We start from the raw sequence: 62,211 nt of genomic DNA on the forward strand, positions 1-62,211 counted from the left end.
GAAGAAGATAATTTTGACACAAAGTTGTGCATGAACTCTATGATGTAGTGCTAATAGATAGTTAGTATGAGAAACACTGTATTAGTTTTGGCAAAGACCTAGACACTAATAAGTAGTGTTATAAAGATAGGCTCATGGAGCCAATGGTGTGACCAATGGAAATGGGAATGGCATAGCCTAAGCTGGAAGGCATGTGGTTAGAGTATGGTGACCTAAATAATGATGGAGGTGTGGAAGCATCAGCAAAGAGTTGTAAGGCTTGATAACTAAGAGGAAACTAAGCAAAAGGTGCAAAATAATTGGTTAAGTTAGTAAGAAGTAACTACCTAAGACTTCTTATGGGGATAAAGAAGTTAGATATACCCTTATGGGGGAGAAACTACTTATATTGTGAAATAGTAAGTCAATGTCATAAAGAGAATGCTCATTGCCAAAGAAGGCCATCATTGGGATACGTAAACGCTCTAAAACACCAGGAAGTGGTATTTGGTGTCGTGAAAGCATTAGATAAGGCCCAAGGGATTAAGTCCCTAGCAAATGATGGGTAGGAGGTGCTATCACAAATGTCCAAGGCTCTAAAGATGGGAAAAATCTGTCTATCTGATTTGGACAAAGCCAAAAATGGGATTTTGGCAAGGCTAGTGATGGGCATATAGAGGCCCATAAATAGCAACGTTAATCCCAGTGTGTGGGATTATAAGGTGTGCATGCCCAAATTGAGGAACCACTCCCTAAGCTATTGGGTAAGTTCATCCCTATGAATACTTGCTAAAGCATGGTAGAAGGTGCAAAGTTATCCTCTTAGTTTGGAGGAGAATAACCAAAAGAAACATATGAGGCCAAAAGGCAAGTAGTATTGGGATGGAATTGAACCATAGAAATCGAAAGACATAACCAATGGTGGTTATGCAAATTGGGAGTGGAAAATCAAAAGGGTGCTCAAGAATGTTGCTACTAGCAATTGCAATGCCATGAAGAGTTTAAAATATGGAATTATCCATGTTAGACCATATGGTGAGTAGGGAGCTTGCAAAGGAGAAACCTTAGCAAGCTAAGGAACAGAGTTCCTTAAAGGTTCTCGAAGACAATTCTAGGTAGATAAGTACCTAGAAAGCCAAGTGTAAATGGTTTCTAGAGCGCGCAAAATCAGAGTGGCACAGCAGAAGCGTGGTCTTGAAGTTGCCTATGAGGTGAGGCTATCAAAGTTGGGAAAGTAGTCCCCGAGTGTTCAAAGAGAGGGCTTTGAACAAAAGTCAATGGTTAAGGACTTTCACGCTTACGCATGAACCATATCACGCTGGCAGGATGACTTGCTAATCGAGATTGGCAAGTCAGGGGAACAAATCCCCTAGTTGAAGGTGCTAACTTCAAAAGGGGTGGCCCATGGGGCCGAGCATGGAGGAGTCCATGCATGATCACAAACTTGTCAAGTGAGAAGACTTCACAGTGCGGAGGAACTAAGTTCTTAAGCTGTGATCTATAGCACGTTTTGAGTATATGTTGGTGCACCGGCATGGAGAGTTGTGAGACACAAAATCCCTAGGCCCCAAAGTGGAGCCGGAAGGGTGCCACATAGTAGTGGCCGAAGCGAAAGCCAAACGAGCGTAACACGTTTGGACTAAAAGCTCCGACTTGATAGGTTGAGAGCGGGAGTGGAACTCCCAACAAAGCGCTAGAGGAATGAGCACAAAGCGAGCAATAAACGAGGCTCTAAAATGGGACCCAAAAAGGACTAACACATAACACGTGGAAGAGTCCCAGATGGACCCGAGATGGAGTCCGAGATGGACCTGAGGTGGAGTTCGAGATGGAGTCCGAGATGGACCCGAGATGGAGTCCGAGATGGACCCGAGATGGAATCCGAGATGGACCGAGACGGAGTCCAAGATGGACCCAAGATGGAGTCCGAGATGGACCAAGACGGAGTCCGAGAAGGACCCGAGATGGAGTCCGAGGTCGAGACCGAGACCGGGACCAGGACCAAGACTGAGACCGAGACCAAGACCGAGACCAAGACTGGGACCGGGACCGAGACCGAGACTAGGACCAAGACCGAGACCGAGGCCAAGACCGAGACCGAGGCCAAGGCCGAGACCGAGCCCGAGTCCGAGTCCGAGTCCGAGTCCAAGTTCGAGTTCGAGTCTGAGAAAAGCGTTCATCTCCCAGACCCTAGGGGGTTTGGTGAGCTCCAAAAGTATAGTAAGGGGGAGGACTGTAGTGGAGCCAGTTTGGCCAGGAAAGGCCAGTTTGGCCCAAGAAGGCCAAACCCAATGTTGGGTGATGAACTGACCATTGGGAAGTCCAAGACTAGAGTGAATACGGACCGACAAGCGGGGTAGCTTAGTGAAGTGTTCAAGAGCCTGCTCTAGTTCCCCCGGGAGATCGACTGGCCGATGCTCCCAGTCCAAGTGTGGGTGGCACTACCTACTTGGATACCAGGCGTGGCTCAACGGAACCTCGCTCTAAGCCCATGGCTAGAGCACCTAAAGGCGAAAGGTGGGGAGAGTACCCATGGGGCTCGCATAGGCCCACGGTGTTCCGAAATGTTGTCCTGGAGTCCCAAATAGGGGAGAGGAGGAGGAGCAATCCTCTAGTGTAGTGACTAAGGATACAGTCACATAGTGAGGAGGCCTCAGAGGACCATGGGACTTAGTGGTCGGGCCTGTGGGCCTTGATCTAGTGGCAGTGTCGGCAAACATGGCCATGGACAGAAAAGGGACTTGGTAGGAACTGACAAAGGGATATTGGGGAAGGCTACTCCTTATGTTTATAGGCATCTTAAGGATGCTAAAGAGTGGATCTGGGTTGACCACTCGTGGACGGATGGCCCAGTTTTGGAGAGACGGGATTGTGATGCAAGTGGTATTGAATCACTAGTGCGGCAAAGGTGAATGGGCATGGCCTTAGCGTAATGGGCCGATATGTTAGTGGTACCTTTGGGTGTCGGTTTTGGGACTGGACACGTGGAGCACTTGGACTAAGTGCAAGGGATGAGTGGCATGGATGCCATCCTCGAGGCTAGCAAGTCCCAAGTCTTGAATTGGACTTAAGGAGGTTGTGAATGAAACTCCTCCAAGTGGTCAAAGGTGTGGTTAAGTGATTAAAGTAGAATGGAAAATTTAGTCGTTTACAGGAGTCACACCAGGCATTTTGTGTAATGCTGTTTGTAGATGCATATACGGAGGTTGGGTTCGAGTCCTGACCCTCTAGTGCTTGGGTTCGAGTCCCAAATCACTAGAGCGTGGTGATGGTTTGGAATATGAGGACACTCATATTTCGGTGGTCATGGACTCTCAATGAGGGGATTGGCTTGGGCACACCACCAAGCGGGGGATGCCCCGGAGTTGTGATGCACGGTTAGATTGCTTAGAGTGAAAGCTCGGTATATCTAACTTGAACACTTTGGTACATGGTGAATGAGATGGGGACACCCAGTCTCAGTTGCTATGGATCCTTGGCCGGAAGGGTTAGCTTGGGCGCACCGCCAAGTGTGGGGGATGCCCCCGGGGTTATAATCAACAATTTAAAAGGGTCTAGAAGACTTAGTACCTATTGGCAAACCTGCTAAGGTGCCAAGGTTAGATCACTAGGTGGTCTTATGGCTAAGCAAGGACAAAGTCCTTGTGAAATTAAGGAATAAAGTTCCTAGTTCAAAATGTTGATTTGAACTATTGATGATGGTGGGGCTTGGTCAAGGTGACCAAGTGGGAAGAACACCTAAGGGAAATGAACTATGTCAATGCGATGGCATAGTAAGTCCAAGGAAAATAGTCTCTATAAGAGATTTATGGGAGGGTCTCAAAGTTAGGCCGTGAATAGAACCCACAATAGAAAATGTTAAAGAGACGTACTAAGGGTGAACCCCCTCTAGACTTGGCAAAACAAAGTGGTTGCTATGAAACCAAAAGGATACCTCGAGAATGGAGGTAGCGATCCTATGTTGCTGGGTGCAACAATCAAGGATAAGAGCAAAAGATTAGTGGCTAAGAAAAGAGCTGTGGGAATCATGGGAAACAATCCAAATGGCAAGTTAGGCATGTAACACTAATGTGTTGGATGTGAGAAAGAAAGTGTTCTTCCAAGGATGGATTCCCAATTGCTCAAGTTGGCAAAGGTGAAAGCTCCAAGGGGGGAAGCGGCAAAGTAGCCAAATGATAGAGCCGTGGACAGCTCTAGCACAACTTACGATAGCTAAAACTTAGTGCTAAAGGTGGCACAGAATAGAAAGGAGGATGATAGTGCCCTCAAATAGAGAACTTTCAAGGATGAGGAAGTGGAATTTGCACAATATATGCAATGAAAGGTGTTGGGGACACCTAGGAAATTGACTTCGAGAAGTCAAAACTAAGAAGTTCTAAAGTGCAAAGGTTATGTCGATAAAATTTGAGATTACTCAAAGAATGAGTAGTGGAATTGAGTTAGAGAGGGTGTCTCTAACCGGTTTCGTGAAAACTAAACCAATAAATGGAGAGAACCACCACAAGTGGTCGAATGAGCCTCTAAGTTGGAGAGACTATGCTCCTTAGAGGATGGAGAAGGCATGGTGAGCCTTCGGTGTCATACCATTAACGAATATTGGTTAGGTGCTAAGGATGGAAAGGGTAATACATGTTGGTGTTACTTTATAAAAATGGTTTACTGTTCGATGAGGATATTGAACTTCGTTTATGGGTGGTGGAGTTGTGAGACACAAAATCCCTAGGCCCCAAAGTGGAGCCGAAAGGGTGCCATGTGGTAGTGGCCAAAGCGAAAGCCAAACGAACATAACACGTTTGGACTGAAAGCTCTAACTTGAAAGGTTGAGAGTGGGAGTGGAACTCCCAACAAAGAGCTCGAGGAACAAGCACGAAGCGAGCAATAAGTGAGGCTCCAAAAAAGGACCCAAAAGAACCAACACATGACATGTGGAAGAGTCCGAGATGGACCCGAGTTGAAGTCCGAAATGGAGTCCGAGATGGAGTCTGAGATGGACCCGAGTTGGAGTCCAAGATGGAGTCCGAGATGAAGTCTGAGATAGACCCGAGGTGGAGTCCAAGATGGAGTTCGATATGGACTAAGATAGAGTCCAAGATGGACCCGAGATGGAGTCCGAGATGGAGTCTGAGATGGACCCGAGGTGGAGTCCGAGATGGACCCGAGATGGAATTCGAGATGGAGTCTGAGAAGGACCCGAGATAGAGTCCGAAGTCAAGACCGAGACCGAGACTGAGACTGAGATCGAGACTAAGACCGGGACCGAGACCAAGACCAGGACCGGGACCGAGACCGACGCCAAGGCTGAGACCGAGCCCAAGCCCGAGTTCGAGTCCAAGTTTGAGTCCGAGTCCGAATCCGAGTCCGAGTCCAAGTTCGAGTCTAAGAGGGTGAAAGCCCAAAGTGTTCATCTCCCAAACCCTGGGGGGTTTGGTGAGCTCCAAAAGTATAGTAAGGGGGAGGACTACAGTGGAGCCAGTTTGGCCAGGAAAGGCTAGTTTGGCCCAGGAAGGCTATACCCAGTGTTGGGTGATGAGTTGCCCACTAGGAAGTCCAAGACTAGAGTGAACACGGACCGACAAGCGGGGTGGCTTGGTGAAGTGTTCAAGAGCCTGCTCTAGTTCCCCTGGGAGATCGACTGGCTGATGCTCCCAATCCAAGTGTGGGTGGCACTACCTACTTGGATACCAGGCGTGGCTCAACGGAACCTCGCTCTAAGCCCATGGCTAGAGCACCTAAAGGCGGAAGGCAGGGAAAGTACCCACGAGGCTCATGTAATGCCACGATGTTCCGAAATGTTGCCCCAAGGTCCCAGACTGTGAAAAGGAAGTGGAGCCGTCCTATAGTGTAGAGACCAAGGATACGGTCATGTGAGGAGGAAGTCCCAGAGGACCGTGGGACTTAGTGGTCAGGCTTGTGGGCCTTGATCCAGTAGCAGTGTAGACAAACACGACCATGGGCAGAAAGGGACTTGGTGGGGAACGGAAAGGGGATATTGAGGAAGGATATCCCCTATGTCTATGGGCATCCTAAGGGTGCTAAGGAGTGGATCTGGGATGATCACTCATGGATGGATAGCCTAGTCTTTGAGAGACGGGACTATGATGTAGGTGGTGTCAGACCACCGATGTGACCAAGGTGAATGGGCATGGCCTTAGCGTAACGGGTTGATATGTCAATGGTACCTTGGGGTGTCAGTCATGGGATCAGACACGTGGAGCACTTGGACCAAGTGCAAAGGTTAAGTGGCGGGAATGCCATTCTCGAGGTTAGCAAGCCCAAGTCCAAAATAGGACTTATAGAGGTTGTGAGTGAGACTTCTCCAAGTGGTCGAAGGTGTGGTTAAGTGGCTAAAGTAGAATGGAAAAATTAGTCGTTTACAATGTTGTAACAATTGACCGGCTTATGAAGGAGTATGCTTATCTCTTTGAATTTGACTTATCATTTAGAGCCAAGATTGCCACATGTCATCCGATTTTAAGTAAAGATGCTTTTCCAATCAAAGTCCCTATTTGTCGTAGGTTACCCAAAGAGATTAAGATTTTACATGCAAATGTCAAGAAGATGTTACAAAAGGGTGTTATTTGAAAGTCATGAAATCCTTGGGTATGTGAACCTCATTTTGTGATGAAGCCTCATAGGAGTATTTATTTCTGCATTGACTTTCATCCGTTAAACGAAGTAATGATCCCAAATGTATACCATTTTCCTCACATAGTTAATCTCTTAGATCGTTTTGGGAGAAATTGTTAGTTCACCAAGCTAGATCTTGCTTTTAGATACTATTAAATATCAATGGCCAAAGAAGATATTCCTAAGACTGTTTTTCATATATCGTTTAGTTTGTACAAGTTTTTGGTGATGCCGTTTGGTTTGAACAATGCTCCAACGACTTTCCAGTAGATAATGGATGAGGTTTTTTGCAATATGCCAGAGGTGATTGCTGACTTCATCAATAATGTTTTAATCCACTTGGAGGGGATATAAGAGGAACATATCCATGATATTTGTAAAGTGTTATATCGACTACGAGAAGTTGGTTTAAAGTTGAAGTAGTCGAAATGTGTGTTTAGGTTCAAGGACACGACTTATCTTGGGTACTATATTTCTCGTGAAGGTTTGTAAGTTGATCCTGACAAACTTGTGGCTAATCTAAAGTTCCCTACTCTGAAGTGTGTGAATGATGTGCAGCGCTTCCTGGGCAAGGTGTAATATCTCGGTCGTTTTGTGGATTATCTTTCTAATCGCACAACACTGTTGTAAGCATTGCTAAAGTCATTTTTCATTTGGTCTGTAAACTATGAGCAAGCGTTTATAGATTTCAAGGAGTTATTGACGACTCCTTTGGTTTTGGTGTATCTTGACTACACTTGATTTTTTATTTTGCACATAGATGTTTTTTATATTGGTCTTGGAGGTGTGTTGATGCAAGAGAGCCTAAATGTGCTTAGTTAGCACCATCCCATTGCACATTATAACTAGCGGAGGTGAACTACTCCACGACAAAAGAGTGTTTAGCAGTAGTTTAGGGTTTCAAGAAATTTTATTTATATCTACATGGTTCTAGGATATTACTAGGTGATCATACTGTCGTTACTTCATTATTGAAGTAGAAGAATTTGGTTGGTCGTATTACTCAGTGGGCTTTGAAGCTTCAAATACATAATTTTCATGTTGTTCATCGCCCGAGGAGTTTTATGGCTGATGCTAATGGCCTTTTTCGAGCTCTTCTTTCTTCTTCACTCTCTTCTTATGTTTTTTATAAGCTTGTTGTTCCAACATTTGTGGATTTTCTGAACAAAGATTTTATGTTGTCAATGGTTGTTGTACTTGATTTTCAGTGTCTATAAGGTGTAGAGCAAAATTTACCTTATCTTGATGAAGTTTGCGAGGCTCAAAAGATTGAGCTATAGATTCGAATGCTTTGATATGGGTTTGAGAATTTTGCATCACTTACTAATGACTTATCATTTCAGCATTTACATTCTCAACATCACCTTGAAGACGACTTTCTTTATTTTGTGAGGACGGATCCTGATGATCATTTACAGTTAGTGGTGCCTTCAATTTTTATTCCATAGTTTCTTCATGCCTACCATAATTCTTCTGTTCTAGGTAGGTATATAGGATATCATTGTATGACCGAGAAGTTACATAGGCTAAAGATGCAATGTGATGTTATCCAGTATGTGCGTAATTGCATTTGGTGCCAAGCTTGTTATACTCCCCCTTGTGTTGTGGAAGGATGGTTAGAGTCAATTATAATTTCTCATTTGTTTGAGTTGGTGGTGTTTGATTTTATGGGACCTTTTCCACGATCAACTGTTAGCAATGAGTATGTTATTATGCTTCTAGTTATTTGACTTGCTGAGTGGAAGTTGGTGCTTTTATGAGTGCCTTTGCAACTATTGTTAGATACTTCATCCTCAATCAAATGGTGTTTCAATATTTTTGTCTAGAGCGTATTCTTTTGGATAATAGTCCCGTATTTATGGTTGAGGCATTTCATGTTTCAATGTCTTGGTTGAGGATAAGCCACACTTTCACGAGTGCTTATCATCCGTAGTTAAACAGTTTGGTGAAATGGCTCGTTCGGTCATTCAAAGGGATAATCACAAAGTACATAATCTTTCAACACTTGGATTGAGATGGTTATTTGCTGTCTCTTTAGTGTGTATATATCACAGGGGTGCAAAGTTTTGTTGATGCTTCATTATATAAATTCTTATATGGTCATGATCCAATATTACCAACAGAGTTAGGTTTACCTTCACGATTATCATGAGCTGCCAATGCTAAATCGTGGGATCAATATTTGACGAGCATTCTTCCGCTTGTTCGAGCAAAGTTTACTGAACACTTGGGCTGTATATAAGTGGGGCAACAACTGCATTACAACTCTCATCATTATCCACTTATGGAGTACAAAGTGGATGACTTGGTATTAGTCTGTTTCCTTATTATATAGTACATGATTTATCTAAAGGGCTCTTTGCTCAGTTAAAATGACCATATTAGGTGTTGAGGCAAGTTGTCCTGCAAGTTTATAAAGTTTAGCATAACATCTAACAGATCGATCCTTCAGAAATTGTGTATGTGCAATAATTGAAACACTTCGTATAAGGGATTAGGAACAATTAATATCACATACAAATCCACTAATGCCTCCTCTTGATGTTCCTTTAGATTTCAGCCCATTTACGAGAAAACTTTGATGATCTTTCATTATTCCAAAAGGAAAGTCCAAGTATACAGTTGTATATTAATATTAATATAGTGGGATTTTGGTAGTTGTTAGATTGGTTTTAATCAAAATTATTCCCTCTTATATATAAATTATGGTTTTTGGGATAACTGATATGCACATTTTTGTATTCCCATTCTATATTTCATGCACTCACAACTTGATTTTACATAATTGGAAAAAAGAGATTTATACATCCTATTTTTTAAAGCGTGCTTAATAAAAGAATATGCTGATTTTGAAGTAAAGCATATTCATCAAATCATAAATTAGGTTATCTTTGCTATGGAGGGTTGCCTCGGGCCTCTCCCGCTTGTCAAGGAGGTGAGCCCTGCCAAGGAGCGCATCCAGAGCCGGGAGCTGCGCCGCAAGGTCGAAGATCGCAGGCGATGGAAGGAGCTTCCGCGCGAGGAGCGCGAGGAGCGCGAGCCCTGGAGGATCAAGGGCCCGGTAAGATTCGAGGAGAAATATCCTCTGTGGAAGTTCTATCGGATTCCCGGCCTGGAGAGCAGCCTCTCCGAGGCGAAATCCGCCCTGGATTTCCCCGAGTACGTGAAATTGCTCAAGAAATGCGGCCAAGAGAGGGCTCTGATCGATGGCAAGCTCGTCCACGAGCACATCAGGGATCACGCGGACGACGAGCACGACACATTCTTGGCCAATATGATCATCCAAATGTATGGGAAATGCAAAAGCCCGGAGGATGCCCGCCAGGTTTTCGATCGAATCAAGCAGCGCAACGCCTTCTCCTGGAGCATCCTTGTCGAGTGCTACGTCCAGAACGCTATGTACCAAGAGGCACTGGAAGTTTACAAGGAGATGGTGAGAGAAGAGATCTCCATCGACGCTTACACCCTCTCCAGCGTCCTGGCGGCATGCACGAAACTTTTGGACGTGGAAGAAGGGAGAATGGTCCAGCGAAAAGCCGAGGAGCTTGGATTTGAGAAGGACGTGGTGGTAGCCACGTCTTTGATCCATCTCTTCGCGAAGTGCGGGTGCCTAGAGGAGGCCGAGAGCGTCTTTCGGTCCATGGGAGCTATGCGAGACATTATCTCGGTGACTGCCATGATAGGTGCGTATGTTCGTCATGGCAAGAACGATTTGGCTCTTGATACTTACTGGAAGATGCGATCGCAGGGGCTGGAGCCAGATGCTTTCACGTACGCAGCAATCCTTGGAGCTTGCTCCAGTCCGGATTTTCTGCTCGACGGCAAGCACATCCACAAGCACATACTTGAGAGCAAGCACTTTGGAAACATAAGTGTGAGAAACGCTCTCATCACCATGTATGCAAAGTGTGGCAGCTTGAAGGATTCCAAGAGCTTGTTCCTCACCATGGATGTCAAGGACGTGGTAAGCTGGAATGCGATGATCGCTGCTTACACTCTCTATGGACATGACAAGGACGCGTTTTCTTTGTTCCACAGGATGTGCACGCTGGGCCACACTCCGGATATCTACACTTTCTCCAGCATTCTGGGAGCGTGTGCGAGTCCCAAGAGGCTGGAAGATGGGAGAATGCTACACGTAAGGATCACTGCTAGGGGGTTTGACAGGGACTTTGCAATGCAGAACAATCTGATAAGCATGTATACAAGGTGTGGGAGTTTGGAGAGCGCACGGAGGTACTTTTACAGCATCGAGAAGAAAGAACTCGGAGCTTGGAACACGATGCTCGCCGCTTATGCACAGTTTGATAAGGGGAAGGACGCCTTGTTTCTCTATAAGAATATGTTACTCGAGGGCTTCACTCCTGACAGGTACGTGAAATACCTTCTATTTTTTTTCCTTCTTTCTGACGGTTCATCGTTTGCTTTGCATACAGGTTCACGTTTTCCAGCGTGGTAGACTCGTGTGCCAGTCTGGGAGCCCTCAGAGAAGGAAAATTTATCCACGAATGCAGCACTTCCTGTGGTTTCGAGAAGGACGTCATTCTCGGAACAGCACTGGTGAACATGTACGCCAAGTGCGGAAGCCTGGCCGACGCAAAGAAATCCTTCGATGGCATTTCAAACAAGGACGTGGTTTCGTGGAGCGCAATGATCGCTGCAAGCGCTCAACACGGCCACGCCGAAGAAGCCTTGGAGCTCTCGCACCTGATGAACTTACAGGGGATAGCACAGAACGAGGTGACCGCTTCAAGTGTTCTTCACGCCTGCAGCCACGGTGGACGACTGTACGAAGGGATCGACTACTTCATGGGTTTAAGCCAGGACTTCGGCATAGAACGAGACGAGGAAAACACGGTCGGGTTTATAGATCTTCTGGGACGAGCAGGGTGGCTGAAAGAAGCGGAGCATGTGTTACACACGATGCCATTCAAAGTCAGCTTCGTGGCCTTGGTGACGCTGCTGGGTGGCTGTAAAGTTCATGGGGACGTGAGGCGCGGCAAAGCTTTTACCAAGAGGATCGTGGCGCTTGAGCCGGAGAATCCAGGCTCTTACGTACTGCTCAACAATATGTACGCTGCCGCTGGAAGATGGGATGATGTTGCAAAGCTGAGGAGATACATGAGGAAGAAAGGAGTCAAGAGGCAAACAGGCTGCAGCTCCATCGAGTACAGGGACAAAATCTACGAGTTTTCAGTGGGAGATACATCAAACCCACGGAACTTGGAGATCCGGGCGGAGCTTGAGCGTCTTTACTCTCGGATGAAGGAGGAGGAAGGATATGTTCCAGATACCAGGGACGTTTTCCACGACGTGAGCGATGACAAGAAAGAGGAGCTGCTCAAGTTTCACAGCGAGAAGATGGCCATGGGTTTTGGGTTGATCACAAGCCCGCCAGGATCGACGCTGAGGATCATCAAAAACTTGAGGGTGTGCTCGGACTGTCATACTGTTGGGAAACTGGCGTCGAAGATCACAGGCCGGCGGATTATTGTCCGAGATGGAACTCGGTTTCATCACTTTGAAGGTGGGATTTGCTCCTGTGGAGACTACTGGTAACAAGATATTCTCTTTGCTTACTTAGAATCTGGGAAAGTTGAAGTTCTTGAGGCTGACTTGTTTGTGGTGATTGCATCGGTGACCATATGGGAAATGTGGCAGCTTGGAACGTTCCAAGGACGTTTTTGATCGAAGCAACTCGAGCATGATCGTTATATCCAGCATTCTCGCTTCGCGCAGGCTCTGGGATGATTTGCCAGATGCAATTGGAAGGTGTTGCAACAAACAAGGTGACTTTCATCTCAATTGCTGGTGGAATCGTCGACGAAGGTAAGCTTATCTATGAGCTTGCCAGAGAAAGTACACTTGCTTTGGATGGATATTGTCGTCAGGATCGGGATGTTTTCTACGTTCGCTTTTGCGAGATGTTGTTTTGGCTTCTACAAGGTTTGTTACCAGATTTTCTTTTCTTTTTTTGCTTTGCGGAGTGTAGACTCTGGGAAACCTATTGAAGGTTGGATTCTTGAAGCACGATCGTTAGTGTGTGGAAGTTTAGAAGATGCGTTCCTGGTTTTGAGAATGGTCTGATCGATCAGTTTGTTTGATAACCTTTAGTTAAACCACAAATTCTTGGCGATACCCACTGTAAAATCACACGGTCGTTAAATAGAGTCACGTTACAGCGCGACAAGTGAAACAGAAGACTGTCATCAACACCATTTGAGACCCATCTGGAACGCTTTTAGTCAAAATATTTTGCGGATCCCGTCAACTTGATCGTGTTTAAACACGAAAACTCTGGACATCGAGTTGCTCCAACGAATGCAGCTGGAAGGAGCAAAGTGCAATTGTGGAAGCTCTCAACTCCTACGCTGCCTGTGGACACTTGCGACTGGGAGCTTTGGTACATGCAAATGCAGACGCAGCTGCCGCCACTCTCAACGCTGGCGTTGCAAGCGCTCTTCTGAGTTTCCTCGGGAAGCTTGAGACCGCTCGCGAGCTTTTCTACGAGATACCTCACAAAGACGTGTGCTCGTGGACAGCTTTGGTTTCGGCCTACTCGGACGTCGGCCGCCACCAAGCGCCCATTTCGAGTGGATGTAGAAAATGTTATTCCTTCCTGGTTCAGTTCTTCTATCATTGTGATTCTTTCGTGAGTAAATTTACTCTTCTCTGAGGCATTTTTATTTCTTCCAGTACCGTGGAGACGTCCACATCTACAACAAGATTCTCAAGATTCAAAGCAACGAGAATGCTGGTCAGGTTTGAGACCCGCAAGGTCATGAGGTTCCCAGAACCGACAGGGAAGGTCGAGGAGAGGAAGGTGAACAAGAACTGTCCAGGCAAGAGAACAGGCCTGAGGAGTTCTTACAATCTTTGGCCTACTCTAGCTAGCGTCCTTTGACTTAAGGTGGAGGAAATCGTTCCCACTATTGTCCTTAAGGCAAGATCAAGATCAAAAAGTCAAGGGAGGCTAGCTAGACTTTAGAAGTCTCGCTTTTGGTTCCCTTGAAATGAAAAGAAGCATTAAAACCAACAAGGGAATTCAACTCTTGAAATGAAAATGAGCGTGCAAAACTACCTAGGGGCTTTCCATGCTAGAGTAGTAATCTTCATTCTCCTCATCCTCGGTGCCATCTTCTTCCAATGATGACTCCTCCATGATTCCAATAGCTGACATGACACAACTCAGCTCATCCCTCCAAGGATTATGCTCAATTGAGACAATGCCACCCAAGGAGAAGCCCACAATGCTAACTTTGGGTGGTAGATCACGGTCCACAGAGACCACAACATCTGAAACCTCAAAAGTCCCATGATAAGCACCACACTGGTAAATCTCGCGCAACACTCTTGTGGCAGGCTTTTTGAGTTGGGGATATGTTCGGCAAGGAAGAGTACTATCACCTTCATCAGACATGACAATCACTGAGAACATATCCCCATTGAGGACGCCATACTCTAAGAGCTTGGGAACTCCACGACCTTGCATGGCTTTGAGCCTAGAATACATGAGAATCTCCCGGACAAACAGCATGGCAGCACCAACCTTTGAATCCGGTTGAGACATGTCCACCATCTTCACCACCACTTTCTCAGATCCTCTGTACACTGCCCTTGCCACTTTCGAAGACAACACCATTCCCTGCTGGAACTCCCTGTAAAACTCCTCAAACCTCCAAAACTTAAGCTTCTTGTGCACCTTTGCTGTGGAGATGTATGCCAACTCGCTTGCTAGGTTCTTCATGTTGCGCTTGACAAGCTTGTTGAAATCCTTGGGCAGTATCACACGTAGCATCGGGAGCTCCTCACAAATGTATGGATCATGCTGTGACTCGGTGGCATCGGCTACACCAGAGAAGATGAGATACCAAAAGTATTTCATTGGCACGTCATAGAGCTTCATGGGCTCGGCCATGGCAAAGCCATCGTGGCCATGCTTGACGCAAAACCATACATGGCGCGCACCAACAATAACTCCATAATTTGTTTCCCATTGCTGACAGTAGCAGAAAACCCTTTCCATAGCTTCTCTGAAGCGAGAACCACGTTCTAAATTCGCAACGATGTCTTGCACACCCAATCCCTCAAGCTCCAAATGAATTACTCCTACAAAACAACCCCGGGGTCTTACACTTCGATTGTTGCCTGCCAACATGATGCTAAGCTCGGGAACCAAGCGCCCTGTAAAGACCTGCGGCAACCGCTCGGAGAGTCGGCTGCCGATAACCGCCATCGCAGCTAGAGAATCCACAGGATGAGCTTGTCGATGCCGCTCAGGCACAAAAAAGACCTCCTCTGTTTCATCGATCTCTCTCGCAACAAAGCGATCGACCAGCTCATGGATGTTATTCCATACATATAGCTTGGCTGGGAATAGCTCCCGCCCTACTCCCCAATCAGCAGTGGCAATACTTCGTCCCACTGAAACGTTGCTGCTAATAAGCGGCCGCACAAACGGGCAACCAAGGAGATCCCTAGCATGTAGGAAGGGGCCATCTTCATCACGCCTTACACCACTTTTCTGGGGCACATGAAGTAATTCCAGAGCTCTACTCGCAGCTAAGCGGCTTACCCTGTATTGCACTTCTTCTGCCATTTGCCTAGGTTTCTTTTCAAAACTTAGAAATTAACCCGCCTCACAGCCGTCGGATCTCAGAGATCAGACGGCCCTGATTAAACCAACAGGCACTTCTTCTTCACCGGGTTTTTGTGGCATCTCTCTCTCTCTCTCGGGCGCGCATTGTTTTGACAAGGTACAAGGTTGTCTCTCTGCGGTGTGGAAATGTACGGTCTCTTTCCGTTTTGCGTTGATGAAATGTATGGCAAAGCCGCATCTGCTTGGCTCGCGCTCGCTTGATCAGATCAGCAAGAAAGCCCGTGCTTGTAGCTAGCACAAGGAAGCACCTTGCCTCCGGGATCCTGCCCGAGCTTTTAGCTAGCACAAGGAAGCGCCTTAAGGCCTCCGGGATCCTGATCGGAGGTCTTACAGAGGATCGTCGCGCTCGCTGAGCGGGAGCTCGAGAACGCGGTGAGCGTATGTCGGGTCTGGGGCTTCTTCCGGAGCAGCGGCAGGGCTAAAGTAGCGATCTTTCAACGCATAGTGTCTCATGGCAGCCCGGTTGCTCTAAAGGAGCGATCTTTGTTCCTGAGAGCCAATAACCAGTGTGATCGATCAATCTTGCACACGCCGAAGCTCGAATTTGAGGTTGCAACCGCCGGACGCGTAGGATCGATCAATCTTGCACACGCAGCAGCTCGGATTTGGTTGCAATCTCCGAAAAGGGGACGTGTGACGCCGGTGATCGGATGCGTTCTGGGGGTATCTAGCGCCGCCAAAAATGCCAGGAGCTGTCATCACAAGTTCAGTGCTCGTTTAGCAGCAATGCGAAGAACCCATTGATCTTGGATACTTGACTCGCTGCTCTCAATGGACTGGTCTCCGCTTCTTCGGAGATGGCCAAGATCCGAGGAAAAGACAATTAGAGAAATCGTTCTAGGACGATTGCCTCACGTCGACATTGCTCCGCAAATGAATCGATCAACGCACAAAAACAAAGCACTGAAATGGTTTCCAGGCAAAATGCGCCCCTGGTCCGAATTTGATGAGCTGAAGAAACACTTGTTGCTACTTCTTGATCCAGACTATGTAATTCGGATCCCTGCCTTCAATCAACACACTGTGCATGCTGTCCAAGAAATATGCCTACAGAGTGCACTTAGTCAAGCTTTAGAAGTGGCATCGATAATCTTACAACATGCATATGCTCTGCCATTGCAATGGAGCTCATTCAGAGCCTCCAAGGCCTCCAAGTCTCTTGTTAGTCCAGGTTTTCAAGGAATGCCGGATCATCTACTAGCTTTCGTGCTACAAGATGGGAAATGGAAACCATTGTCTCCAGGTGAGATGAAAACATGGTCAGCTCATACGAGGAATTGCATCAGAAATGGGTGCAACATCAACCCAGCCCAAAGTTGGGGAAGCGAGATCCTCATCCGTCAGGAGGTCCGTATTATCACATCATTGGTCAACTTACTGGGTATTTGCAGAGGAACAAGCTTAAATTCGGCTTTCTATCAAACTACATCAACACATGGTTTGTCCATTACGAAGAATCGAAAGACTCTAATTATGTCTCGGAAGCTCACCCTTGGACAGGAGAGGGACTTTCCTCAGCCGCAATGCTAGGCTTTGTTACCATTTCAGCTCTTTCTTTGGCATAGCTGGAAAAACGGTGAAGGTGCTTCATGTCATCGACTGCCGGCTTGGAAAATGCGACCGCTGGGCACGTCGACGGTGGCAGCCTTCGCTCGAGGAGTTTGATGAGCCATCCCTCACAACATGGAAAAGACTAGAATCTTCCACAAGAACAAAACGAAAGAAGCATATGAAATACAAGAGGGACGCCGATAGTTCCCCATCGCTGGAAAAAAAAACATAAAACGGCAACCTTTGTGATGAACTTCGGAGGATTCAAAGAAGTAGCAGCGTAAGATCCTACCTTGAGCTCCCTAGACTCCGCTCCGTCCGGAATTTTGGCCCTACAAACATCACTGTGAGACGATGCCGGCAAGCGCACCTAGAATTTATACCGAAGGCTAGGGAAAGGAAGAAAGTTTTCCAAGTCTTGAACTTACTAGGCCTAAGAACATTTGCGGAATTGACGGACTGCGTTGCTGATATCACTCCAGTGTACACTTTCGGTGATGGAAACCGTCTGTGTGGAATCTGAGACACGAAGAGAAGCAGTGATTGTGATCATAGCCGCTGCCATGTTCCTCTCAGCGTGAGAAATTAGACAAAAATACGTAAATGATCGACACCCCAAAACCAACATATTACAGTGGTTAACAAAAGGGGGTTTGGACTCGAGGTTTAAGCGGAGTATTTTCACTTCAGAGTTTCCAATAGATACCTCGCCAGTGCAAAATGCCAGAGACGAGTCCCCAGAACAGGATCTCTGCGATTAAAACGTAAAGCAGCGTTCCAACTCGCTGGGAATGCCACACGTTCACAAAAACATGCTTCTTGATCCAGTTTACCTGCGAGCAAAACATTTGAGCATCATTGGAGCTCTCGTGAGTGAGAGAAAACCAAGCGAAGAACTTCTTCATACCAGATTGTTGCTGGGATCGTGCCAGTACCAGCCATTGACGAAGGCGGCAGCGATTCCAGAGGCAGCCATCACAAACACGAACATTGCGTTGAGTCCCATCCACTGGAAGATCAAAGTCGGCTGGTTGATGCCAAAGATATCAATCTGCCATTCAGAAAGAGAGAGAGACCTGAGGATTTCGTGGCAGTAAGAAACAAAGGAGTATCTTTCGTTACCACGACGTAGAGCAGCGAGAAAATCATTCCGGCAGCTCCAGCTGTGAAGCACACGTAGCTGAAGCTGTAGAGTTGCTTGTTGAGTGGAATCGCTGAGATCACCATTCGAGAAAACTTTAACTTCGGCTTGAGAAAGAGAGATTGTTACCATGAGTGAAGTGGAGAATAGTTGCAAGGACGAGAAGCGCGGCTGCAGGGATCGTCCAGTGCAAAACTCGCTTCATATGTCCCTTCAGAGAAAGAAGGAAAAGAATATATACTAGCAAACTTTGCGAAGCTAGCACGAGTACCTTGAAGTGTATGAGGACGTGTCCATAATGGATCCCAATTATACAGCTTAGAATTGCCGAGATTGAGCTATAGACGTCGACATGGTGAGCAAGAAATATAGCAGCAAGAAAATCTCGAACCTTAAAATCCCTTCTGGTTCAAATGGAGCTTTGCACCAAGCTGGAGCATTAGCGGGAGGATCGCCTTCTGCCGGTGAATCCAAATCACAAGACTGAGAAGACAACACCAAAGTTTCCGTTGATTCTAAAAAGAATAGAATGTTCAAGTACCTGAGTTCTTGTCCACTCGGGACTTTGGTAGAGATGATTGATTCCAAGAATCGTGCGATCGATATGTCCAACTGCATTGCAAGCGGGGCCAATATCTCCTCGAACACCACATTGAACCTGATGGCGAATGAGAAAAAGAGGACATTTATTTGGGAAGAAAAAACAAACTTTGCCAGACTTACAACAAAACGATGACCCGAATCTATGAAGTGCCAGTCAGGGACGTAGAGCCCATAGGCAACCGAGTGATAGATTATAACAACAGCCAACGCGCAGGCCCTGATACCATACAAAGTTGCCAGTAGAGATATTTATACGAGATTAAGAAAACTTACCAGTGCCATTTGTAGAGCTTGAAAATTCCAAACTGGCCTTTTGGCAATTCCAACGACCGGCTCTTGGTTGTAGCGATCTCCACCAGAGCAACTATCAGGTAGCCAAAGGCAATGCGCTGGAAAATACACATCTATAGCCAAAGGAAATGAAATACAAAAGCTAAAGCTCACTTGAAGAATGCCACACCACCGAATTTTTCTCATGTCAACTCCATAACTTAGATCGTCCGGTGCGTGAGAAAAGCCACCTACAAATGAAACAAGGAAAAAGATTCACAATTTCTCATGTCAAATGTGTGAGTACCTTGAAGCAGCAGTCCCCAGAAAAGAAGCTTGAGAGTTCTTATCACGACCTTTTGTGTTGCTGCCACCTGGTCCGGGATTCTCTGCACACAAAGGAGATGGGATTAAAATCTAAAGGTCACAGTCTTAGAGGTCTACCTTTAACGCAAGAGCGATAGCTACACCCACAATGAAGAGAAAAAATGGCATCACAAGATCAGCAAGCGTGCATCCATTCCATGGCGAGTGATTGATTCTTGGCCACTCTCCACCGGCATCATCCACCAACACCATAAGCTAGAACCAAACCATCAGAAGTTAGAATTGGATAAAGAAGAGAACTTGAGAGCTCTACTTACCGCTACTGTGAGGCCACGGAAAACGTCCAGTGTAGCGATGCGAACAGGCTTCTTGAGTGGCACAGCTACTGCTTGATCCTCATTGAGAAGAGACTCTTTCTTGACATGGCGGTCTTCTTCGTGGAAGGAAATCTTGTGCTCTTTAGTGTCATGACCCTCTAATTTCTCGTGAACTTCTCCTTGCTCTGCCATTGCGCCCCAAAGCAAAGCTCTCACGAGAACAACATCCAGACACAAAACTTAAGTGAGAGCTTCTTCTAAGTTTCTCTTAGCTAACAAAAACAAAAGAAGCTGTTGACAGCATTTGTTTTGTCGAGCATACCTGTTTAGGACGGCAGTCGCTTGGAATCCGCAGCCATAACTCGTCGCCATTCTCGCGGGGAAAAAATTGGCGGCAAGAACACGAAAGCTTTGGTGTTAAAATGATTCATATTACAGTACTACTGTAACAGAGAAGGATCTTACAGTTGGCTTGCCAACGCTGTATCCTTTTGCGTCGACCAAGTAAGTTATCACCCTTCCTGATCAGTCATCTTTTCACTCGATTCAAAGTCACCTGTTAAATCCAAACGTGAGGGATGAATTTATCAAAAGTTTATAGAAGAATCACTCTGGTGTTGAGCTCCCATCGGCCTGAGCCTGTCGAGCTTGTAAGTCCTGTAAAGGGGAGTGTAGGAGAGGCAGCAAATCCCGAAAGGTATAGCCATCATCGCAAACAGTCCCCTGGATAGAGCAATGGCTTCCTCTCTGGAGCCAACTTCCGTGATAATCACTCCTCGCCTGTATCCATAGACTTGCTCGGCCAGAATTCCCACGAGAGGAGCGGCCATGGCCGAGAAAGCTCCCTCAAAGGCCCGGTCGAAAGCGTAAATCATCGTTCTGTGCTTGGGAGGAACCACGTCTGCAAACATGGGATTGTTGGCACAAGCTTGGTTCCAGCTGATGATAAGTCCCATGCAAACGAGAGTAACTGCGAAGGCGTACCAGAGACCTGGTTCTTGCGGGAGTCCGTGGAGCAGCAGCCACGAGAATGGGATTCCCATGAACGAGCTGAACTGCGCACACATAATCCGGCCCGAGTTTGGATATCTCCGAGCCGCCTGGTCACCGATCCAGCCACCGAGGAGAGCGCCAAAGGCATTTCCCATGGAGAAGAGTCCGACTAGCATTGCTGCTCCTTTGTGTCCAAAGCCTGGGAAAGAGGTAGCCACGAGTCAGGAAAACGAGAGAAAAAAATCGATAGGAAAGCTTGCCAATAAGTTGGAACCACATTGTGAAGAACACCATCGCTGTCCAAGGAAATGATCCAACAAGTCCTTGCAAGACTATCAGCTGAAAAGTCCGTACCCTCACGATGTTGTTGATCGCAGAGAAGGAGTCCCTCCAAATGTTTGGGAGAGCTTTCATCTCCTTCTCACTCCGACTACAAAAAAAAAAAGACAGACAGAGAGAGAGCTTAGAACACCAGAGAAAGAACCGAAAGAACTTACAGCATCGAAGACGGAAGGCTTGATCCCCCTCTTGGATCGATGACAAACTGATGAACCAGCCACCCGATGAAAGCACTGAGCAAAGCCATGAGGATAAACGCGAAGCGCCATCCAGGCATTCCAGCAATCTCATAGCCGGCCATGATAGTCGCGGCCATGCTTCCCCCAATCCCCCCCAAGGATCCCACCAGATTGAGCCATCCAAACGCGACGCCTCTACCACCATCCAAGTAGCTATCCGCGATAAAAGACTGCGTTGCGGGGATCACGATGGCGAGACCGATGCCATTGACGGCCCTGGACCACGCGCACTGGGAGAAATTCTGGGAGAAGGCCACGGCGGCGGTGGAGAATGCCCAAAAGATCGTGCCCAGGCCAATCACTGCCGGACGATTGTAGCGCATCGACAAGATCCCTGCCGCCGGGGAGAATATCGCTTGGACCAGGGCCCGGATGAAAGTGAGAGCCCCTAGCTCCGATGGAGTGGCATGGAATGTCTGCGCTACTTCCTTGTACACGGCCGGCAGGAGCGATTCGTCGGCTTTCTCCATAATCGCTGCCAAATTGATGAGGAGAAGCGAGATCGAGAGGCGAGATCCCCATGATCTCGGGATCATCGTGCCGGACTGGAGAGCCTGGAATATTTCACGAGATTAACCTCGATTCGTCGCCAGAGCTTGAAGATCGATCGCTAGAACGCGAAGAAAATCGCATTGGATCCCAATCTAACAGCTTCTTCTTCACGAGATCCAAGAAAGCGCCCTGTTGGCGGCCTACCTCACAACGAAGAAGCTCTAGCTACTAAAACCCTTCCCCTAGTGTCAAACCCGCCACGTCGGCATAACGTGGACCCGTGCCAGAGCGCCACGTAACACTGTGTCACATTTTTATTTCTAGGGTTTGAGAGGAGGACGAAGATTATCGGCTTGTAGCGATGCAGCTGGGAGGATTAGTAGCGTCCGCCGGGATCAACATCGGCCTCGCGGTGATCTTCTACTCGCTCTACTCGATCTTCCGCAAGCAGCGCACGAATGTCAATGTGTATTTCCCGAGGTATGTGCTGCGCCAGAAGAATGTGTTCAAGACGGATCGATTCAAGCTCGCGAGCCTCGTTCCATCAGCTGGATGGATCCAGCGAGCTCTCCAGCCATCGGAAGAAGAGATTATCGCGTCGTGTGGCCTGGATGCGGCTGTGCTTCTCCGGATTTTCATCTTCAGGTTGGATCCTTTCCAATTGATCGTTCTTTTCTCTTACTTTTCTTCCTCCAGCATGAGATTCTTCGCGATTTGCACGCTCATCGGCGTTGGAATTCTAGCACCGCTGAATTACACCGACAACCAGGTGTCACACGCTTCTCAGATTGGGCTTCTCTTCGATAGTTTGGATTTATTCACGATTTCCAACATAAGTAACGGCTCAAATCGGTATGTTTGTTTTCTCAGCGATTAGATTCGATCATACCCTTTCCTTGAAGAAAATCTTTTTTCTCTTTCTTCGTAGGCTCTGGATTCATCTGGCTGCGCTATATGTGATCTCATTCTCGGCTTATTGGCTTCTACACATGGTCTGTGTTTCCGGAATATTTCTTTCGCTTTGCTTGAAATTCAAGCTTTTGTTTGGTTTCCAGGAATACAAGCACGTTACTCAGAAGCGGCTGGAGGTTTTAAGTACCGCTCGGCCTCAACCGGATCAGTACACTGTTCTTGTTCGCTCTATACCTCGAGAGAGCCAGGAAGAAAGCTACAGTGCTTCCATCGATCGGTTTTTTAGTCAGTATCATCCGCACACTTACTTGTCCCACCAAATGGTTATTCGCGATTGGAGAGTGGTGCGCAAGAAGGTTTGTGCTCTTTATCTTTTCTTGTTTCTTGTTACTGACTTACTTTTGCAGCAAACGCTTGAGTCGCTCGTAAAGGAAATTGAGAGATTGAAGCAGATTGCTCCCCATGAAAGGCCAACTTGTCGAGACGGGTGGCTGGGACTATTTGGTTCAAAGGTCGACCAGCTTGAGTTTAAGTCCCGAAAGTTTGAGGAACTCTTCGACGACTTTAGAGAGGGCCAACGAGAGCTTCAAAACAACGGCGAGGTGACCTTAGATCCTTAAAGTTAGAAGTTACATCGTTTGTTTTGTTTTTTCTTTTACAGGCAGAACTTCCTAGTGCGTTTGTTTCGTTCAAGAGCCGATGGGGCGCTGCTATGGCCGCACAGACGCAGCAAGCAGAAAATCCAATGGCCTGGGTTACGGATTGGGCTCCAGAACCCAGGGATGTCTACTGGCCAAACTTATCTATCCCTCTCCTCTTGTCAAAGCTCTATGCAATCGGAGTATGGGTCGCGGTGTTCGCTATCATCCTCACTTTCGTCATCCCTGTGGGTCTCGTTCAAACTATCGCTCAGCTGGAAAATCTCAGGAAGTGGTTCCCTGCCATCAAAATTGTCTTGAAGATGTAAGTCTTATTTGAGTTTTTCGTTCATCACTTGTTGGTATTGACATCGCCCTTTTGCTGCAGTCCTGGTATTAAGTCGGTTATTACTGGTTACCTTCCAAGTGTGCTACTTAGTCTACTGCTCTACATTGTTCCGTCACTTATGCTGTTTCTCTCAAAGGTCGAAGGACACGTTTCTCGAAGTACTCAGGAAAGAGAAGCGGCACGGAAAGTCTTCTTTTTCCTGGTTGGCAACGTCTTCTTCATCTCGTCATTGTCGGGATCTCTGATCGATCAACTTTACGCTGGCTTCTCGGAGCCGAAGAACATTCCAAACCAGTTGGCCATCTATGTGCCGAGACAAGTAAGCCGCAACTTACATTGTTCTGTACTTTCCGCTTATTTGCATTTCATTGCAGTCCACTTTCTTCATCACCTACATTCTTACTACGGGTTGGACTGGGTTTTCAACGGAAATTCTACAGCTTGGCATTTTCCTCCTCAACTTCATCAAAGTACGAATCCTTGGCAAGACCACATTCGACGAGACAGACACTATTTCATTACCATATTATCGTGCTCTCCCAAGCGTGCTACTATTCATATTGCTGGGCCTCATGTACGCGGTCCTGGCACCGTTGCTACTCCCGTTTTTGTTGATTTACCTCGTGTTTGGATACATTGTTTATCGCAACCAGGTACTGTTGATCAAACGTGACGATGTTTTCTTCCTCTGACGAAGTTCTTTGTGCTTGTCGCAGGTTTTGTTCGTCTATGAGCCTTCCTATGAAACAAGTGGACAGTTCTGGCCGCACGTCCATAGCAGCGTCATATTTGCGCTGGTGTTGATGCAAATCACTTTCATTGGCGTCTTCGGGGTCAAACAAAAGCCCAATGCATCCATTCTCACCATTTTTCTTCCGTTTATCACTCTCTTCTTCGACAACTATTGCAAAAGCCGGTTCGTGCCGATCTTCGCAAACCTTTCTATGGAGGTACGTATGCACGAAACGTTCTTTCCAGCACTTATTGATATCACTTGATATATTCCAGACCACAATGAAGAAGGATACTGAAGATGAGAAAAGCGGCGCAAAAGATGAGCTACTTCAGTGCATACAGGGATCTTACAAGCATCCCGCTCTACAATCACTGGATCTCCGGAAAAGCGATGCTGATGACAACACCGATCTTCTCCTCCCGGAAACCCCAGTTTAAAGCAGGAGCAATGAACACTTCTCATCGTCATTCTGCGGAAACTTAACATCAAGTCTGCGTGTAGGTCCGGAAGCGTGTGCCAATCTTTTGGAAGATAGTCAGCCGAAGGTTACGTCCTCGTAAGTTTTTTGGTTTTCAGTTGGTCGTCGTCGTCGTCGACTTGTACAGGTGATCGATCGATCGATCAGTGTTCTCGTTGTGTAAGTTGTATTCACAGGTCCTCAGTTTCGCTACCACCATCGCGAGTTTCTTGTATCATCGAAGATCTTTCGGGGCACGTCCTCCTGTTGTGCCCGTAAGTTTTACATATACTGCATTTGTTTGCCGAGCTCTTGTCGAGTATCTGTGGACAAGTCCGAGCGTTGTGATCTGTCCCATTGCAGGTCGTGCACTTGTATGGAGCTCGGCCAATGTGCCGCCGATCGCTTCGAGGACAGGAGTTTGCTCGGTGTCCAACGATTCCACATTCGCTGCATCGCGATTCTGCGCGACTCGGCCGTGGCCGTGACTCTGTGGAGCTCGGGCAGAAGCTCTTTCGATGGCCCTCCTCTCCACAAGCTCGGCAGTAATACTTCACGCCTGCATTGTGATACATTGCGTCAGGAACCTTGTGGAGAGTACGTTGCTGGTACCTTTCATGCGTAAACTTTGTTTGATTCTATTCTCGGGGTTCGTGAAGTACGCTATCAGCTTAGTCGAGATGTTCTTCCTCGATTCATCCGTTCCTTTCGCTTTCTACGCACAACAGTAAGCTCCTTGCGTTGAAAAACTCTCATACCTGAATCGCAGCTACTCTTTCAGCGTGCAAAACTGGATCTTCGTGTAGTTTCCTCATGCGACTGCTTATTGAGCCAGTCCGCCTTTCGAAGTCCTACGAGAGAAAATGTGAGTCTCGACGATGGTACTTACGATGGTATTTCCAACCTTTAGCGCATGGCTGATCTTGGTCCGGGTTGCTGCGGTAACAGGACCATATACACGCTTGGTGGCGACAGCTGCTGGAATGCTCATGTTTTCGATGGCTTCGTCGTCCTTCACGGTGATGGAAGAGCTGCTTGACAACGACCAACGTTAGGCCCAGTCGCGGACAAACTGTTAATCGAAAAACCAGCCATCGCAATTTCCAAAAACCTTCCCAGACAAGCAGGAGGTCAGCATCCGAGAGAGCAGTCTAGAAAACCATCTATGCGCCGAGAAGAGAAAAAGAAAGAGAGAGATAGAGAGACAAGAAAAAAATGGAGCGAAGGAACTTACACTGAATGGAGCTTCTCCCAAAACTCTTCGTGCATGTAGACCGATCTTCCTCGCACGACTCGATCGCCTTGACACTGCTGGCATTTCATAATCCCCTGGGAGGAACTCCATGAAAGAAGATAAGATGAGATCTTAGAACAAGCTGTATACCTTTCCAGCGCATTCCACACAGGAGGAGCACGGGCTGCCGAGATCGCACTCCTGGCAGTAAAGATACCCTCGTCCTCGGCAATCGGCACAAGGCAGCTCTTTGCCGTTCCTGACAACACAGCGATCGATCGATTTCTTAGAATATTTCGAGCGATATTTCCTACCTCGAGGGCGTGAAACCAAAGCTCCGGAGGAATGCCGCCGACGATCCGACCAAGTTATAGTCAAGAAACCTGAGATCTCCCCTGCAGCACGTCCATCGCGGCGCAATACTGCTCTTGATCGCTCGCGGCTGAATGGTGGAGCTTGCTACCACCGCCGATGAGCTCAGGCACCATACGCGCATCGCTGATCGGGAAGAGAGAGCGCAGAGAATGTAGCTAGGGCAAGCGATCGATCAAAGAATCCACCATAGCTAAAGAGAGAATGATCGATCGCCCGGCGCGTAAGTCCATATCCAGCCGTTGACGTGCCAGCGGCTAGGATGCTGCCAGAGGCTTGCCACGTTTCTACACGAAGTTAGGGTTGGCGCCGTTTAGAAGCATTTCAAACTGGAAGCTTTTGGCTATGGATGACGCTAAGCGCGCAGTGAAGCACGGGTATGTCCATTCGATTCTTCGATCAAACGCTGCAATGCTGGGGGAAATTTGTGAGTAACGGGAGGTTTTGATTCAATCTAGAGCCGAGAGTGTCGCCGAGGGGGCCGAGAACGCGGCCCAGGATGTCAAGGAGGCTTTTGGAGCGTCCCAGCCTGGATTGTCGACGCATGCTCCTCAGGAAGTCCAGCAGCAGCAGGGATCTGGATGGTTCCAGAAGGGATTTCTACTGCCAGAGGACGAGAGGGCTGAGGATTCCAGTCACGGGCAGCAGAAGATCGATGAATCGAAGCACAGGATCGATGAAGCCAAGCACAAGACCGAGGAACATGGCAAGGGTTTGCTCGGTGCGCTGGGAGAAATCGCCACGAATATCAAGAACGCTGTCGGGGGCGTCACAGAGGACGCCAAGGAACAGGGACGTCATATGGCGGACAGCGCTCGAGAGACTGCTGGGGAATACCAAGGAAAAAGCGAGGATCAAACTGACCGAGCCAGAGAAAGAGCGGACGACACGAAAAAATCCGCTAGAGAGACCAAAGACGATATCAAGGATCGAGCTGGCAAGACAGTGGACGATACAAAGAGGTCCGCGAGAGAAACCAAGGATGAGATGACTGACAAAGCCAAGAGAACCACCGATGAAACAAAGAAGTCTGCGAGAGAAACCAAGGACGAGGTGACAGACAGAGCGAAGAGGACCACCGATGAAACAAAGAAGTCCGCCAGAGAAACCAAGGACGAGGTGACAGACAAAGCAAAGAGGGTCGCCGATGAAACAAAGATGTCTGCGAGAGAAACCAAGGACGAGGTGAAAGATAGAACTCAGAGAACGGTGGACGATACGAAGAGGTATGTGAGGGAAACCAAGGACGAGGTGACGGACAGAGCTCGGAGTGCTGTGGATGAAACCAAACACAAGGCTGGAGACGCAGCGGACAGAGCTTCGGAGCAAGGCAAAGGCCTGTTTGGAACACTCGGTGAAATGGCTAGTAACTTGAGGAACGCTGTGGCCGGGACTACCGAGGACGTGACGCACGATAGAACCGAGCTGGTTGCCAACAGAGCCGATGAGCTGAAGGAGAAAGGCAAGAATGCGGCGGATGACTCGGTTGACGAGACAAAAGACGAGGCTTCTGAGCGAGGCAATGCTCTCTTGGATCGTGTCAAAGGCACCGCGGAAGACACACGTAACAAGGTGTATGAAACGAAGGATGAGGCTGCAGCAAGAGGGACCCGGGTGGTGGACAAAGTCAAGGATACGGCGGGGATCTTGAAGCAGAAAAGTGAAGACGCTGTCGAAAATGTAAAGCACAAGACCGATGAGACGGCAGATCGAGGCAAAGGTGTACTGAATTACGTCAAGGGTGTTGTCACAACGCCAACAGCCGGAGAGCACCAACAACATCGGCCACAGAAAGCAGAGGCCCCTCAACCACAGCAACGTAACCTTCGAGAAAAATACGAGGAGGCAAAGAGCAAAGCCAGAGACAATGCCGAGAAAGTGAAGGAAAACACCAAGCAACGCATGGAGGCGGCGACTGAAGCTGGCAGGGGGATCCTGGACGCAATCGGGGATGTGGCTTCCGAGTTCACGGACGTATTACAGGGATCGACTCGTCATGTACAGTCCGTGTCGGCTCGTGAGGTTGACGCACAGCGCGCAATGTCGGCAGCTCAAGGCAGAACGCAAGTGCCTCCCAATCTCGCCAAACTCAACGACGCTGCCCGCGAGGAGACCGAGCGGATTGTAGCTGAGCAAAAAGCGCTGGATGATGCTGCTGCCACCGCATCGTCTTCACCACCACCAACTAAAGAGCAGGACAAGAGCGTCATTGAATCCGTGGCTGAGTGGGTCGTGGACAGGAAGCAGCAGCTTACAGACGAGATGACACAGCGCGTAGTCGAAGCAGAGAAAGCCAAGCAGGACGAGGAGAGGAACAAGCGCTAGCTTGGAGCGTGTACCTGGTAAAACTTTGTCGTTCACTTCACTGTTTTATTTACTTGTTCTGATTGCTACTTCCAGGATCACAGTACAAGACCTTGCTTCTGTCAATGCTTTGGGAGGAGCATGTACTCTGGCTTGGAGTCGTGGTTGATAAACATGTAAGCCTTTCCAGTTGGACCCTTCTTCACCACCTCTTGAACGTAGTCTCCGAATTTGACAGGCTTGTAGAGCTGGGGGTGGTCCTCGTCGATGAGTTCCGGAGCAGGGGCGACTGTCGAATCGAACAAGCAGCTGTAGTTGGAAGCGATGGACATCCTGGGACGTGATGCGTTCACTTTCACGCGATGGATGACGCTCTGGTACCTCCCGTTGCTCATCAGCTGGGCGTTCATCACAACACGAGTAAGTTTGGAGACGGACAGAGCAGAACAGGAAGAACTTTACCTCGAGGAGATCACTGATGTTGATGGTGATTGCTCCCGGGATGGGCTCGACGACCACCCAGGTGTTGTTCTGGAGAACTTGGAGGCCGGGAATGCCATCTTGAAGCAGCAATGTGAGTCCTCCAAAGTCGGAATGGGGCTCGATGCCGAGCACCTTGTCAGGCTCTGGACAACCGGGATAGTAGTTCGTCAGGATAGATTGGTTGGGAACTCCAAAGCGTTTCTCGAAGTAGTCTGTAGGGAGACCAACGCCTTCGGACAGGAATCCCAGGATTTTCCTCGTGAGCATCAGGAAGTCATCAGAGAGACCGGACATCACTTCTCTGGAAAGTTAGCAATCGCAGAGTTTAAAGACGAACAAATGGAAGAACAGGGGCTTCATAATGGACCACCTTTCAGAGACGAAGAAATGGAAGAACAGGGAAGCTAGCTTACTTGTATTGCAGTGGCTGCGCGGGCCAGCTATCCAAGTTCCTCTTTGGAGACGTGCACAGGAAAAAGTAGTCCCTCCATAGCTGGACAGCGTCGGCAGCATTGGAGATCTTACTTCCATAGCCATCGCTCTTGAAGCCATACTCCTTGGCGGCATACTTGAGTTTCTCCTCCTTGGGCAGCTCGAAGAACTCCCTCGACACCTTCTGCGGCTTGGTGACATCAATGCCGTGGTTGATGACCTGGAAGAATCCCCACTCGCTGCTGGCACTTGCGATCTCGCGCACCACTCTCTCATGCTGCTCGGGGCTGAGATTGAAGTCACAGAGATCAACCACGGGTACCGACTTCCCAGGCTCGTGGGTCACCACTGGGACCTTGTCCTCGGGAGCTATGTAGTTCTTGGGGACCGCTTTCAATGATTTGCTGAGCTCTTGGACTGGAACAAACTCCGCGCCCATTGCAAAGATCTCTCCTTTCGTCATTTTAGATGCTCGCACCCTTTTAGTAGCGAAACAATTGGAGCGGGATCTATCCACGTATCCCGGTGGTGTGGGTGTTGACTAGCTACCAGTCAACTCGATGCTTGACTTTTTTCTGTCCTTGAGATTTGGGTATCATTGACGTTCCAAAGTTTGACAAAAAGATCTATTGCGTTTTTCATAATGTAGCTGCCCTCAATAATTATTTCTTTGTTCTGATTGATACTTCCAGGATCACAGTAGAAAACCTTGCTTCTCTCAATGCTTTTGGAAGAGCATGTACTCCGGCTTGGAGTCGTGGTTGATAAGCATGTAAGACTTTCCAGTTGGACCCTTCTTCACCACCTCCTGAACGTAGTCTCCGAATTTGACAGGCTTGTAGAGCTGGGGGTGCTCCTCGTCGATGAGTTCCGGAGCAGGGGCAACACCGGAATCGAACGAGCAGCTGTAGTTGCAAGCAATGGACATCCTGGGACGCGACGCGTTCACTTGCACGCGATGGATGACACTCCGGTACCTCCCGTTGCTCATCAACTGGGAGTTCATCATAAACACAAGTGCAAAACAGGAAGAACGTTTACCTCAAGGAGATCACTGATGTTGATGGTGATTGCTCCCGGGATGGGCTCGACGACCACCCAGGTGTTGTTCTTGAGAACTTGGAGGCCGGGAACACCATCTTGAAGCAGCAACGTAAGTCCTCCAAAGTCGGAGTGGGGCATGAAGCCGAGCACCTTGTCAGGCTCTGGACAACCGGGATAGTAGTTCGTCAGGATGGATTGGTTGGGAATTCCGAAGCACTTCTCGAAGTAGTCAGTAGGGAGGCCTACACCTTCGGACAGGAATCCCAGGACTTTCTTTGCGAGCATCAGGAAGTCATCAGCGAGACCGGACATCGCTTCTCTGGAAAGTTAGCAATCACGGGGTTTAGAAACGAAGAACTGGAAGAACAGGGAAATTTTCACGAGACAAAGAAATGGAAGAACAGGGAAGCTGACTTACTTGTATTCCGGTGGCTGTGCGGGCCAGTTATCCAAGTTTCTCTTTGGAGACGTGCACAGGAAAAGGAAGTCCCTCCATAGTTGGACAGCATCGTCGGCGTTGGAGATCTTACTTCCATAGCCATCGCTCTTGAAGCCATACTCCTTGGCAGCGTACTTGAGCTTCTCCTCCTTTGGCAGCTCGAAGAAATCCCTCGATGCCTTCTGCGGCTTGGCAACATCGATGCCGTGGTTAATCACCTGGAAGAAGCCCCACTCGCTGCTGGCAGTTGCGATCTCGTGGACCACTCTCTCATGCTGCTCGGGGCTGAGATCAAAGTCACAGAGATCAACCACCGGGACGGACTTTCCAGGCTCGTTCACCACCGGGATCTTGTCCTCGGGAGCTATGTAGTTCTTGGGGACCTCTTTCAAGGATTTGCCGAGCTCCTGGACTGGAACAAACTCCGCAACCATTGCAAAGACCTCTCTTTTCTTTTCTTTTCTTTTTTTCCTGCTTTTAATGGCACCTTTATACATTTGGAGCGGGATATATCAACGTGTCCCGATGGTCGCCAGTGCTTGAGTGTTGGGTGTTCACTAGCTAACCTTCTCAGTCAACTCGATGCTTCACTTTTTTCTAACAAAGAGCGTGGTTCTCCTTAAGATTTGTGTTGACAAAAATATAATCTCGCGTCCAACGGTCTTTGTTCTTATTACTGTATGGCCCAGCAAATGGAAAAACTTGTATATACAGAAATGTTCAAGCTAGTCAATAATATCATTCTAAATAGTGATATATTCCAATAAATTTAAGTCTAAAGGCCGTCTCACGCAATATCAATTTCTTAAAATGCCATCACCACGAGGTTCCATTCCTAGCCCAGATCCTCATGCTGAGCTTGCTCAAATCCTTAGTGCCAAATTCCCAGATGCACAAAAGAGAATACTTAAGCATTTCGTCAATGCAGAAAAACATCCAATTAAGACTTATGTTTGTGATCCCAAATCAAGAGCAACAAAATGCCCTTCTGACCCCACATCATTCTTGTTTATCCCTTGCAAAGCCCTTGGCTCCAGTCTCTCGTCATTCCTAGCACGTATACCCTGTCTCCACCACTCATGTCCAAAGCGGTCTCATGCAACTGTACTCAGTGCACCTTGAGTTTGTAAGCAGGATAAAAAGAACCTTGAGTTTACAAAGGCTTAAAGGTTAGAAAGAATCAATTGTTAAAAGTTCTAGGTATCTCTTGCAAGCGAAGCCACTTTGAGAAGATCTTCATCACCAGTACACATTCAAAGAGCAGGAATTTCCAAGAAATCTCTTGGTGTTCATGGACCCCGCAAGGCCTGCAACTGCTGAGATACAGCCACCTGCACGGGATAAAGGACAAACATCATAGCAATGGCTGTTGCAATTTCTTCCTCTACCAGCACCCAGTCAGCGCCTGTACTTTGGCCAAGCCGTTCAGCTCGCTCCGCTTATTAAGCAGGAGAATTCAAGAGATAAAGAGGACAAACATACCTTGGCACGCAGCGCCACGGCAGCGTCTTCTTCTTGATCGAGCTGATCCTTACATGAAGACCTTGCACACTCCAGGCTTTCTGTCATTGACAACCTACTTTTACCCACATGCATGCATTTGCTCTAGTTCTTGCGCCGGTAGATGTCTGTGCGGCCGAGCTAAACAAGGCCCCAAACATGAACCCCCTCTGATGGCGCAATTGGCCAGATCAATTTCCGCCACCACTTGTTATATATTGTGGATATTTAACTTTTTTAGTTTAAACACTAGTTTAAGAGAGTATTAACTAAGCATCAATGCCTTTTGATTTAAAAAATTAACTTAAGAAAGTTCAGATAGATAGATAGATATGTTTTAAGTCACCACAACACCCATCAGGCATGGGACCAAATTAAAATTTCCTAATTTTTTTCTAAGCTAAAGTGATAAGTCACTCTATGATACAGTGATAGGGGTTAAAAGAAAATCAGTAATTAAGTTTAGACATTATTAAAATAAATGTAAAAGCAAATAAAAAATTATGTGTTGCGCATTGCATGGGAAGTTTGCTCAGTGCTAATCTTATTTTATTTTTTTATTTAATAATCCAGAAGTTTATAATTATAAACATGTCTATAAATTATAAATACAAGATTAATCTAAATGAATAACAACCGCTAGATGGCACCACACACACACAATATTTTTATATATTATTTAGAATTTATAAGTTTTTTTATTTAATGTCAATTAGAGTCTTTTAAGAAGAAAAAAAACCATCCAATCTAATTATATTATTTTCTTTTAATTTAATAGTGTTTGGCTCACAGCAATTCACAGTGGACCTCCCTTGATTCAGGGTGCTTACATTGCACTGGGCAACTCTCCCTAGAGCTACATCATACCACCAAAGTTGTATGCATAAATGAAATTTACAATATTCTATAAAGATGATTGCGTTTGAAAAAAATGTAAGAGAATAGGGATCTTTAAATGGTAATGTAAGAGAATATTTGGAAGATCCTTTTAGGGCTTGGCCAGGCGATGGCGGGCAAGCAGCCGAGCTTATGGTGGGGGTGCCTGGTGTCCGAGCTCGGCGCGGTGGGGGCGGGCAAGCCGGGATGGCTGGATGACGCCGCTCTCGTCGCGGCCATGGGTCGAGATCTGGTCGCCATTGCCAGGCAGCGATCGCTCGTTGTCACGCCCTGGAGTGGCGCTCACAGCTCCGCGCCTCGCGCATCAGGTTTCTCGATCGATTCCATCCCAGCCGCTACCGGGGCCGATCCCTCGTATCGAATCACCGCACTGGAGTGGCTCTTTTGGGAGGGATGGTCGGTTCTCGCCGTCGGTACGTCGTTGGGCATTCTTTGCTTCTACTCGGAGATTGGAGATCTCCTTATCAAACAGGTTTGCGAGCAAGGAAAAAAAAGCTTCTTTTTGAAGGGAAAATGGATTTTTTTCTTCCAGAGCTTCAATGTTGGATCGATTTGCAACTTACACGTGAGGTGCAACCAGAACAAGCGTGTTACTGCCGAGGAGCTCTCTGTTGCTTTCCAGAGCTCCATTGCGAGAATCGACGCCTTAGATCTCCAGGTAAGAACTCCAGGTTTTTTTTTTTTTGTTTCCGAGCCATGCTTGTCTTTTTTTTTTTGCTTTTAAACCCAGTCACAACTACGCAGACGATTGCTTGAAGTTGCGAGAAACTCCACGCTCGAGCGCCAGTTGATCGCGGCAGAATCGACGAAGCTTTCGTATCAGGTGTGGAGTGTCAAGTCTTCGGGAAGTAGCATTTGCGTGGATGCCGCGATAACTGGCGTGCTTCCGCCAGCTCTCTTTGAGCAACAGGTTGGGAAACGCAGACACTCCTCGAGCATTTGTCGCAGCTTCGACTGATACCAAGTTTTAAAAGCAGTTCTTTCTTGCAGTCGAGAGAGCGCTACTTTTGTGCCGTCACCATTGGATCGGACAGCACACTGGCTGCTTTCAGGTTTGTCTTCTTTCTTCACTCTCTCGGATTTTAAACTTGTTCCATTTCAGGCTTTCAGAAGATCGAAGGAAGTCACTGACCGAGCTACTGTTTAACAAGGTTGTTCCGGCGACGGTCTCTAGGATAACTTCTTTCGCCAAAGCGTTTCGACGCAACAGCGAGCCTGTCCAAGAAGCTAGACCGGCAGAGGTGAAAGCCCAAGAGTTCTCCAGAGGTAATAGCGATCGCTGCAAAAACGTAGACCACCTTGAGCTTTTTGTTTTTTCTCCAGCCTCGCTCATCACAGCTCTGAAAGATTCCCCGCGCAAGGGCGAAAGTTTGGCGTTGTCTCCAACTTGTTCACTGGCTGCTGTGACCGATTCCTTGGGACGAGTTCTTCTCGTCGACGTACATGCTCTCGTCGTGGTTCGTCTATGGAAGGTAATGGACGTTCTGTACGTGGATGATCTCATAGCGATTGTTTGGCAGGGATATCGTGATGCTCACTGTAAGTTCCTCGAGGCACCACTGAATGGCTCGTCCGGACTCCAGCACAGGAGCTCTTGCGTGAAGGAAGACTTTTCTCTCTGTCTCGCGATTCATGCTCCTCGTAGAGCTGTAGTGGAGGTAAGCAAAAACAAAACTTTCCTTCTCAGAGCTCACAAATCTTTGCGATTTTTTCCAGGTATGGCAGCTGCGAAATGGTCCTCGTTTATCAGTGATCCACTGCTCCGAGAGCTGCCGGTTGCTACAACCCCCGAGCCAGTTCTGGTCGAGCGATCGAAACGATCACGAGGAAGAAAGCTACTCGCCCAAGCTCGTGTTCTTGCTCAAGGGAGACTCTGGCTTGCTTTCTCTCATCAATCCCTTCATGGATCAGTGAAGAAGAAACCGTATATTCTTTTTGTGTAGAACGATTTGTACAGGACAAACACTATATATTCTTTTTGAATATGATCGATCGATCGCAATCTCTACTTTAGAACTTTGTCTGCCAAATCTTTATGACGAGAAAACACAACACAACGAAGTACTCGTTAAAAAACTAGGGTTCTTCATTCTTTTAGGTGGATGATGGGAACTTGGTGAGGTGAGCAGTCAATTCGGTGGACGCCGCGTCGATTCCACTCCTCACATCGATCGAAAAAAAAACGCCGAGTGCAATTCACCAGAATGGACAGCAATGCAGCACCTGCAGTAGCTGGAATGGAGCAAGAAATTTGCTTCTCTGTGTCAGATCGCGCAGGGAAAATGGGGGATTCTCGGCTCAGGAGGGAGCGAGGATGATCCCGATCGGCGAGGACGGCGGCAAGCCGATGGGATTGAAATCCTCCTCCGCGGCGACGGCAGTGGATCAAGGCAGGGGAAATCTCCTCAAGTACCTGTGCTGCTCGGGCTTGATCGCGCTCGTCCCCATCGCGATCGTCAATTGCTACGTCTTCCTCGTCTATTCCTCCCTCATCGATCAGGAAGCGGTGCTCTACTCGCTCCATTCCGCGTCGCTCGGCGCAAATATTTCCACTCGAGGTAGAATATTTTCTTGTTCTTGGTGTTCTTGGTGTTCTTGATCTTGATTGGCGATCCATGGCGCCACAGATTGCGATCTCTCCAAGGGCAAGTGGATCCCCGACGCTGCGCCGCCGCTCTACACCAACGAGACCTGCCGCTACATCCAGGGCCATCAGAACTGCCTCAAGAACGGCCGGCCGGATCGAGGATTTCTCGCCTGGCGATGGCGCCCGGACGAATGCGATCTCCCGCGCTTCGATCCCGCCCTGTTCTTGCGCGCCATGAGGAACAAGAGGATGATCTTCTTCGGCGACTCCATCGCCAGGAATCACATGCAATCGCTACTGTGCGCCATCTCTCAGGTAAGAACACTTCCAATTTCCATCTCTCGATCGATCGGTTTCCAATCGATTCCATTCACGCACAGGTGGAGGAGCCGCGAAATCTCTACCGCGACCCGATCGACAAGGACGTGATCTGGCTCCTGCCCTCCTTCAACTTCACTCTCGCGATCTTCTGGTCGCCATTCCTGGTCAAGCACGAGCAGCGATCCAGCAACGGCAGCACGATCATGCACATCCATCTCGACACCCCGGAGGAGATCTGGATGTCCCGGCTCCACGAATTCCACGCCATCGTCCTCTCCTCGGGGCCCTGGTTCTTCAAGCCCAGCGTCTACTACCGCGGCGGATCCATCGTCGGCTGCCACCACTGCGGCGACGAATCCATCCCGCCGCTCAGCTTCATCGACGCCTACCGGATGGCGCTGGGCGGCGTCTTGGACTCCATCGCCGCGCGCGATGGCTACGCTGGAACCACATTCCTGCGGACCTTCTCGGCGGAGCATTTCGAGAATGGCGAGTGGTGGAATGGCGGGACGTGCAATCGCACGGAGCCATTCCGGAACCAAAGCGCGGTGGAGCTGCCGTGGATGGCGAGCGAGATGCGGCGGATCCAGGTGGAGGAGTTCGATCGCGCCGCGGCCAAGAACCCTAGCAGATCCAAGCTCAAGCTGGTGGACGTGTCCTACAGCGCCTACCTCCGCCCCGATGGCCATCCCGGGGTGTTCCGGAGCTCCAGGACGCTCACGCCTGATGGAAGCGCGGTCCAGAGCGATTGCCTCCACTGGTGCCTGCCCGGGCCGATCGACATGTGGAATGAGATTCTCCTCAAAACGCTGCTCGCCCGGGAGCCCTAAAATTTGCGCAAGAGCCCTAAAAGAATATGCCAAATTGTAAAAGGATGGAAAATAATGGCAAATGAAAATGCAAAACACTCGTTTTTGACCTCCAAGTGTTTTGAGATTGTCTGAGGAGATGAAGACATGATCCAATGTAGCCAACCTGAAGAGGTTAAAGACTTAGCCACAGGTTAGTCTGTGATGTTAGCAAACCAATCCTTTAGCGGTTTGTCTTTGAATCTTAGTGCTTATAAAACCAAACGAGTTCATTGTGACTAATCGATTAGGATGAGATTTATTTATAAAACCGATGAGTTCATAATCATCGTGACGAATCGATTTCTTTTCCAGCAGCACGCGAGAGGCAAAAGTTATCTGAAACACGCAATCCGAAACAAAGCCGTGACTTTCTACTTGTTGCCTTTGCGTGCCTACGTACCTAATGTCTGCTAAGGAATAGAAAACACAGATCCGAGGCCTCACAAATCCCTGTTGCCGCTGTCTTGATCAAGATTAGGATCGATCTGCTGATGGATCGGGCTAGCGACCGCACCAGAAACGTAGAAACAGGGAGGAGATTGGCTGTTAATCGCTGGAAAAATCATTCTGGGTTGCTGCTTCATCTGATCCAGATGAGCTGCGCTGAACTGCCGCCGCATAGCAGGAACTGTGGCTTGCTGCTGCTGCTGCTGGTCCATTTGATCGAGATGAGCAGCACTGAACTGCCGCCGCATGATCAGAGGCTGCTGCTGGACTTGGAATTCAATATGCTGTGGCTGCTGCTGCTGCATCTGATCTAGATCAGTGGCACTGAGCTGCCTTCGCATGACTTTCTGCTGCTGCTGGTTCTGGTGGTGCTGCTTGATGGGGTCTGACCCCGTCCGTTGGATCTTCATGTGGTGATTTACGTGCACTGGCTGTTGGATCATGTATTGCACTGGCTGCTGCAAGTAAACCATGTTTCCTTCAGTGAAATAGGATTGCTGCTGGTGATGGGCCAAGAAATTTTGATGGTGGGGTTGGTGTGAGAAATTAATGGGAAGTTCTTGCCTCATTACACCAATCCTCTGCTCTCCTAGATTTTTTTGAAATATGGATGATTGCTGGAATGCTTTCTTGGATTCATTCATTTTGCCTGGCTTCTCTTCCAAATCTCCCAGTTTCATCTCCTGTGGATTAGGGCTGACCTGGCCACACGGTGACGACGTGGACGGTCCGGTCATCTTCTCGAGCGGCAAAATTTGCAAAATATTTTGGGGGACGATCGGGTTTTGCGCGATGCTGATGGGATCGATCGCGATGGCAGGAGCTGGGAATGGCGGAACCGGCCTAGGTCTTGGAGTGGTGGAGCTAGCAAAGAGGTAATCTGGGAGCTGCTCTTCATGGATGATCCCGTTGTTGTTTAGCGCGTCTAGGAAGCTCTGCTCGCTCGATGCGGCGCTAGGGATGTGACCGGCAGGGATCGTTGGGAAGAGGAACAGGCGGAGCTTGGAAGGGGAATCCCTGGCGTCAAGGCGTTCGTATTCTTCCAGCATCGCTTCCAGGTCGTCGTCGCAGAAGATCGAGACGAGCGCGTCGAAATCCTCGTAAGGGAGCTTGTATTTGGGGAGAACGCTGCGGCCGCCACAGATCTTGGAGAGCTTGGCGCGGAAATCCGCGTAGGAGATGGTCCGGGGGACGACGAAGATCCGCGTGTCGCCGCCGATGTAGCGGAGCTGGGAGTCGTGTGGGCTCATCACGATCCGGCCGCCATAGCTACACATGAGCTTCACCCTCGTGCTCTCGTCCTCGGACATCTGGTCTGATCGCGGCGATGAGCACTGGGAATTGGGAAGAAGAAAGTGCGCACCATTCATAGAAATCGAATCCATCTTACAAAGGTGAGTGAAGTTTTTTTTCCTTTGCTCTCTTGTGCTTGGACTAACTAAGCAGGAGATTCTTCTAGTCGAAGTGAAGCTGACGAGCGACGGCGTGACTGACTCTCAAAAGCTAGCAACCATTCTCTTTGAAGCGAAGAACTTTCAGGATGGATGAAACTTGGAACTTCTCTCTCTCTCGCTCGCTCTTGAAATGGTAAAGGGATTTATTGTGGAGGACTGAACTGTTGGAGCTGATAAACGACAGGGCTGCGCAGCTAAATAAAAGGAGGCGATGTTCAACGCAAAACAGGAGCGAGTGGTACCTTGGCTTTTTCGTCTGGTGAAGTTGTGCATTTTCGTCGCATTGCAAAACTCATGTTTCACTCTTGCAGGGCAGGACACAAGGCTTAAATCATCCATGGAAAACTATTATATCCTCGTGTTTTGCAGCTTTGATGCTCGCCGTAAGCTTCTTTAAGTTTTGTCTATGCTTGATATATACTAAATGCTTTTACTTTCAGGCAGAAACACCAGCTGCAACAGTTGCTCACCGGGAGGGCAAACGGCGCCTCTTTTGGGATCTCGCCTGCTCGTTCGCGACGCTGGCAACATCAGTAAAGGGAGCCGCAGATCAAACGCGGGTTTGTTCTTTATAGATCTCTGCAGGTTTTAACATAACTATTTACTCACGGGAGGTGGCATGGAGGACGACGAGCTGTGGGATTTGGTGCTCACCGATGAGAAGGGGCGTATCCATATGGAGCCTCTGGAAATGCCTGCACATCTGGTGGCTATTTCTCTGACTCCACAGGGCAGCACTTCGATCCTTCCTGAAGGTATTAATGTGGAGTTTTCCATGCTTTTTTCTTTCTCTTTCTTGCAAGGAGTGGGCTCCAAGCAATACATATGTCACAGAAGGATCCCACCACTGAGAGACACAATCCAATCGACAGGTACAAACCCGGTTCAGAGACAATGCTAGGCTGATCCGATTCTAGTTGCCTCGGTGGCACTATACTTTCTAGTCCGCGCACATATACGGCCCGCTAGACTTCAGAAGGTTAAGGTGGCGGGTAGCGATTACTACCCTGTTATTCTGTGTTTCCTAAAAGCGGCTTCATTCGAAGATCTTCAGGGTTTGGTGAACAGAAAGATGAAGGCATCGTTTTGCATCGCTTTGCAGTACCACCGAAGATGAACGAAAACGATACACGAAGACGAAGTGTGAGATGCGTTTATTCCACGTCTTAAAAAGAAAGGTTCGTTTAGAGGTTTCCCTTTAAGCTACCTTATAAAAGGTGGTATTGCAAAGCTAAGGTTGTGTTTTCCTTTTCCATGAAGAGGTTATTGCCAGAGGAGATTTCGGAGCTAGTCTTGCTGCGGCTCCCGTTCTCCAGTGTGATCACCTCAAGATTGGTGTGCAAGGAATGGAAATCAATAGTGGATTCACCCAGCTTTACGCGATGCTACAGCGACAACGTGACGATAATCGAGGAAATGGAGAAGAGTGACATCCCAACTTACAGAATAATCGACAGTAGCAACAAGATCATGCTTTGGACGGGCCAAGGATTCTTGAGCATAGGCTCTTACAACCAAGGGTTGATGGTGGCGTACTCTCCAAAGGAAGGCCAGTACTACGTGGGCAATCCATTCTTCAACAAGTGGAAGAAAATCCCAATGCTAGAACACTCCTCCCACCATAGGGTTCGAATCTTTGTCAATCAGGAGAGCTACAAGCTCGTTGCATGGGAAGACCTCGGCTCGGTTCTGACATTTTCTCGAGGTCAAACGTGCTGGTCAAAGACCGAGGGTTCTGGGTTCACTACTGATCCGGTCATGATTGACGATAAGATCTTTGTTGTGGACACTGTCAAGGAGAGATTGATCATGTACACAGAAGGTGGCAGCTTCTCTTACAGGGCTTTGAGAATTGGGTGTAAGTATTCCGCGTATATGAACTTAGATTGCAAGACTTATCTGAGAGCTTGGGAGAGGAAATTATATGCAGTGGTGATAAAAGAGAACGCTCCTTATAGCACGAGGGTCAGGATTTGGGAGATTCCTGACAAGGTGAAACTTGTGAGCGAGATAGTGTTTGATGATGTGGCGGTGGGACTTGCTCTCGAAGTAGGCAGTGGGCAGTACTTAAATTTTTCAACTTCAGATGGCTTTACGTGTTCTTATGATATGAAGGTGAACAACTCTTGGGAGAGTAGAAGATTTCGTGATGTGTCTCCCATGTCAGTCAAATATTATCCAAACTTATGAAATAAGTTCCTTTTTTGTACTTAAACCGATTTAAACCTTGGACCCTACGAAAAAATAACCAAATGCGTTTATAAAGTCAATTTTGTTTCTGAACACGTATCAATTTTTTTCAAAATCGATCTTATCTGAACAGGTATCTTGATACAGACAGAAAACCTTTATTTAAAACCGCTCGTGCTGCTGACAAGCAGCCAACCTGAGAATGCCCCACGATCAAGACTTGAAATGCACTCAAAATCAGGAGAGCCACAAATTTGTTTATGCTTGTGATGATATCAGATTCCTTTGGGCGAAAATTTCCTCCAGTTACAAAAAGAGAGAGAAGACATCCAAAACATGTGCAAACAAAAGCTGGAATTCAAATCAAGCTACAATACGCTTATTCACTTTGTTGTTGTGGCGCGTTTTTGGTGGCTGTGTGTTCCTATGGCGCAGGAGTGTACGGCATCTGCGGCTGTTGCGACACAAGAACCACCCCAGCCTGATCAATGGGTCTCACAAATCCCTGCTGTTGCTGCTGTGCTGCCCTGATCTCAAGACCGGGAGCGAACTGTTGTGGAATAGGAATCGAAACCGGCAGAGGAATCGTCGAGACAGGAATAGGTGCCTGGGCAGGAGAAGAACTGTTCACTGCTGGAAACATCATCCTGGGGATTTGCTGCTGCTGCTGCTGCTGCTTCATTTGATCGACATACGCAGCGCTGAGCTGCCTCTGCATGACTTGCTGCTGCTGCTGCTGCGGCTGCTGCCTCAGAGGGTCTGATCCTCCCCGTTGAATCTGGATGGGAGCCTGCTGCTGGTTTACGTGCACTGGCCGTTGGATGTAGTGCATTGCCTGCTGCTGCTGGTCTGTGAGGAAGTAAACCATGTTGTTCTCAATGATGTAGGGTTGCTGCTGCTGGTTGTAGTAGACAACCTGAGGCTGCTGTTGGTGATGGTGTATGAAGTTCTGCTGCTGAAGTACCTGTTGCTGAAATTCCTGCCTTGTGGCGGCAATCCTGTGCTCGGGCTGCTGCTGCTGCTGCTGCTGCTGGAAAGCAATTGCTTGCTGTAGTTTCATGGACTCGTTCATCCTGGCTAGCTTCTCTTGCTGCTCCAATTCCTGCTGCATTTGCATCTTCCTCTGCTGCTGCTGCTGCTGCTGCTGCTGCTGTTCTTGAGCTTGGGCATCCATCTTTTGCTGCTCCATAAACACATTGAGGCTCATCTCCTTGAGATTGAGGCTGCCCTTCATCGGTAGCGTGTTGTCCTGTGAACTGGACTTAGGGCTGTCGTGGCCAACGACCTTGCTGTCCTCGTCAGCATTGCTCTTCTCGGCTATGGCTGCCGCCTCCGCCTTGACGAGCGTGAGGGCCTCCATTCCTTCCACACCTGGCGATGACGCGGACGAGGGAGCGTCCATAGCGGTGGCAGCGTTGGATTGCTTGTCGACATGGGAGAGTTTCGAATCCTCTGGCGGTAGCCTGGGGCCGGTCTTGGGTTCGAGCTTCTTGGGCGAGCTGTTCTTGTCCTTCTTGGGGCCCCTGGGCGGCAAAATTTGCTGTTGCGAGGAAATATTTTGGGGATTGGGGCTTTGCCCGATCGGTAGCTGCTGCTGGATCGGTGGCGCCCTGGCTTGCTGGATCTGTGGGGTGTAGATGGGATCGGCTGAAGAGATCGCGGTCGAAGGAGCTAGGAATGGCGAAACTGGCCTAGGTTTTGGACCGGCGGCGTCGGCAGCAGCAGGGGGATCGTACTGCCGAGGCTGTGGAGGATTGCTGTCGATCTTTCTTGGATTTGTACAGATCGGGGTGAGCTCGGACTGCATCGCGGAATCGGCTTCCATGATCTTCTTTGCCACTGCCGAGCCGGGGCCATCGGCGGCGGCGATCACCTCTTGCATCGAGATCGATCCAGGCACTTCGAGGCCGAAGAGGAAATCCGGCACGTCTGATACTACTTGCTGCTGGTCGGGCTGCTCGGTCTGCTGGATCGTGTTGTTGAGCACGTCGAGGAAGCTCTGCTCGTTCCTGGAATCAAACCTCAGCGACGACGTGGGGATCTGGCCGGCGATGGCGGCGGCAGTGGAAGGGATCTTTGGGAAGAGGAAGAGGCGGAGCTTGGAAGGGGCCTCTTTGGCATCCAGGCGCTCGTATTCTTCCAGCATCGCCTCCAGATCGTCGTCGCCGATGACCGAGACGAGCGCGTCGAAATCCTCGTAAGGGAGCTTGTACTTGGGGAGGACGCTGCGGCCTCCACAGATCTTGGCGAGCTTGACACAGAAATCCGCGTAGGAGATCGTCCGGGGGACGACGAGGATCCGGGTGTCGCCGCCGATGTAGCGGAGCTGGGAGTCGTGTGGGCGCATCATGATCCGGCCGCCATAGCTACACATGAGCTTCACCTTTGTGGCGGCGCCGTTCTCGTCCTCGGACTTGATGGACATCTGGTCCGACTCGAGCCGCGGCGACGAGCACTGTGACAGATTGGAGAGGAATTGCGAGCCAGTGATCGAATCCATGCTCATCTTGGCCGCTGCTCCTTTACTTGCGCTTCGATCTCAAGCAAAGTACCGGTGAGTCTCTCTTTTTTTTTCTCCTCTAAGAGTCACTCTCTTCAAGTTGCTGGACGACAAAAGAGACTATAATTCTTACTAGATTGTCAGCGATTGAGGAAATGGAAGGCGAGAACAACACGGATCTCTTGACAGCCCCTCGGCCTCTGCGTGGTTTTCAAAGCGATACGTGACACTGACACCGTTCGCTGGCACCTCCTCCAAATCCATATCTGACTTGAGCTTCCACAACAAGGTAAGACTTCTGGCAAAGTTTCTACACTAAAACGCGCTCGCCCACTCGCTCTCAGGGTTTTTCTTTCACCCAGTGGATGGAAAAGTAGGAAGGGATTTTATTCTGGAGATTCGGGGCGCACTAAGCGATAGGCCCGCACTGTTCCTGTTAATGGGGCTCTACCTAGCGACAGGCTTACGCATTAAGGCGGCTACAAACGTTGAAAAATTTTTATGGAAGGAGCAAGAGAACAAAGAGTTAAGGTTCAACGGAAAACAGGAGCGCCAACTTGGTTTTTCTATCAATGGTGGTGAGTGAGCACTCGCCTGGTTGTCAATTCGTCGCATTGTCAATCTTACTCACAACCACATTTTGGGCAGATTCTTCCGCTCAACACGCTCGTCCTTAAACTGTACGAAACGTTTGTCATCTTTATCGCAATCCTGTTTAGCGCTTTCTACAACCCAGATGCGTGGGGGAGAAGCTTCGAGCTTTCTGTAAGTTTCTGGACGTTCTGTACGGTGCTTACTGTTCCTTTGGCCTCGAGCTTTCTGTAAGTTTTTGGAAGTTCTGTAGATGCATGGTGCTTACTGTTTTTCCTTCATCAGCCGCGATCAAGTTTGCCTCAACACGTTTCCGAGCATCACATAAGGTGCGGACCTCTTCGTTTTTAGTTGGAAAAAACTTCTAGCTGCATTGAGACCGCTCCCGACGTCACTGACACCCCTGGACGCTCCAAGAATGCAGACCCAGTCGCAGGTGTTTGGATGGAAAGGCATGGTGAGAACGAGCTCCCGCGCATCATCCAGATGCCTCGCGCGAGCAAGCAAGTCGATCAAGCAGCTGTAGTGAGCCTTCCTCGGCTCCATCTGGTAATCCACAATCATGCTCGTGAAGTAGCTCCAGCCAGTCTTGACGCTCCCTTTGTGATTGCAGGCAGCCATGAGCTTGACAAAGCACAGGGGATCCGGCTCTACGCCTTCTACCACCATCGCATGAAACAGGTAGAAGCTCAAATCGAATCTCAGGCTTCTCGAGCACAGGGTCAGCATGACAGTCCAGCACACAACATCGCCACGCTCTGGAATCCGCGAGAAGATCTTACTGCCAGTTGGGAGCTGCCCCTCTTGAGCATACGCGCCAAGCATTGCAGTCCAAGACACAGTGTCACGGATCAACAAGTTGTCAAACAGTTTCTTCGCATCGCCTAGATGCCCGGTTTGGGCATACGCAGAGATCATCGAGTTCCAAGACTCCAAATTGCGATCCAGCATTCCAGAAAAGAGTGACTTCGCCTCGATCAGATGCCCTCTTTGGGCATAGCTTGCTAATATGGTGTTCCACGCGGTCAACGTTCTCACGGGCATTTGGTCAAACGCGGTCTTGGCCCGGTCAAAGAGACCGTGCTTACCATACATGGTCAACAGTATGGTCCAGGAGACCGCATTTTTACACGGCCCTGGAATATTGTCAAACAAAGCTTTGGCATTTGTTGTATCTCCACTCTTTGCAAATGCCCACAGCAAGGTCGTCCATGACACGGAATCTTTTGCATCCATTTTATCGAAGAAGCGGCAAGCCTCGGGGATATTCCCGCTCCGGGCATATGCTAAGAGCATCGCGTTCCACACGATGAGGCTTGCTACGGGCATCTTGTCGAAAATAGCTTTAGCCGCCGAATGATTCCCAACTTGGGCATATGCTACCACCATGGTTGTACAGCTTACAATATCCTTACAAGGCATTTCACGAAATAGAACGTTTGCCTCCAAAAGATTCCCCGAACGAGCATTTGCGAAGATCATGGCGTTGTAGCTGATAAGATCCCTTTGTGGCATACTCTCAAACAGCTTCCTAGCATTCTCAAGATTCCCATTCTCGGCATATGCCGTAAGAATAACTGTAAAGGAGATCAAGTCTCTAGTTTTCATGGAATCGAAAATTCGTCTTGCTTCTTCCAATTGCCCAAAGCGGACGTAAGCTAGTAGCATAGACGTCCACGAAACCAAATCCCAGTTTGGCATCTTATGAGTAAAGAGGAATACTGTGTGCTCGAGTGATCCATGCTGAGCATACAGTGCGAGATATATATTCCAAGAAGAATGTCCATGCGGCATTCTTTCAAATAGATCTTCAGCCTTTTGCAAATACCCCATTCGGGCATATGCTGACAACATACCATTCCAGCATGGAAGATCCCAACATGGCATCTTGAAAAATATTCTCTCGGCATTTCCTATGTACTCTTGTTGTGATACTGCTAAAAAAATTGTTGTAAATGTTACTATGCTCCACGCGGGCATAGCGTAAAAGAAGAATCTTAAACTTTCAAGATGCCCTGTTTGGGCAAATGCCAGAAGCATGGAGTTCCAGGAAACCAGATCTGGCCGTTGGATCGCGTGGAACAATCTGGACGCTTCATCCAGCTGGCCGTTCCTGCCGTACAGGTGAAGCAGCGAGTTGTACGATACGAGGTCGTGCTGGGGCATCTCGTCGAAGAGGGCGCGCGCGTCGCGGAGATTATCGTCGCGCGCGAATGCCGCGAGCATGATGTTCCAGGAGAAGATGTTCTTGGGATCGATCGAGTCGAAAATCTCCCTCCTCGCGTCGATCGGGCTCGCCATCTTGGCGTAATTCTGGAGGACACGATTGGCGAGGAGAGTGTAGGATCTGGATTCTAGGGCATTGGCATTGCGCTGGAGGAGACGATGGACGTGGCGCGCTTGGGAGGGAGTGACGCACGACTGGATGAGGTCTTGGAAATGCGCTTCCATATAAAGATCTGGGGTTCGAATCCTTTGCTTTTGGCACTAGGGCATGGCTTTTGGAGGGTTTGCGATTGAGCGTGGGAGCTGCGACTAGGTATGGATTTCCCGGCTCGTGATTTCGATTCGATGCCAATGCGCTTGTGCCAGGCGAGGACGAGGGCGCCGCGCTAATCCAGCTATGGCCGTCCACTTCAAGTTCCGGAGCGCTGTGGCATACGATTCGATCAGCCTCGATGACCTACACATCTCGGTGCGAAATCTCAAGCAGCGGATTGTGGAGCACAAGAATCTCGCGAGCAACAGAACCATAGATTTCGACCTTGTCATTACAGATTCCCAGACTGGAGAAGGTTTGCGATTCAATCCATTCTTTGGTCTTCTCTCGTACTGACGAGAATGTGTCTTTTGTAGAATATCGAGATGAGAACTCTCTTGTTCCAAGGAACACGAGTGTCATCATCAAGCGTGTTCCCGCTGTTAGATCTAAACAAGTTTTACAAGCTTTTGACCCGTGAGTGGACTTTTTCTTTTCTTCATTCTTCTAGTGCGCCGCTAATTATTCGATGCAGGCCCAAAGTGCCTCCCAATTCAAGTGCTACTGCTCCTGTAGCTCGTCCACCTGTTGTAAGTTTCAGACTGGCTTCTGAGTCCTTTTCAGTAATCTGGATGATCCTTTTTTTCTGTCAGAAATCCGATGTCGAACCGGACGACTTTGGGATGGATCTCTTTGCAACTCCAGCGCCTGTGCCTGCTGCCAAGGCGGAGGAGGATGCCAAAATAGTGGAAATGGTTTCGAAGTCAACTTTGGAGTGGCAAAGGTGATCTTTTCTCGGTCGCTTTTCTGTTTTATTTGATGTAGTGATTTTGTTCAGGTTTGAAAATCCGTCTTTTGTTCCCCGTGGAGGAGGAAAAGGCAGAGGTAGCCTGTGCTTGCTAATTTGCGCTTAGTTTACTCACATTGGTTGTTTCAGGTCGTGGCTCAGGAGGTCCTCCTGCTGGATATGTTTGTCATCGTTGTGGTCAGCCAGGTAAGAAGTTGTTCGTTACGCTCATTCGGAGTTTCTTAGTTGATTGTATTCAGGCCATTTTATACAACAGTGTCCAACAAATGGTGATCCGAATTACGACATCAAGAAAGTGAGGCTCCCAGTTGGTATTCCAAGGACACGCTTGAGACTCGACCAAGAAGGTTCATATGTGCTACCCGACGGTTCAGTGGCGATGATGCAACCGGACGAGTACGTGATTTATTTGGAATGACTATTTCTCGTGCTGACACTTTGCTACAGAAATTTGTTTGCGAAAGAGGCGAATGCTTTACTCTCCGTAAAGCCAACGACAGAGGCACCTTCGGAACTTCGATGTCCACTTTGTCGCTCGACATTTAAAGACGCTGTGATGATTCCTTGTTGCCAATACAGTTTTTGCGATAAGTGTAAGCCCCATCCAAAATTTCCTTGTTTGATGGTGCCAACTGTTTCTGTGCGTTTCTTCAGGTATAAGACAGAACCTCATGTTGAAGGGACAATGCCCTCAGTGTGGTTCAGCGAGATTCAAAAATGATGACTTGCTGCCAAACATTGCTTTACGGCAGGCTATTGACAAATTTATGCAGTCGCAAACGCTTTCGACTACCGGGGATCAAGGTGTAGCAATACCTGGTAAGCGTTTATACTTTAGAAAAGGCTTCTTATTGTTGGATCATGCTATGCAGATGGGGACTCTACCGCGCAACACGTCATTTCTCTGTCAGAGTCGAAGCACTCTGCTGATGATAACGTTGAGGCCGGTAAAGCAAGGGAAGCCTCGTCAGGTGTAGTCAATGCAGAGAGTAGTGTGGCTAACAAGACGGATGCAAATTCACATCCTGTAATACCGAAGGATGCCTCTGGAAGTCTCAACCCGGAAGGCAACGAGGCACTTAGAGACCTTGGAGATGGGGGAAAAACTTCTGAGCCCTTTGTTCATAAGGGCGCAGATGAGATAGCTCTGGAGTCTGAGGTTAGCAAAGGTGTGTCTTTCAAACTTTGGGAAGTTAATCCTCAGCTGCACTTCTTGGAGCCTCCGGTTCTCGTTCTCGTTCCCTTTGCTTCTGTTTCCTACATTTTAGATAGGTAGATTTGAGCTGTCGCGTGACTTCTCGAGTTTTTCGAAGTCGACCGCAACAGGTTTATGTTCTAAGTCGGTTCCTGGTTTGGCTGCCTACTCAGGTGAACAAGAACTATTGAATGGTTGCGACTAACATTTTTGTTGTTTGGCTATCTCAGGCAAGAAAAAGAAGAAGCGGGCTCGTGGTATGAATTCGGGTAAGTGCTTCTCTTCATTTTGCTTTTGTTGTTGGAATGTTTGCTCACTTTAGTATTTTGCTATAGTGGATGGAGGCGGTGTGGACGCTAGTGGCAAGGTAGTTTAGCCACTTGCTGATCTTTGGGTTTCGTACTTACGTTTCATATATGGCAGGGCGAGCGTTTTTGTTATCAGTGTGGCGAGGCTGGCCATCTTGCGAAAGACTGCGTTGAAAATGCTGGAGCATATCCACCACATCCTGGCATGTTTCCGCCAGGCGAGTCTGACTATCTCTTTCCGTGACGATCTTGTCTTAACGCTTGTAGTCTATCAGGTGGAGCTTTTCCAATGGGGCCATACGGTCCGGATATGTTTTGGCCTGGACCGCCTGTACCACCGTTTCTCCCAGGCTACGCCGATGGAATGTATGGCCCTGGCCTTGGACCTGTGCCACCACCTGGAGCGTATCAGATCCCTCCTTGCGTGCCACCTCCGTACGCAAGTATTCCTCCCATGCATTGGTACGTTCCTTTCTTTCTGGAATAGAAAGAATCTAACGTCTAATTTGTTGAACAGGTTCGGTGATCATCCCGGTATGATGGGTGGCGACATGCCGCTGAGCAGGGAGGACTTTATGAAACTCAAGGAAGAAGAACACAACCGACGATCTAGAAATGACCACAGGTATGTATATGTATTTACTGTGTCGGGTTTTAGAAACACGGTTGTGGTGCTCGCAGAGGTGACTGGTCCCAAAGCAGCACTCGTGGAAGATCACCTCCACAAGACTCGAGACGTGGAAGGTCACCTCCAAAAGACTCGAGACACGGCCGTCCTTCCGAAAGCCGAGACCGCAGGAATGGCAGTGTGGAGAGGCATCACAAAAAGCCCGAGGCCGACTACGATTCCACGAGGAACTACTCTGACAGAGAGAGGTCTGACAGGGAGAGAACCTCGGCCAAGCAGTACAACAAGGAGCGGGACTACGAAAGTGCCCGGCGCTATGCAGACGAGCAGCGTCACAAGGAAGAGCGGCGCAGCAAATTCAGCTCTAAACCGGAAGAGGCACCACCACCAGCGTCAAGTCGACGATCCCAGGAGAAAGACAGCAAGAGAAGCGACCAGCCACACACTAGCAGATCATCCGAGAGCGCCAGGAACAAGCAGCACGAGAAGACGTCTAAACCACCGTCCGAGAAGACGTCCGAGAGCTCGAGGAGCAAGCACTACAGCGAGAGGGAGGCCGAGATCACGAGCACGGACGAGAAGAGAAAGGAGGAGAGCAGGAAACGAAGGAACAGATCGCGGGAGATCGAGGAGGAGAAGACCCGGAGCTCTTACGATGACAAGAAGCCCCGGGAAGATCGAAGCAGCAGGAGCTATCTACCTTCGCGAGATCATCACTCGGAGGATCACCACTCTCGTCAATCGGAGAGCTCTCGCAGTAGCAGGCATCACCACTCGGAAGCTAGCGACGATCTCGCTCGGTGGCGACCAGATCACTACGAGGAGGATCGATACAGGCATACCAGCAGTAGTGGACGACACCACCATCGGCGATAAGCTCTTTTCCAAGTTCCGGAAGAGCGAAGAACAAAAGTTCTCTATTTAACTAGGTCCCATTTAATTTGAAAGAAATGTATTCCATTTCGCCCTAATCACTTTGAGTGGGAGCTATGGCGCTTGCGACGTTCTTGCTTGTCTTGTCGGCGATCGCCGGGATTTCATCGCTCGAGGATGCGTTTCTCCGCGAGATTTCGACGGCGCGGCCTCGGCACCAGGCCGAGCAGATGATCCGGGCTATGAATTTGCTGCCGCATGTCGACGATTCCGCGGAGGATTCTTCTCCGGAGCTGGAAATGTCGGTGGAACGTCTTGTGGAGCGCCGGGTTGAGCTGGGAATCAAGGGCGATTCCGAGTCCGAGGTCACGGTGGAGGATCTTGGACACCATGCGGGATATTTCAAGCTGGAGGGCACGCACTCCGCGAGGTAAAGCGATTTCTTTCCATCTCTTGCGCGCGATGAGAGAATACGCATGGCAGGATGTTCTACTTCTTCTTTGAGTCGCGACGGAATCGATCGAAGGACCCTCTTGTCCTTTGGATGACCGGCGGCCCGGGCTGTGGCAGCGAGGTCGCTCTCTTTTATGAGAATGGGCCGTTTCACATCGCCAAGAATCTATCTCTCTACTGGAACAAGTATGGCTGGGACAAGGTGAGCTACTTGATAGAGAACTGGGTTTCTGTCTCGTTTCGGTAGAGAATGTGGTTTCTTTTCGGCGATCTCATGCTGCTTTTTTGCCAGGTTTCCAACATCATCTTTGTCGATCAACCAATTGGAACGGGATTTAGCTATAGCAGTGACGTTCGAGATATCAGGCACGATGAGAAAGGCGTGAGCAAGGATATGTATGATTTTCTCGAGGTACTTTCACCACTTTTTTTTTCTCTTCGTCTACTATTTATGTTTCCTTCTCTGTCATGAACAGGCATTCTTCAAGAAGCATCCCGAGTATGCTGACCGGGATTTCTATGTCACCGGAGAATCTTACGCTGGCCATTATATCCCCGCTGTTGCAACTAACATCCACGATCACAACAAGAAGAAAGATGGCATCACCATCAACCTCAAGGTCGGTCGTGTGGAACATTTAGTACGTTATCGTGGATCGGGTACTTTTAATTGTTGCAGGGCGTGGCAATCGGGAATGGGCTTACACAGCCGGAGATCCAGTACGAGGCTTATGGTGACTACGCGTTGGAGATGAAACTCATCAATGAGGACCAATACAAGAAGATCAGCAAGATTTATCCGGTTTGTAGCGTGGCTGTCAAGCTCTGCGGTGAGTTTGTCACTCTGGGAATGAAACGATGGCTTATAATGTGCGTTTTGCAGGAGAGAAGGGGACTGTGACTTGCCTTGCAGCTTTGCTTATCTGCCAGACGATTTTTCAGTCCATCTTATCTATAGCTGGTAACATAAACGTAAGCATCTGTTCGGTTCTGGAAATGTCATCTATGGTTTTAACGTTTCCCTTCGCAGTACTACGACATAAGGAAGCCATGCGTGGGCCAACTTTGCTACGACTTCTCGGCCATGGAGGAGTTCCTCAACCAAGATTCCACCCGAGTCGCCTTGGGTGTGAGGAACCGCACCTTCGTCTCATGCAACCCCGTGGTCTACGAAGCTATGCTCGTCGACTGGATGCGAAACCTGGAAGTGGGAATCCCAGCTCTTCTGGAAGATGGCATCAAGCTGCTCGTGTACGCAGGCGAATACGATCTCATTTGCAACTGGCTCGGTAAGCTACCATTTCACTCATGAACAGCCTCGTCGATAAGTTCGTTTCTAAAATGCAGGAAACTCTCGCTGGGTCACTGCCATGGATTGGTCCGGCCAGCAATCTTACGCGGAGGCATCGTGGGAGGATTTTAGCGTGGATGGCGAGACGGCAGGCTCGGTCTCTGGCTATGGTCCCTTGACCTTCCTCAAGGTATGTTTCTACAAACATCTGGTTCGTTTTCTAGTTCTTTTGCTTAGTAGTTCTTTAGATGATAGAACTCTAGTTCTATAGTTCTAGTTCTTTAGATGATAGAACTCTAGTTCAATAGTTCTAGAGTGTTCTAGAGTGAGTTTTCTTTGACTTGGCAAGTTCTGAAGAACTTTTCCTCAGGTCCATGACGCGGGGCATATGGTGCCGATGGATCAACCAAAGAACTCGCTGGAAATGATCTCGCGATGGATGAAAGGAGATTCGCTTGCTAGGGGAAAAGAAGAGATGGCCATAGACGAGGAGGCTTTCTTGGTAGAGACCTTTTGAGAAGAACGTAGCGAACCTGGCGTGAAGAACAGAGTCCCCTGTTTTAATCAAAGGAGGCGTTTGGAGTTCGATTCCTTGAGTCTAGTGTAGGGTTTGGGGAAACGCAGCGTGTTGGAAGAGGAGAGGCGCGAATCGATCAATGCTCCAGGGGTTCACGAGCGCTGCCCAGGGATTCGCGAGATTTACCAGTGGCGCCTCATGTCTGCCAAGATCGTGAGCGCTGCCAAGCAAGCTGAGTTACTCAAGGAGCAGGGAAATCTCTACTTCAAGAAGGAGCGCCTCTCAGCTGCGATCGATGCCTACACCGAGGTACGCTGCGCTGCTCTTGATCGGGAAATCGCTCCAGTGGATCGGTATTTCGCGTGTGTTCCAGGCGATTACGCTGTGCCCGGACGTTCCAGTCTACTGGACCAATCGCGCGCTGTGCTATCAGAGAAAGGGGTAGAGTTTTTTCTTCTCTTTGTTTCTAGTGAGGAAGCGATTGTTTTGGCAGTGACTGGGAGAGAGTAGAGGCTGATTGCTCGAAAGCATTGGAGCTTGACAAGGCTTCGGTCAAGGTTGGTGAGTAGCTTTAGCGTTCTAGAAAGCTTCAAATCTACTGTGTTGTGGGATTCCAGGCTCATTACATGCTGGGACTGGCCTTGCTGAATAGCCAACACTATGCCGAAGCTATCAAGCAACTCGAGAAGGTAGAACGCAAAGAACATCCTTTTCCACTTCTTTTGAAGATTTTCTTCTTTTCGTTTCTCTCTCGCAGGCTCTTGACTTGGGGGGAGGTGCCAATCCCGCGGCTTACATGGTCGAGCAGATCTGGCAGGAGCTTTCAAAGGCGAGGTACACGCAATGGGAAGTCGCGACCGCCGCAAGGCGGGCAAAGCAAAAGGAGATAAGGTACTGTGCGGTGTGATTCGTGGCCGGTTTACGAGTCAGATGGATCCATTTATCAGAGAAATGTGTGAAGTCGCAGCCAAACGCGAGTACGATGAGGCGGTAGCCGCGAGAGCAGCGGCCGAGACTCCAATGGAAGACGACGACATTGTTGAGAGTGACGAGAGCGAATGGAAGGCCATCTCTAGATTGCGTGAAATCTATCAAGAAAAGCTTCGCACCATCGCTGATATTTTCAACAAAGCTGCAGAATCAGATATCCCATCCGAGGTACATACATTTTCGTTTTCTAAGATCAATCCAACACGCGTTTTCTCTTTTTCACTTTTAGATTCCAGAGCACCTATGCTGCAAGATCACCATGGACGTGTTTAGAGATCCCGTGATCACGCCCAGTGGAGTGAGCTACGAAAGAGCCGTCCTCTTGGAGCACCTGAGAAAGGTGAGAAGAAACTCCTCTCTTTTCTTTCTCTGAAAAAGTTCTTCACAGGTTGGCAAATTCGATCCATGGACAAGAGCTCCCTTGGAGCCGGAGCAAATAGTCTCAAACCTGGCGCTCAAGGAAGCAGTGCAAGCGTATATGTTAGATCATGGCTGGGCTTACAAGCCTTACTATTAAACTCCATTGTTTAATAGTGGGGTTTAGGGTTTATAGCAACACATCCACTGCGCGTCCAAGGCTGTGTTTCACTGTTATGGCGCGCTTGGGGACGAGGATTTAAGAACCCAGAAAAATGGCAACAAAAACGATGACAATCGGATCCAGTATGCCAAACGCATAGAGTCGATGGCTATCAAGTATAGGCCTAAGAGATTCATCAAGTTCTCGATGGCTAGCTGGTTCTCGTAGCGCGCAGGAAAACTTTGTTTGCAAGTTTTTCACCTTTGGGATACGAGGGATGGTTTGCATAATGAAGTTTGGAACTCCTTGCTCCACGGCATGCTGTGGACGAAGGCGGTTAACATTCTCAGTGTCATCCCCGGACTCGTCGAGTCTGAACAAGCTTGTCCTTCCAAACGTCCCCGAAAGTGAATTTCCGTTCTCTCAGCAACAAGAGCATTGGCTCTCTCAGCGGCAAGGTTGCCACTTGAGAGCTCCCAAGTTCACAGAGGAGGGCCAACAGAATCCTCACGAGTAATGACATGAGCAGAGTGGCTGAGGGAACCTATGTTGTTTCCTACCGGTGGAATGGTCAGGATCTTAAAGCGGAACATGGTACTCTGAAGCTCTGTGAAGGGCTTCTGCACATCATGTGTGGCAATAAGATCATCTCTGAGGCTCCGGACTCTCCATGAACGTGAAATCAACATGTGCATGAAATTGGAAGAGTAGTTTCACCCAACGGTTTCCCAAACATGAGGTTTTTCTCTCACTAATTTCGATCGATGGTGGTTTTGTGTAGGCACTTATTCAAGCGAGATTATCTTCGCTTTGTATGCTGCGATTGGGGCCTTAAAAACTGTCCTTATAGTTTCATCGAATCCATTGATCATCCATTGAGCCCGGAAGATCTCCACATTTCCAGATCTCTTGCAGGTTTTCTGATTTTCTTGGCTGGATTCTTGCTTACAAAATTCCCTTGTCAATTGAATTTAAGCAGGTTGGTCTTGCATATGGAACTAGCAGGGATTTTGATGAGGGAAAACGTTGGTGCTCTTCACTTAGTTGAAGTAAGCTTTAACAAAATTGTTATTATGTAAAGTCGTTCACACATGGACATTAAGAATGAAACAGATTAACAAATGAAAAGTTATTAGTGGAAGTTTTTCTGCCACCCAGGCACCCGAGCTCCAGAGCTCACCCAACTGTTAGAGATTCTCAGTGGTCAATGAGCTTGGTGTGCACAACAAGTGAAACATTGTGACTTTTGTTGGAAAAGCCAGTCAAAAAGTGTTTAAAAGTTTCTTTTTAGCGAAGTGAGATCCATGCTCTAGGAAAGCCTACGGAATTTAAAGGTGGCAATTTTCCTCTTCGAGATTACAAAACACCTGTTCAGATCATGGCTCATCCCTCAATAGTGGCATGCAAAGCAGAAAGCTCCAAACCCTCTACTTGTAGCCATGCTGCACCCGATATTCATACGTTAGCTTTGGCTGGTCGTGCTTGTAGCCCCGCATGAGCGCCGAATAGAAGCCACGGAGAAGGAAAATAACCTGGCAATCGCAGGTTGCTGGGCTCACCAAGAAGGAGAACTTGAAGCCTGGCCCATCATAAATCTCGCGCAGCGCCGTCACTTCGTCGACTTCCTCCTGCGAGAAGCCGCTGCTCCTGTCAGGGGGCCATTCCTCGCCTCTCACGCACCAGTATAAACGGTTCCCACGTTCATCCATGGGCCCGAAGGTGCCCTTGGGAAGCGTGGCTGCCGAGTGATCTCCGTTGGTAGGGCAATACCTCTTCCTGCATCTGTCGGCCATCGGAACCTTGGGGACCGTGGCCTGCGCCGCCATAGCCGGAAAACCCTAAACGAAGGGCGTGATCTAACGACTGGGATTAATCGGCACGAAAGTCATTTCCTATTTTCTACGAGTATCCCGTCCTGGAATCCTGCGCCAAGTTCGGTGTCTGTGCAAAAAATGTGCTGCACTCCGTGATTTCACTTCTTTTTCCTTTTCTTTGAACTTGCTTGAGCTTTCGTGCTGCTCGAATCGCGTTGCGCCTTGGTGTTATTTGGAGCAGTTCAGCTCTTTGCGAAGCGCTTAGAGGAAGTTTCTTGTAGGGATTTCCTTTCTCCACCCATTCTTCCCAATCCCGACTCTGGTTTTTTTGTTTTTTTTTTTGTTTTTCTTTCCTGCCCAGGATAGACAAGAGCGTGATGGAGCATTTGTAGAACCGCAACAATGGAGCTCAAGAACAATAATTTGGGCAATGGAGCTCACGAATGTTGTAGCGTTGGAGATTTTGTTTCGCTGGATGAAATCTAGCTCCCTTGGATCACCCTTGGCCTCGAGTACACATTTAGAACCGTGATGGAATGGAAGGTTTCTCCAACCACCGAGTCATAGAACCTTGGGCAGTTAACTCGTGAAGACCAGCTCGAATCTTCATAACGAACATTTTAGAGACGTTGTTTTGATTGGTACTTATCCTTCGATTTATAGGGGCTTCTCAGCTCAGCGCATTTCAAGTTTCTTAGATCTAGAGGAGAGGGTGTAAGGGCGCTGCTGAGATGGAGCACAGGTACAGCAGCTGCCACTGCTCCTTCACAGCAGTGGAAAGCTTTGCCATGGCACTGGAGGTTAATGGCTGGCCGTGATCACGGAGCAAAAGCGGTTGTTTGCTGAGGTCTTTTTTTTCATTTAGCTCGTCATATTCACTTGAGCACTAGCTTGATAGCATCCTCGACCATCCCAGGCCTACAAAACCCAGCAATATCGTGTGGTGATGGCGTTTGGAACATTTAAGAAGATAAACAAGAAAACAAATAAGAAGATAAATAAGAAAACAATACAGTTTTTCCACATGACAATACAATCATAGAAACAAGAGAATGAGAATATAACAATGGCTTAAATCATGTAGTAGTATGGGTATAAAACTCAATTTTCCCCTTCCTAAAAAATATCATCCAAATTATAACCAAAACTTAAAAATACTTTCATCCTTAATTTCCCATAAAATAGTTATTCCACTGAATTAACATCTGAATTGTCTTGTAGCATATTTTCACCATCCTTTGAGTAAAAACATCAGCTAAACCAACATTCCTAACATCAATTTCTAAGATTTAAATGATAGGACTGATCCATGACATCACTAGAGTGTAAACATATTTTAAACTTGATCACATGGAACAGTGGATGAATTTTCAAAATAGTGAGCAAGTTTAATTAAGTGTAAACAAGATCTTTGAAGTCCCCTGAAGACAACTTAGCACTACCACCTTTTTTCAAAGACTTGACAACTTAAAGAAAATCTTATCACCTCCATCAAGTTGGCAAAGTTGAACATAGGCAACCTCAAGAACAAGACAAGAAGTTGGCTAATGAGTATTGTTGTTATCAAATTTCTCTTGCATATCCTCAAGGAAATCATAGGCAAGAGACATTTGAATGGAACTTAAACTCAAACCTACAGGAAACTTTGGTTCATAGCACCATGATATGAGATATGCTAATAGCAGATTATTAAACTTTATTTTGAGGAAATTAAAGTAAAGGTAAGTATCTTTCCCATACAAGTCAAGTTTTCTATAAAATAGATCAACATATCTTCCTTCAATCTGCCCATTTGCTTGTGCATGCTCACCACTACTCATGCTTAATTTAGTCTCTAACTTTTCAAAGATTTCCAAATTGAAGTTTTCTAAGAAGCTGCTACACAATAGATCACGCTAGTGGTCTAGTGCCCATTCAAGTTCAGATTTGGGGCATTCTCTTTATTGTAGCTCTGACTCTAGCAGTGAGTGCCAAATCCTTTCATCCCACTCTTCCACTGCCATCGCCCAGATGAGCTCTTCTACCAAGTCTAGCTCACCCCTCCCTTTGACACCGATCCAAGCACCACCCTAGCTGCGTGCGGATCTTAAATGGTTCTAGCATAGAGAAAGAAACATAGAAAAAATAATCCCCAGCAAGCATTTCATAATCTTTAAGTCTCCATGAGTAAATTGATTTTTAAAGCCTTATAAATTTTTTAAATAAACATCATTTACCAATTAAACACTAAAGTGAAAAGTAGAGTGCTGGTGGTGTCCGTAGAGCCTTGGCTGGAGGTGGAAGTTTCAGCCCTAGCTCACCAGCAAACTTGGTGGCGTTATTTGTGCCCCATGTTTTCTCTTGCTTGCTATTACTATTCTTTTCCCATCCATTGCTAATGCACCAAACATGACAACTATAAGTCCAACTAGAACCCTAAACTCATACTCCAAAAGCTGCATAGGAATAAAAGCTTTTATTCCTCTAACAATTCAGCCAAGACTTCAGCTAGCAACCTAATCCACTCTTGCCCACAATGTGGGCACACTGTACTCACTTGCTGCTCACTAGATAACCTTGTTTGTTCCGCACGTCGCCACTCGAATACACCGCGTCACCACATCAGTTCTACGCTGTGCTCCATTGTCCTACCTCTCCGACTCACGCCAAGCTCCCCTTGTCATTCTCCTCTCTTCCCTAACTTCCTTCTGCCAACTCCCAGAATATCCTCTTTTCGAATATTCTCTAGAATCTCGTCACTTCTCCATTCCACGACTCGCCAACTCTTCAAATATTAGAAAAACAAAAGAAAATGCCATACCTTGCCAATATTTTATCACTGACACTGGAGGAAGGCGATCACCCTCCAGCTTTGCAGCAGAGCAGCAACATTATTACCAATTTGAGTCCATTCCTAGCTGCTAACTTTCTCCCGGATCTCTGCCACCACCAGTCTCGTCAGCAGCAGCCCTACCACCAGCGCCGCCACCATCAGCGTGTAGAAAACTTTGTCCCAGCCGCTGGTGGAGAGATATCCTGTCAACACTGGCCAGATTGCCTCCCCAGCGATCCACACCCATCAATGATCGCAGTCACTGTTGCCAGAGCTCTCACGTCGCCCTTGAGTGAGCTGTGAGTTCCCAGGGCCATTGATGAGCATCCCTATGATCATCATTAGGGCGATGCTCGATGCCATCGACGTTGATCTATAACGGTAGTCATGGGAGCTTGCTTAAGTTTTGAGTAAATTTGATAAACTTCGATGGCTCCAAAGTTTAAAGTCCCCCAACTTTTTCGTTCAAGTTTTCTTCAACTTGTTTTCTGACTTGACAAGGGTAGTCAATGGTGATAGCATTTGCAATGCTACTGAAACAGATTTCAGAAGAGGTTGGATGTCCAGAAACTATTTGGAGACCAAAAGATAGCACTATATTACAAAACTTCGAAGTTGATCGGACGGCCAAAAAAAACACCCTGCCATTTATCCCTCAGATTGAATCTCATGATTAAGTTAGTATACTGAAAGCATCTCTCTCTCTCTCTCTCACACACACACACACAGCATTTTTAGGAGCGTGATTGGTAAGTGCAAACTTTGTTCCCGATCTCTCTTGCCAAAGCACGTAAGTTTAACACCAGACACCTCGAGAGAAGTGTTGAACTTTTCAACATCATGAAGTATACCGTTGATCTGTAGTAGAAAGCCAAATAATTGACGATAAACTAACATAACAGAGAATAAAAATATTTTAATACTTATTGTCGACTTTCTAGCCCAAGATTTGAAGAGACCATGTTTGAGCTTGCTCCTAAGATCTTGAGGTTCTATTTTCAATGCCTCGGCCCATTCTCTGACTGTTGGTTCACGTCCAAGCTGCTCGCTCATGCTGGTAAACAAGCTATAATTTAGCACACAAGTCAGCATTGCCTCATATATCTACAAAAAATGTACCTTGAATTCCCACCTGAAAACCATTGATAGCTTCCAGCTCCTTGGCAGCAGACATTAGAGTCCTCCTAGATACTTCTGGACAATACAACTTTTCTCGATTCCGCTGGAAAGATCTCTGTCATCTTCCATTTCGTTCTTGCTCTTCTCTGCTACCTGTGCTCTTTTCATCATTTGTTTGCACGTCCTAAAGGTAACCTCCCCTCTAAGTCGTAGAAAGAAGTTCATTGACTTGCAATCCCGTTTGTTCTACTTTTTCTGTTCTTTCAATCCTCGTGATTACTATAAGGCAAAGAATTTCCAGCTAAGAGAATAAATTTCTATGACATCAGTGGAAGACGTACCATGGTAGAACTAGGCTCCAAAGCCGCAGATTTCATTTAAATGATCCAATTTTGTGAAGCATTCCCTCCTCAAGTGACATCAAAACAAGAGGTGTTTGAAAATTAGATACTTCTTCCTACTTGGATGGCACACGATAAAATAAACCTCCAGTCCAATGGAAGGCAATATTTGTACAGTGCCATCGCTCCCATTTCCTCATTTAGGTTTTCGTTAGCACGGTAAACCTCAGCTGCTGGTTAAGACTGATCAAGTGGGGATAGCTCCGTCAGACTGAAAATCTGAAGGCCGCATGTTCGATCCACGCTCACCCCATAATTTTTTTCATCTAAGAGAAGTTGACACCATCCTTCTCTGAGAGTCAAATTTTTATTGGCAACACATGACAAGGTTTTGCATTGGTTATTGGATGTTCCAGCAAGAACACCACTGCCCGAGGTACTCATCTAGATTATGAAGGGCAGATCTATCCTTCGCTTCTGTGCCCTGCATGATCGTTGCTTGTCTTGTGGAGAAGAAAAAAATGTCCTAGCTAAAAAGAGACTTGTCAAATAGAAACGAGTTCACAAAGAGGTGTTGAAAAAATCAATCCTCCTCACAAGCTTCATGCAAACATTGTCAAGATGATATCACAAGGAGTATCAACTGTGTTTTGAATGCATTTTTTTGTGATATGTAGAATACCGAATGGCAGTGTGATTCTCCAGCTTCATCCCATAGTCAAAATGCTCCTCATCGTAACAATTGCTTCATGATCACGCTGAGAAAACTAAGAACTTACCAGTCGGCTGGCAGACTTGTCCTCACCCTGAGCACGGCCCAGGGTCCAGCGGTGGCTTGTACAGCTGCACGAAACGAGGAGAGAGCACAGCATCATAACATGACTTGCAAATACGGAATATCCAGCAAGCTGAAGCTGTGAAGTCCGCTGGAAATTGCCTCAGCGACAAAGGCACCCCATCTCCCCAAGCGACGGGGTATTCACGGAATTTATATGCTAGGGCACTGGTGGCTCTCTTAGTACTCGTTTTATATTTGAATTCGAACTTACCTCGATGTGAGCATCAACGTAGACACGATCCACTAGTTCCTGGAGACTAAACTTATTCAGAAGAATAATTCCTGATAACTAGATCTTTTACCTTCACCTGTGATATCCGGAGACAACTATTATGGTACTTTAATAATAGTTTGATAAACCAGATGCCCTTTTTTGAGCTCTTCTATTGTTCTTATACCATCAAGAGAAAACTCCTTGTAAACTAACTCTTATGAGAGCAACAATGGAAGATATCGCGTCATTTGGGTGGTGCCACGCATTGGCTTTTAAAAGTTGACTCCCTTTGAGTCTTGCCAACTCTTTTAGTTGTGGAGTCTACAAGGAAAGACAGAGAGTGTAGTACGAACAAACCCTTCTTTCACACCGATTAAGCACTCAAAACCAGTTGCAAGTGTTCCGAGTCTAGTCTGTGGTGGTGATGGCCATAGGAACCGTGATCATCCTCATGGTTGATGAGAGGAATTCGTGCTCAAAAAGTCCATACCAGTCGTCATATCAGCAGTGGACAGAACAGACTACAAGAAAAGAAGAAAAAACTTCTAAAGTTATTGATGGAAGAAGAAAGAAAAAAAAACATGTATCACTTGACTGCATGCCATGCAGGTCATGGAAAATTTGAGACGCTTGGGCGCTGGGAATCTCTGGGATGCTTCTTCTCACCAGTTGTGGCATTGCTTGCTGGAGAGTCACAAATAAAGGAGAACAAAAGAAAAAGAAAGAAAAAGAAAAA

General features: G+C 47.8%; 18 protein-coding genes across 22 annotated transcripts; 10 read left to right on the forward strand and 8 right to left on the reverse strand.

The window, feature by feature from the left end:
- The first annotated feature begins 9,502 nt into the window (after positions 1–9,502).
- LOC9663093 (pentatricopeptide repeat-containing protein At3g24000, mitochondrial) lies at positions 9,503–12,579 on the forward strand. The gene is made up of 2 exons (XM_024676438.1): positions 9,503–10,977; positions 11,043–12,579. Exons 1-2 carry the CDS (start codon positions 9,503–9,505, stop codon positions 12,163–12,165), a joined length of 2,598 nt encoding a protein of 865 aa, XP_024532206.1. The 3' UTR covers positions 12,166–12,579.
- Positions 12,580–17,425: 4,846 nt separating this feature from the next.
- LOC9663094 (heparan-alpha-glucosaminide N-acetyltransferase) lies at positions 17,426–19,871 on the reverse strand. Of its 2 annotated transcripts, none has more exons than XM_024670022.1 (14): positions 19,797–19,871; positions 19,475–19,685; positions 19,275–19,412; positions 19,138–19,219; positions 19,005–19,081; positions 18,834–18,949; positions 18,681–18,777; positions 18,499–18,615; positions 18,349–18,440; positions 18,229–18,295; positions 18,087–18,168; positions 17,939–18,030; positions 17,724–17,867; positions 17,426–17,649 (listed from the first exon to the last, which is right to left on the reverse strand). In XM_024670022.1, exons 1-14 carry the CDS (start codon positions 19,844–19,846, stop codon positions 17,503–17,505), a joined length of 1,512 nt encoding a protein of 503 aa, XP_024525790.1. In that variant the 5' UTR covers positions 19,847–19,871; the 3' UTR covers positions 17,426–17,502. The 2 variants fall into 2 exon arrangements, with proteins under 2 accessions (XP_024525790.1, XP_024525796.1); XM_024670028.1 differs by having other exon boundaries at positions 19,475–19,713; positions 19,797–19,855.
- A 13-nt stretch (positions 19,872–19,884) lies between these two features.
- Positions 19,885–21,772, reverse strand: LOC9663095. Its single transcript, XM_024670034.1, has 4 exons — positions 20,965–21,772; positions 20,728–20,897; positions 20,085–20,666; positions 19,885–20,030 (listed from the first exon to the last, which is right to left on the reverse strand). The coding sequence occupies exons 1-4, from the start codon at positions 21,579–21,581 to the stop codon at positions 19,987–19,989; spliced, it is 1,413 nt and encodes a 470-aa protein (XP_024525802.1). The 5' UTR covers positions 21,582–21,772; the 3' UTR covers positions 19,885–19,986.
- An 81-nt stretch (positions 21,773–21,853) lies between these two features.
- LOC9633296 (CSC1-like protein HYP1) lies at positions 21,854–27,588 on the forward strand. Of its 3 annotated transcripts, none has more exons than XM_024669973.1 (10): positions 21,854–22,182; positions 22,234–22,389; positions 22,466–22,529; positions 22,593–22,805; positions 22,857–23,051; positions 23,111–23,412; positions 23,476–23,755; positions 23,811–24,089; positions 24,153–24,186; positions 27,480–27,588. In XM_024669973.1, exons 1-10 carry the CDS (start codon positions 21,899–21,901, stop codon positions 27,488–27,490), a joined length of 1,818 nt encoding a protein of 605 aa, XP_024525741.1. In that variant the 5' UTR covers positions 21,854–21,898; the 3' UTR covers positions 27,491–27,588. The 3 variants fall into 3 exon arrangements, with proteins under 3 accessions (XP_024525741.1, XP_002960116.1, XP_024525748.1); XM_002960070.2 differs by lacking the exon at positions 27,480–27,588 and adding an exon at positions 24,445–24,935 and having other exon boundaries at positions 21,856–22,182; positions 24,153–24,386; XM_024669980.1 differs by lacking the exon at positions 27,480–27,588 and adding an exon at positions 24,445–24,935 and having other exon boundaries at positions 21,856–22,182; positions 23,111–23,211; positions 23,692–23,755; positions 24,153–24,386.
- On the reverse strand, positions 24,478–26,397 carry LOC9633297. Its single transcript, XM_002960727.2, has 7 exons — positions 26,178–26,397; positions 26,014–26,122; positions 25,864–25,958; positions 25,534–25,660; positions 25,388–25,480; positions 25,242–25,344; positions 24,478–25,188 (listed from the first exon to the last, which is right to left on the reverse strand). Exons 1-7 carry the CDS (start codon positions 26,357–26,359, stop codon positions 24,821–24,823), a joined length of 1,077 nt encoding a protein of 358 aa, XP_002960773.1. The 5' UTR covers positions 26,360–26,397; the 3' UTR covers positions 24,478–24,820.
- Positions 27,487–28,576, forward strand: LOC112344734. Its single transcript, XM_024670063.1, has one exon. The coding sequence runs from the start codon at positions 27,595–27,597 to the stop codon at positions 28,558–28,560; it is 966 nt and encodes a 321-aa protein (XP_024525831.1). The 5' UTR covers positions 27,487–27,594; the 3' UTR covers positions 28,561–28,576.
- Positions 28,572–30,031, reverse strand: LOC9633298 (flavonol synthase/flavanone 3-hydroxylase). Its single transcript, XM_002960728.2, has 3 exons — positions 29,436–30,031; positions 29,002–29,323; positions 28,572–28,937 (listed from the first exon to the last, which is right to left on the reverse strand). Exons 1-3 carry the CDS (start codon positions 29,915–29,917, stop codon positions 28,662–28,664), a joined length of 1,080 nt encoding a protein of 359 aa, XP_002960774.1. The 5' UTR covers positions 29,918–30,031; the 3' UTR covers positions 28,572–28,661.
- Positions 30,032–30,083: 52 nt separating this feature from the next.
- Positions 30,084–31,421, reverse strand: LOC9663097 (flavonol synthase/flavanone 3-hydroxylase). Its single transcript, XM_002960729.2, has 3 exons — positions 30,917–31,421; positions 30,496–30,817; positions 30,084–30,448 (listed from the first exon to the last, which is right to left on the reverse strand). The coding sequence occupies exons 1-3, from the start codon at positions 31,369–31,371 to the stop codon at positions 30,173–30,175; spliced, it is 1,053 nt and encodes a 350-aa protein (XP_002960775.2). The 5' UTR covers positions 31,372–31,421; the 3' UTR covers positions 30,084–30,172.
- Positions 31,422–33,437: 2,016 nt separating this feature from the next.
- LOC9633299 (rab3 GTPase-activating protein non-catalytic subunit) lies at positions 33,438–35,347 on the forward strand. The gene is made up of 8 exons (XM_002960072.2): positions 33,438–33,806; positions 33,867–33,992; positions 34,065–34,244; positions 34,325–34,386; positions 34,437–34,600; positions 34,658–34,806; positions 34,855–34,992; positions 35,051–35,347. The coding sequence occupies exons 1-8, from the start codon at positions 33,444–33,446 to the stop codon at positions 35,246–35,248; spliced, it is 1,380 nt and encodes a 459-aa protein (XP_002960118.1). The 5' UTR covers positions 33,438–33,443; the 3' UTR covers positions 35,249–35,347.
- A 30-nt stretch (positions 35,348–35,377) lies between these two features.
- On the forward strand, positions 35,378–37,164 carry LOC9633300 (protein trichome birefringence-like 25). Its single transcript, XM_002960073.2, has 3 exons — positions 35,378–35,892; positions 35,962–36,236; positions 36,302–37,164. The coding sequence occupies exons 1-3, from the start codon at positions 35,649–35,651 to the stop codon at positions 37,070–37,072; spliced, it is 1,290 nt and encodes a 429-aa protein (XP_002960119.2). The 5' UTR covers positions 35,378–35,648; the 3' UTR covers positions 37,073–37,164.
- A 369-nt stretch (positions 37,165–37,533) lies between these two features.
- LOC9663098 (transcription factor SPT20 homolog) lies at positions 37,534–38,277 on the reverse strand. The gene has a single exon (XM_002960730.2). The coding sequence runs from the start codon at positions 38,275–38,277 to the stop codon at positions 37,534–37,536; it is 744 nt and encodes a 247-aa protein (XP_002960776.2).
- Positions 38,278–39,846: 1,569 nt separating this feature from the next.
- On the forward strand, positions 39,847–41,384 carry LOC9663099 (F-box only protein 6). Its single transcript, XM_024676514.1, has 4 exons — positions 39,847–39,866; positions 39,912–40,172; positions 40,255–41,156; positions 41,318–41,384. Exons 2-4 carry the CDS (start codon positions 40,143–40,145, stop codon positions 41,382–41,384), a joined length of 999 nt encoding a protein of 332 aa, XP_024532282.1. The 5' UTR covers positions 39,847–39,866; positions 39,912–40,142.
- Positions 41,385–41,608: 224 nt separating this feature from the next.
- Positions 41,609–43,690, reverse strand: LOC112346807 (putative mediator of RNA polymerase II transcription subunit 12). Its single transcript, XM_024676522.1, has 2 exons — positions 42,380–43,690; positions 41,609–42,232 (listed from the first exon to the last, which is right to left on the reverse strand). Exons 1-2 carry the CDS (start codon positions 43,688–43,690, stop codon positions 41,609–41,611), a joined length of 1,935 nt encoding a protein of 644 aa, XP_024532290.1.
- Positions 43,691–44,148: 458 nt separating this feature from the next.
- Positions 44,149–45,001, forward strand: LOC112340769. Its single transcript, XM_024659767.1, has 5 exons — positions 44,149–44,262; positions 44,333–44,364; positions 44,421–44,604; positions 44,693–44,824; positions 44,889–45,001. The coding sequence occupies exons 1-5, from the start codon at positions 44,257–44,259 to the stop codon at positions 44,949–44,951; spliced, it is 417 nt and encodes a 138-aa protein (XP_024515535.1). The 5' UTR covers positions 44,149–44,256; the 3' UTR covers positions 44,952–45,001.
- On the reverse strand, positions 44,965–46,108 carry LOC112346861 (pentatricopeptide repeat-containing protein At4g02750-like). Its single transcript, XM_024676669.1, has 2 exons — positions 45,058–46,108; positions 44,965–44,975 (listed from the first exon to the last, which is right to left on the reverse strand). Exons 1-2 carry the CDS (start codon positions 46,106–46,108, stop codon positions 44,965–44,967), a joined length of 1,062 nt encoding a protein of 353 aa, XP_024532437.1.
- Positions 46,109–46,485: 377 nt separating this feature from the next.
- Positions 46,486–50,653, forward strand: LOC9663100 (E3 ubiquitin ligase PARAQUAT TOLERANCE 3). The gene is made up of 18 exons (XM_024659491.1): positions 46,486–46,705; positions 46,767–46,814; positions 46,868–47,070; positions 47,132–47,231; positions 47,290–47,344; positions 47,408–47,538; positions 47,593–47,639; positions 47,692–47,748; positions 47,802–47,958; positions 48,010–48,155; positions 48,217–48,381; positions 48,435–48,731; positions 48,988–49,026; positions 49,093–49,124; positions 49,181–49,283; positions 49,341–49,527; positions 49,583–49,690; positions 49,747–50,653. The coding sequence occupies exons 1-18, from the start codon at positions 46,701–46,703 to the stop codon at positions 50,567–50,569; spliced, it is 2,703 nt and encodes a 900-aa protein (XP_024515259.1). The 5' UTR covers positions 46,486–46,700; the 3' UTR covers positions 50,570–50,653.
- On the forward strand, positions 50,594–52,896 carry LOC9633302 (serine carboxypeptidase-like). Its single transcript, XM_024659569.1, has 9 exons — positions 50,594–50,996; positions 51,050–51,221; positions 51,312–51,431; positions 51,496–51,639; positions 51,699–51,849; positions 51,903–51,991; positions 52,050–52,308; positions 52,367–52,500; positions 52,681–52,896. Exons 1-9 carry the CDS (start codon positions 50,683–50,685, stop codon positions 52,825–52,827), a joined length of 1,530 nt encoding a protein of 509 aa, XP_024515337.1. The 5' UTR covers positions 50,594–50,682; the 3' UTR covers positions 52,828–52,896.
- Positions 52,897–52,968: 72 nt separating this feature from the next.
- LOC9663101 (E3 ubiquitin-protein ligase CHIP) lies at positions 52,969–54,490 on the forward strand. Of its 2 annotated transcripts, none has more exons than XM_024659654.1 (8): positions 52,969–53,136; positions 53,174–53,268; positions 53,321–53,384; positions 53,445–53,516; positions 53,585–53,718; positions 53,775–53,985; positions 54,047–54,157; positions 54,206–54,490. In XM_024659654.1, the coding sequence occupies exons 1-8, from the start codon at positions 53,026–53,028 to the stop codon at positions 54,332–54,334; spliced, it is 927 nt and encodes a 308-aa protein (XP_024515422.1). In that variant the 5' UTR covers positions 52,969–53,025; the 3' UTR covers positions 54,335–54,490. The 2 variants fall into 2 exon arrangements, with proteins under 2 accessions (XP_024515422.1, XP_024515458.1); XM_024659690.1 differs by having other exon boundaries at positions 53,201–53,268.
- The last annotated feature ends 7,721 nt before the right edge of the window (positions 54,491–62,211 follow it).

The sequence above is a fragment of the Selaginella moellendorffii genome, unplaced genomic scaffold, assembly GCF_000143415.4.
Source record: "Selaginella moellendorffii unplaced genomic scaffold, v1.0 SELMOscaffold_0, whole genome shotgun sequence".
In the NCBI taxonomy this organism is placed as follows: Eukaryota; Viridiplantae; Streptophyta; class Lycopodiopsida; order Selaginellales; family Selaginellaceae; genus Selaginella; species Selaginella moellendorffii.

Bases quoted from the DNA above. Each gene is read 5' to 3' on its own strand.
- LOC9663093 (XM_024676438.1), top strand. From the start codon at position 9,503: ATGGAGGGTTGCCTCGGGCCTCTCCCGCTTGTCAAGGAGGTGAGCCCT. The intron at 10,978-11,042 runs GTACGTGAAATA...CTTTGCATACAG, and splicing joins GAGGGCTTCACTCCTGACAG to GTTCACGTTTTCCAGCGTGG.
- LOC9663094 (XM_024670022.1), bottom strand. From the start codon at position 19,846: ATGGCGACGAGTTATGGCTGCGGATTCCAAGCGACTGCCGTCCTAAAC. The intron at 18,441-18,498 runs GTACTTGAACAT...TTGTCTTCTCAG, and splicing joins CCGAGTGGACAAGAACTCAG to TCTTGTGATTTGGATTCACC. The intron at 18,296-18,348 runs GTTCGAGATTTT...CGACGTCTATAG, and splicing joins GAACCAGAAGGGATTTTAAG to CTCAATCTCGGCAATTCTAA.
- LOC9663095 (XM_024670034.1), bottom strand. From the start codon at position 21,581: ATGATCCCGAGATCATGGGGATCTCGCCTCTCGATCTCGCTTCTCCTC. The intron at 20,898-20,964 runs GTAAGTTCTTTC...TTTTTTTTGTAG, and splicing joins AGCCTTCCGTCTTCGATGCT to TCGGAGTGAGAAGGAGATGA. The intron at 20,031-20,084 runs GTGATTCTTCTA...TGGATTTAACAG, and splicing joins GATGGGAGCTCAACACCAGA to GTGACTTTGAATCGAGTGAA.
- LOC9633296 (XM_002960070.2), top strand. From the start codon at position 21,899: ATGCAGCTGGGAGGATTAGTAGCGTCCGCCGGGATCAACATCGGCCTC. The intron at 22,530-22,592 runs GTCTGTGTTTCC...TTTGGTTTCCAG, and splicing joins CTTATTGGCTTCTACACATG to GAATACAAGCACGTTACTCA. The intron at 23,756-23,810 runs GTAAGCCGCAAC...ATTTCATTGCAG, and splicing joins CCATCTATGTGCCGAGACAA to TCCACTTTCTTCATCACCTA.
- LOC9633297 (XM_002960727.2), bottom strand. From the start codon at position 26,359: ATGCGCGTATGGTGCCTGAGCTCATCGGCGGTGGTAGCAAGCTCCACC. The intron at 25,661-25,863 runs GTAAGTTCCTTC...GTTGTCAAGCAG, and splicing joins TGGGAGAAGCTCCATTCAGT to CTCTTCCATCACCGTGAAGG. The intron at 25,481-25,533 runs GTTGGAAATACC...TTTCTCTCGTAG, and splicing joins AGATCAGCCATGCGCTAAAG to GACTTCGAAAGGCGGACTGG.
- LOC112344734 (XM_024670063.1), top strand. From the start codon at position 27,595: ATGGCTAGTAACTTGAGGAACGCTGTGGCCGGGACTACCGAGGACGTG.
- LOC9633298 (XM_002960728.2), bottom strand. From the start codon at position 29,917: ATGACGAAAGGAGAGATCTTTGCAATGGGCGCGGAGTTTGTTCCAGTC. The intron at 29,324-29,435 runs GTAAGCTAGCTT...CTAACTTTCCAG, and splicing joins GCGCAGCCACTGCAATACAA to AGAAGTGATGTCCGGTCTCT. The intron at 28,938-29,001 runs GTAAAGTTCTTC...ATGAACGCCCAG, and splicing joins ACATCAGTGATCTCCTCGAG to CTGATGAGCAACGGGAGGTA.
- LOC9663097 (XM_002960729.2), bottom strand. From the start codon at position 31,371: ATGGTTGCGGAGTTTGTTCCAGTCCAGGAGCTCGGCAAATCCTTGAAA. The intron at 30,818-30,916 runs GTAAGTCAGCTT...CTAACTTTCCAG, and splicing joins GCACAGCCACCGGAATACAA to AGAAGCGATGTCCGGTCTCG. The intron at 30,449-30,495 runs GTAAACGTTCTT...ATGAACTCCCAG, and splicing joins ACATCAGTGATCTCCTTGAG to TTGATGAGCAACGGGAGGTA.
- LOC9633299 (XM_002960072.2), top strand. From the start codon at position 33,444: ATGGCGGGCAAGCAGCCGAGCTTATGGTGGGGGTGCCTGGTGTCCGAG. The intron at 33,807-33,866 runs GTTTGCGAGCAA...TTTTTCTTCCAG, and splicing joins GAGATCTCCTTATCAAACAG to AGCTTCAATGTTGGATCGAT. The intron at 34,807-34,854 runs GTAATGGACGTT...ATTGTTTGGCAG, and splicing joins TCGTGGTTCGTCTATGGAAG to GGATATCGTGATGCTCACTG.
- LOC9633300 (XM_002960073.2), top strand. From the start codon at position 35,649: ATGATCCCGATCGGCGAGGACGGCGGCAAGCCGATGGGATTGAAATCC. The intron at 35,893-35,961 runs GTAGAATATTTT...ATGGCGCCACAG, and splicing joins CGCAAATATTTCCACTCGAG to ATTGCGATCTCTCCAAGGGC. The intron at 36,237-36,301 runs GTAAGAACACTT...ATTCACGCACAG, and splicing joins TACTGTGCGCCATCTCTCAG to GTGGAGGAGCCGCGAAATCT.
- LOC9663098 (XM_002960730.2), bottom strand. From the start codon at position 38,277: ATGACCGGACCGTCCACGTCGTCACCGTGTGGCCAGGTCAGCCCTAAT.
- LOC9663099 (XM_024676514.1), top strand. From the start codon at position 40,143: ATGCGTTTATTCCACGTCTTAAAAAGAAAG. The intron at 40,173-40,254 runs GTTCGTTTAGAG...TTTTCCATGAAG, and splicing joins TCCACGTCTTAAAAAGAAAG to AGGTTATTGCCAGAGGAGAT. The intron at 41,157-41,317 runs GTCAGTCAAATA...TTATCTGAACAG, and splicing joins TTTCGTGATGTGTCTCCCAT to GTATCTTGATACAGACAGAA.
- LOC112346807 (XM_024676522.1), bottom strand. From the start codon at position 43,690: ATGAGCATGGATTCGATCACTGGCTCGCAATTCCTCTCCAATCTGTCA. The intron at 42,233-42,379 runs GTGTTTATGGAG...ATGAAACTACAG, and splicing joins TCAAGGAGATGAGCCTCAAT to CAAGCAATTGCTTTCCAGCA.
- LOC112340769 (XM_024659767.1), top strand. The intron at 44,365-44,420 runs GTACGAAACGTT...TCTACAACCCAG, and splicing joins AACACGCTCGTCCTTAAACT to ATGCGTGGGGGAGAAGCTTC. The intron at 44,605-44,692 runs GTGCGGACCTCT...GGACGCTCCAAG, and splicing joins GTTTCCGAGCATCACATAAG to AATGCAGACCCAGTCGCAGG.
- LOC112346861 (XM_024676669.1), bottom strand. From the start codon at position 46,108: ATGGGGTATTTGCAAAAGGCTGAAGATCTATTTGAAAGAATGCCGCAT.
- LOC9663100 (XM_024659491.1), top strand. The intron at 46,815-46,867 runs GTATGGATTTCC...CGCTTGTGCCAG, and splicing joins AGCGTGGGAGCTGCGACTAG to GCGAGGACGAGGGCGCCGCG. The intron at 49,284-49,340 runs GCGAGTCTGACT...GTAGTCTATCAG, and splicing joins TCCTGGCATGTTTCCGCCAG to GTGGAGCTTTTCCAATGGGG.
- LOC9633302 (XM_024659569.1), top strand. From the start codon at position 50,683: ATGGCGCTTGCGACGTTCTTGCTTGTCTTGTCGGCGATCGCCGGGATT. The intron at 51,222-51,311 runs GTGAGCTACTTG...CTTTTTTGCCAG, and splicing joins ACAAGTATGGCTGGGACAAG to GTTTCCAACATCATCTTTGT. The intron at 51,850-51,902 runs GTGAGTTTGTCA...TGCGTTTTGCAG, and splicing joins CGTGGCTGTCAAGCTCTGCG to GAGAGAAGGGGACTGTGACT.
- LOC9663101 (XM_024659654.1), top strand. From the start codon at position 53,026: ATGTCTGCCAAGATCGTGAGCGCTGCCAAGCAAGCTGAGTTACTCAAG. The intron at 53,517-53,584 runs GTAGAACGCAAA...TCTCTCTCGCAG, and splicing joins CTATCAAGCAACTCGAGAAG to GCTCTTGACTTGGGGGGAGG. The intron at 53,986-54,046 runs GTACATACATTT...TTTCACTTTTAG, and splicing joins AATCAGATATCCCATCCGAG to ATTCCAGAGCACCTATGCTG.